The sequence below is a fragment of the Bos mutus genome, chromosome 11 (assembly GCF_027580195.1).
Source record: "Bos mutus isolate GX-2022 chromosome 11, NWIPB_WYAK_1.1, whole genome shotgun sequence".
NCBI lineage: Eukaryota > Metazoa > Chordata > Mammalia > Artiodactyla > Bovidae > Bos > Bos mutus.
In genome coordinates this window covers 7,160,122-7,231,137 of record NC_091627.1, presented here as the reverse complement: position 1 = coordinate 7,231,137, position 71,016 = coordinate 7,160,122, and the positions used below count along the sequence as shown (strand labels likewise).

At 51.2% G+C, this 71,016-nt stretch overlaps 1 long non-coding RNA gene and 1 other non-coding gene across 4 annotated transcripts; one reads left to right on the top strand and one right to left on the bottom strand.

Moving 5' to 3' along the window:
* The first annotated feature begins 32,494 nt into the window (after positions 1 to 32,494).
* On the top strand, positions 32,495 to 46,917 carry LOC138989822 (uncharacterized). 3 transcript variants are annotated; one of them, XR_011465962.1, is made up of 4 exons: positions 32,561 to 32,580; positions 39,785 to 41,109; positions 41,445 to 41,583; positions 41,674 to 46,917. It is a non-coding gene; the product is annotated as an uncharacterized lncRNA (long non-coding RNA). The 3 variants fall into 3 exon arrangements; XR_011465961.1 differs by lacking the exon at positions 39,785 to 41,109 and having other exon boundaries at positions 32,495 to 32,580; XR_011465960.1 differs by having other exon boundaries at positions 39,785 to 41,583.
* TRNAG-UCC (transfer RNA glycine (anticodon UCC)) lies at positions 35,671 to 35,743 on the bottom strand. The gene has a single exon. It is a non-coding gene; the product is annotated as a tRNA-Gly (tRNA).
* Positions 46,918 to 71,016: the final 24,099 nt, after the last annotated feature.

Genomic DNA, 71,016 nt, shown 5'->3' with positions numbered 1-71,016 from the left:
GGGGTCTTAGTTTCCACCTTCAGTATTCATATAAAGTTCCCAGATAGACACATTTACAGGTAAGAATAGTTGATTCCTTTAAAGAAAAATATCAAACAATACAATGATTCAGATTGACTAAGACCTACTGAAGGTGATACCTGAAGGATCGGGCCTCAGGTATGAGAGTTTTGCTCTCTCGTTCTCATCAGGAGACTTGGCTGATGCTCGTTTTGTGGTTGTCCCAAAGGTGGTACTGCATTCGGCAGGAGGGGTTGGGCCTGGGCGCTGCGTCTGTGCCGAATACAGCTTCCGGGACCCTCCCTCCTCCAGCAGCCTGGCAAAGCTGGGGCTGATGTGACTCCTCTTTTAAGGTGAGAAAGCTGATCAGAGAGGGCTGGTGATGTGCCCAAGGTCACACAGCCGGCGAGTTGGGGCGTGGGCCTGACTTCACCTCGGGGTGAGGTCTAGTGGTGGTGGGATCATTCCGGTCACCCAGTCCTCGTCATTTGGACGGGGAAGGGGCTGGAGAAATGGGAGTGTGTTGGGGTGGGAGGGGCTGGGGGGACAGAGTGGAGCCCAGGAGTCTGGGCAGTGTGTATGGGGCTTGGAAGGAGAAGCCTGGAACCCAGGGACCCCGCCATCCTGGGATCTGCTGTCCACACCACCACTCCATTCTGCAGGGGTCTCCTCTCACCAGGCACTTCCCCCACCCTCACCATTGCAACCCCTGGGGCATACAATGGCATTGAGCAAGACACTTTGGGTGGGGTGGCAATGTGTAGAGGGAGGGGTCACTATGCTGGCCATTGGTGGCCACTGGCCTGGCACACCTGGGTGGACCTATAGGGTTGCTGGGCACCCAGGTCTGGCTCCTGGCTGCAGAGCAGAGGTTTGGGTCTCCTCCCAACCCCCGTCCTGTCCCTGTGTATCCTCTGCCCATCAGTCCTGGGAGGGGCTCTGGAGGGGCTTTGGGGCCTGATGGGGGAGGGATGCATGGAAGGGCTCCTCCCTGCCCTGGTCTCCCTCCTCCCCTTAGGAAAGGTCCCAGGAGGTGCCAACACAGGGGGCATCCAGGCTGTCCCACTGCGTCAGCTCTGCCTGCTGCTGCCTGCATCATGTCGCCCTGGCAGGGCTCCTACCCTCCCCCCTGCCCCATCCTGCTGTGTGGTCCAAGCATGTTAACCCCTCAAAGCATGGAGGAGTGGACTCGTGGTAACTGCTCAATAAACTTTACCAATGTGTTATCATTAATACCAGAGTGCTTTAAAAGCTAAAAGAATCGCAGTATTTTTAATAACTATAAATGAAGCATAACCTTTAAAAACTGTGAATCACTATACTGTACACCTGTAACTTACAGTATATTGTGCATTTACTACAATTCAATTTAAAAAGCCATTGCCAGGCCCCCTACTCAGAAAAAAATAATAACCTGGAGGGATTAAGAGGGGCCTTTTAAGCACCACTTTCCCTGGTGGCTCAAGTGGTAAAGAACTGCCTGCTAATACAGGAGACGCGGATTCGATCCCTGGATCAGAAAGATCCCCTGGAGAAGGAAATGACAACCCATTTCAGTATTGCCTGGGAAATCCCTTGAACAGAGGAGCCTGGTGGGCTACAGTCCATGGGATCGCAAAGAGTTGGACACGACTGAGCACGCACAGGCTTTTAAGCACGACCGTGGGATCTTAGGGTAAGAGGTCCTTTAATGCAGCAGCAGTGGGATGTCAGGAACCCCCTTGCCTGCAGCCTGTAAAGGAGGGGTCTGTCTTGTCCCCTCTTCCAAGATCATCCTGTGGGGGTGGGGTGCCTCCCAGACCTCCCTACGTGGTCATCCCGTGGGCTGAGCCTCCGTTCATTGTCTGGTGCTTCCGTGTGAGAACCTGAGCTGGGCATAGCAACACCTTCTTCCGGCAACTCCACCCCTGGTGTGGTGCCTGGCATGGAACGGGCGTGGAACCTTTGTGAATCAGTGAAGGGTGGCATCGCGGTTATCCGTCCCTGCCTCAAGAGGACGCTGAGGCTCAGAGAGGTGAAGTCACTTGCCTGAGGACACACAGGAGGGTGGTGGTGAGCAAGCCCTCTGGTCAATGACATACGGCCTCCCCACAGAGCTCCCTGCCTTGGCCCCACACCCTCCTGGGTGAGCCAGGATTTTACATCCATTTGGGCCCAGTGGGCTGAGAACACGGGGCAGGGGTGTTGGAGGCTGTGGAGCTGATCTGTCCTGCTGTGCTTGGCAGGAGGCTTCGCAGACCCAACAGGCTGAGAAGGGAGCAGGAATCTGCAAACATGTTAATCATCTCAAGTTCAACAGCCATGGCTCCTGCCGGGGACCAGGAGGCAGGTTCTGTCTTTGCTTATTGTTTCATTACTTTCTAAGTCTGGGACCAGTGGCTTCTGGATGGAGTCCTGTTAAACTTCCACCTATTGGATTCATCCATCCATCCATCCATCCATCAATTCAGTAAAATATTCTCAAAACTGAGAATCCTTAGAGATACTGCTACTTACCCTGAGTTTGTTTGCAAGTGGGAAAATGATGATTTCATTGATTCCACATTTCTTGATCGCCTATGATGCGCTGGTCAGGTGGTCTAGTTCCACACCTGAAACACCATGGCTGCCATCCGTCTTGTAACTTGAACTCCTCACCCAACACTATATTGTGTGCGTTTCCCCATGTGTCAGATTTCCTTGTGAGCTCTGCTGTGTGGTGTGGGACACCATGCCTCAGGGGTCTGCTGCCTGGATTACCGGGAAGGGGAGACCCTTCCCCCATTCAAACTGGGTCCCTCAGCACTCCTCCCCTCTGTCCAGGGACCCCATCCTCAGGCTTCAAGGCCTGGCTCAGTTCTGCCTCCTCCATGAAGCCTGCCACCCCCTGCCACCCCAAGCCCGTGCTTTCTCCTCCAAAGCCTGTGACTCTGCCTCGCCTTCCCTACCCCTAGCTCTCCTACCCCCCCTCCTCCTCGTAAATGTAACATCACTTCTCTTGCTTTCCAGGCTTCAGGTCGGAGCTCAAAAGTCACCTTGTCAGGAACCTCCAGGACCACCCCTTGTAGTAATACTTCTCTCATCCCTCTGTTTATCCTGAGGCCCACAGGTCTGTTCATTCGGGAGAGAGACTTCTGTTGAAGGGGCTGCTGCTCTTGCTGCTGCTGCTAAGTCGATTCAGTTGTGTCCGACTCTTTGCGACCCTATGGACTGCAGCCTACCAGGCTCCTCCGTCCATGGGATTTTCCAGGCAAGGGGCTGGGTAACTGCTAAACGCAGAAAGACCTGCTTTATAGGGCTGCCAGATTTAGCAACAAAAGGAAAAATACAGCACAAATTTCAGATAAGCAACAACTTTCGAGTATAAGTATATCCTGAATATTGAATGGGATATACTTATACTTTGAAAATATGTTGTTTATCTCAAATTCTAATGTAAGTCAGAATTTTGTATTTAACCTGGCAACCCAACTCCCTTCCACTCCTCTTTGCCCCCTTGTCAGGCGTGCTCAATAGCCAGATGATGGGGGTGAGCTGCTGGTAGAGGGTGGCGGCAGGGGCCTTATCTGTCTCAGCCTCTGCTGTGTGCCCAGCCCTCAGCAGAGACCCGGACATGAATCTGCTGCCGGACTGATACCCATCGATAGGTCAAGCGCAGGGGACCCCACCCTGAGCCTGTGCAAGCACCGTGCATGGAGCTCTCATCCATTTCAGGAAAGACCCGTGCGATTTACTGAGAAGATGAGATGCAGGCATTTGGGATCAAGTTGTCGTTGCTCAGTTGCTAAGTCATGTCCGATTCTTTGCAACCCCATGGACTGTGGCATGCCAGGCTCCCCCGTCTTTCGCTGTCTCCCGAGTTTGCTCAAATTCATGTCTAAGTCACTCATTGGTTCAAGAGGTACTTTATTTACTTATTTGGCCATGCCAAGTCTTAGTTGCGGCACACGAGATCTCTTTTCTTTTTAGTTGTGGGACGCGGGATCTTTAGTTGTAGCATGCGAACCCTTAGTTGCGGCATGTAAGATCTAGTTCCCTGACAAGGGATCGAACACAGGCCCTCTGCATTGAGAGGGCAGAGTCTTAGTCCCTGGACCCCCAGGGAAGTCCCAAGAGATACTTTTTTAACTCTCGTAAGATGGCTGTGATTTACAGAGCACCTACTAAACGCCAGGCCTCGTACTGTTTTATACACATCAACTCTAACAGCAGCTCTGCAGGGAAGGCATTGTTAGTTACACTTTTGATGGGAAAGTGAGGTTCAGAGACGGGGTGTACCAGCCCCAGGTCACAGAGTGGGGAGCAAACCTTCCTCCAGCCAGGCTAACGCCTCCCCCTCCCCCAAGGTGTGAACTGGGATGGAAGAGGCTGTAGGGAAGATGCTTGCTGAGTGGACTCACAGTGTGGAGCTTGTGTGAACTTCTCAAGTTTTTGAGCTGCCTTTCTTCCCAGGTTAACCCTTTCCTCACTGATCTTGCTAAGGCGGATGCTTTATTCTGCAAGTCCTGCTTCTTTCCACGTTTGGTGCCAAGGAGACTTTGCTCCTCTCCAGAATTCTGATTTAAGGAGGCTTTGAATGAATGAGAATCTGCTGAACAGAAACTCCTGACATGGCAGGGAGGCGGCCAGGTGACTGGAGAAGGGGGACAAGCTGGGCAGACGAGGAGGTGTTCAAACCCAGGCCCTGCCCTTGGTCAGCTCTATCTTTGGGCAAGTCACTGCCTCGGTTTCACGATTTCTCAAGAGGGAGTTAATTAATCCAGACACCGCAAGGCCCCAGAAGTGCCACCACTGTGGCTGCTGCTGCTGGAGGTAATTAGGGACAGGGCAGGGCTGCCTTTCCCTGGGGGCCCTGGTGCAGAGGAGCCTCGAGCACTGGACTCTGAGGAGCCCTCGGGCATCTTTGCAGGTAGAGCCTGGTCTCTGGCTCCTCCACTGGGAGCTGCTGAGAAAAGAAACTGGCCTCTCCACCTGGCCTAGGGCACCACGGTCAAGGTCAGCCAAAGCACTGATCAGTGGGCCCCTGCACGGATCTGCCTTCTGGCTGAGGCTGTCTTGACTGTTGGTGTGTGTGTGTGCATATGCACGTGAGTATGTGTGTGTGTGTGTGATGAGGAGGAGGCATGGGTTGCAGTCTGGGCAGGTGGAAGGGTGTGTGCTCACAAGGTGTCTGTCACCTGGCTGAGGAAGAGTAGCTGTCCTTGCTCCAGGAAGGTGGCTGCTTCCCCAAATGGTCACCGCTGCCTCTCATGTGTGCTTGGAAGAAAATGCAAACTGCCCCAAGGCTCTTGGGGCCCCAGGAGCTGGCTCCTGCCATGGGGCTCACCCCACAGCCTGTCTCAATCACCCCAGACTCTTTCCTTGGCCTGCCCAGTGCTCTCCACTGGACTGGACATCCATCACCCATCAGCTGATTTCTCTCTGCCTCCCCAGAGAGGTCCCTCGATGGTCGACGGACACTAGGCTTCCTCAAGCCCCCTCCATGGTTCTCTCAGCCCCAGCCAGCACACAACCTCCTCCAGGCGCCGTCTTCATATCCTCTCCGACTCCTCAGTATCCGTTGAATGGAGTAGGAAGTGGGCTGCATCATTCAACTCGTGTTTTTGTTTAGAGCATCATCCTCACAGCGCACACGTTCATTCATTCTTTGTTCGTTCAACAAAAAACACTAGGCCCTGGGAAATTCAGGGTAGACACCAGTCGTCCCCTATCCGGAAGAATCTATGTCCAGCCAGGTGTGTGTATTGGAGGGGGCGGGGTTGGGATGGTGAGGTAGGTACCGAGCAGGTGAGGACAGAAAGCAAAGCCACCTGGTGATTTCTCTGGGCTCCTCCAATTCCAGGTCACTCCGCTATCTCCCACACATTCTCTCTTGTGGTTGGCAAGAGATTAATATATGCAAATACCATTTTCCTAGGGTGGTTTTAGCCTTGAACCCTGTGGATTAAGTTACTTGATTTAAATACATATTTGGGACCCATCCCCACACACAATATACATGTATAAATCCTAAACACCAAACAAAATCCCCTCATTTCACATGTGCTGCAGAGCTAATCTCAAGTCCTGTGGGCATTTCGGCAGTTAAGATGGTTCATGGGGGTTGCTGAGATTTTATTTGGAACATCAAATACCTGTATAATATGGAATGTTCCTAAATGGGGCTTGCTAATACCAGCCAAGGGGATGAGCTGGGTGCTGGAAGGGTGGTGTGAGGGAACCTCTGGAGTGAAACAGGCCTGTTAACCAGTGAAGAGGGAGGTGACACCACAGTGGTTGTCAAGGAGCCAGGCTGGGCGCCCTTAGGAGCAGAAAGGGACAAGAGGAACCACTGGGTCTAGACTGTGGGTTCCTTGAAAGTGAAGAGTGAAAGTGTCAGTTGCTCAGTTGTGTCCGACTCTTTGCAACCCCATGGACGCTAGCCCACCGGGCTCCTCTGTCCACAGAATTTTCCAGGTAAGAATACTGGAGTGGGTGGCCGTTCCCTTCTCCAGGGGATCTTCCCAACCCAGGGATCGAACCCCGGTCTCCTACATTGCAAGCAGATTTTTTTTACCCTCTGAGCCACCAGGGTCCCTTAGATGCCTATAAGGAGGGTTTGGGAGCAGATGTGTCCGAGATTGAGACCTGCAGCAAACCTTCTCCAACTCCATTGGAAGGACACGTGGAGGTCTGTTCAGAGGGTGGGCAGGGCAAACAAGTCCTGGGTTTGGGAAGGACAGAGCATAGACTCTGACAGCGTGGCCACCAGGCAGCCTAGACTGACTTGGCCCGCGGTAACAGGAAGTCCGTTTCCCCAGTAAGCGCTGCCAGACGGGGGACTCAGCCTGGCTCCCCAGCCTCCCTGTAAGGGGTGTCATCTGCTGGGTCACCGGTCCTTCAGCAGGAGCTTGCCCCGGTCTCTGTGATCCCTATGCAGCAGGAGCATCTCAGCAGTGCTCACCTTCCTCCCAGACACTGTTCTTCCTGGGAACTTCCAGACTCCCTTGGTTCCCTCTGCCTGGAGCTCTTCCTCAGAGATCAGGGGGCTCACTCCCTCCCCCTTCAAGTCTTGGCTCAAGCTTCGCCTCTTTAAGAAGTCCACTCAGAGCAACCTGTCCAGACCCACCCCTGCACACCCTACCCTTTACCCTGCCTCACTTGGTTTACCCATGATCAAGTGGGGTTAAGTGTTAGTCCCTCAGTCGTGTCTGATCTGCAACCCCTGTGGACTGTAGCCTACCAGGCTCCTTTGTCCCTGAATTCTCCAAACAAGAATACTGGAGTGGGTAGCCATTCCCTTCTCCAGGGGATCTTCCTGACCCAGCGATCAAACCCGGATCTCCTGCCTTGCAGGCGGATTCCTTACCATCTGAGCCACCAGGGAAGCCCATAAATTCTAGGGATGCAAGGATTTTTCAATACCTGCAAATCAGTCAGCGTGATATACCATGTCAGCAAATTGAAGAATAAAAACCATATGGTCGTCTTCATAGATGCAGAAAAAGCTTTCGACAAAATTCAACACCTATTATGGTAAAAACTCTCCAGAAAGTGGGTATAGAGGGAACTTACCTCAACATAATAAAGGTCATGTATGACAAACCCATAGCACTAGCCTCCTAACCAACTTCACGATTTATTTTTTATGATGTTTCCTGTTCCCAGTGCCCTCTCTTCAGCCCGTCATCAGAATGTAATTTCCTTGAGGCAAGGGTCTGGGTTTGTTACATCCGCTAATGTAACCCTGAGGAGGACTTGGCAGCCCACTCCAGTTTTCTTGCTTGGAGAAGCCCATGGACAGAGGAGCCTGGTAGGCTACAGTCCATAGGGTTGCAGAGTCAGACATGACTGAGCAACTTGGCATGCACAGTGTAACCCTAGGTCTGGCACACAGTAGGTGCTCAGTCAATTTTTTGTTGATCCCCTGAATCCCTCCCCACCCTCTGGCTCGTCAGGAGCTGGTAGACCAAGGCAAGAGCCTTCAGTATCAAGAAACCGCCCAGCCACCCAGAGAATCTGTCAGAATCTGCCAGTCCTCGCTGAGCACTCCCTGCATAGGTGCCAAACCGAGGCCAGGCTTCCATGGTAGGTGGAAAGGGGCTGGAGGAAGACCCGCCCTGAGTGCACACACAGCCCTGCCTGAAGTGCACTCACCCAGCCCTCTGCAGTATCACAGGAGGCTTTCCAGAAGGGCCCCACATGGAGTTGGGCATCAAGTTAAGAAGCGAGTCTTGAGGACACGTGCGACAGAGCTGTCTTTGCTGTGGTATTTATATAACTCACCAGCCTCCCTTGGCTTACCATGTGCCTGTGTTATTTTTTTTTCATTCATGTACTTTTTTTTTCTAAGATTTTTTTTTAATGTGGACCATTTTTAAAGTCTCTATTGAATTTGTCACCATATTGCTTCTGTTTTATGTTTTGATATTTGGCCACAAGGCATGCGGGATCTTAACTCCCCAACCAGGGATTGAACCCATATCCCCCGCATTGGAAGGCAAAGTCTTAACTACTGGACTGCTAGGGAAGACCCGATCCATTTACTTTTAATCCATCTGTGTCTCTATATTTAAAGCATAACTCTGCAATTTCTTTCCTACCATATTTGCACTATCATTATTATTATTATTTAGTGATTGCTTAAAGGATTAAAATATTCATTCCTCCCTAACTTTTCAATTTGGAGGTAACATTGAAAAGTTAACTAAACGCATCACATAAAACGTAAACTCCTGGCAACTGTGGAGGCCCACTGGCTCCCACCCTGCTACCCATTATGCTACAGTTGTCATAGGTAAGTGCATCCAATTTTTACTTTAGACAGTTCTATATAGTTTACAGAAATTAAGAGGAAAAAATCATCTTTTCTGCTTACTTCGATATTTATCATTTGAAACAATTTTTTCAAGATTATTTAATTTTAATGTTTTAACACCAGAAACATTTTGTACTGGGGTATGGCCGATTAACAATGGTCTGATAGTTTCAGGTCTGTGCTTCTGGAGATTTGAATTTCCATTTTATACTCTTTCTCTTTTAGGATTGCTTATAGTACATGTCTTCTGGTGAAAAGTCCCTATCTAAAAAACAAGTTTTATTCATCTGAAAAAGAATATTTATTTATATGTAAAGCTGAACCACTTTGCTCACCACCTGAATCTAACACAATATTGTAAATTAACTATCTTTCAATTTTTTAAATGGTTTTTAAAAGTCTAAACTTTTGTTCAGTCTGAAAGCAACTGTCTTGTCTGCAATCTTGTAGGATATTTTTGCCGGATATAGAATTATTGGATTGAAGAATTTTCCCTTTCTCTTTTTAAAAAAACCTTTAGTTTTGAAATAATTATAGATTCATAGGAAGTTGGAAACGTAGAGCAGAGAGAGTACTCTGAACCAGTTTCCCCCGGTGGTTACGCCTCACACAGCAGCACGACGGCAAAGCCCTGAGATGGGTGTTGGCAGCGTGTGTGTGCAGAGTTCTGTGTTTCTTCACGTGAATGGATTCTTGTAACTACCACAGCCGCCAAGATGCAGACTACGCCATCGACCAAAGACCATCCTCGATGGCCCCTTTACAGTCACACCCAACCTCTGCCAACTACACCCCCAATCCTAGCAAACCACTCCTTTCTTCTGCAGCTCTGCCATTTTCTCACTTAGCGAATATTGTGCATGAGATTATACACGATGTCATCTTTTCAGAATGACTTTTTCACTCAGTGTGATGCCCTTGAGATCCATCCCTGCTGCTGTGTGTATAAAATAGTTCGTTTCTTGTTTGTTGCTGAGTACTATTCCATGGTTTGTTTAAGACTGCTCACCTGCTGAAGGGCATGTGGGTTGTTTGCGGTTTTTGGCGACTACAAATAAAGGTGCTATGGACACTCATGTGCAGGTTTTAGTGTGGATGTAAGCTTTCATTTCTCTGGGTAAATGGCCAGAAGCTTGATTGCTGGGCCATAAGGTAACTCTACATGTAGTGTTTTGAAAAGCTATCAAACCATATTGCGGGGTGGCCTGACTGTTTTCCACAAGAATGCATGGATGACCCAGTTTCTCTGCATCTTCACCAGCATTCGATTTTTTTGGTTTCTGGTTTATTATTTTAGGTGTTTTAATAGGTCTGTAGTACTATCTCACTGTGGACTGTATCTGCATCTCCCTAATGGCGAATGGTGTTGCATCTTTTTTATGTACCAATTTGCCATCCGTACTGTCTGTGAAACATCTCTTCATACATTCTGTCCATTTTCTAACTGGATTGTCTGTGACGTTTGTCGCTATTGAATTTTGAAAATTCTTTATAATCTAGATATACGCTTTTTGTTGGATTATTTGTGATGTTAAATGTTAGGTGATTTGCAAATCTTTTCTCCTAGTTTGTCGTTTGTCTTTTCATCCTCTTAATAGAGTCTTTGGCAAAGCAAAACTTTTCAAGTTTGATGAAGTCTAATTCATAAATTTTTTTCTGTGCTTTTTGTGTTATGTCTAAGAACTCTTTTCCTAGACCCAGATACTAGCCCCAGAAGAGGTTTTAATAAACATTTTATAGTTTCACATTGAAGTCTGTGATCCATCCTGAGTTGTTTTTATACGAGTAAGGTTTAGTTTGTGGTTTAATTTTTTTGAGGGGTCTACAGATGTCCAGTTGTTCCAGCACCATTTGTTGAAAAGGCTATCGTTTCTCCATTGAATCATTTTGTACCTTAATAAAAAAAAAATCACATGTATGTATTTGTGTGTATCTTTCTCTGGTTCTCTGTCCCTATCCATTGATCTATGTGTCTGTCCCTCCAGCAGCATCACACAGTCTTGATTATTGTAGCTATGTAATAGTTTTTAATGGCGTAGAGTGATTCCTCTCATTTTATTACTCTTTTTCAAAATTGTTTTAGGTTTTCTAATTCCTTTGATTTTTCGATGTAAATTGTATAATATCATCCATATCTTTAAAAATCTTTATTGAATTTTGACAGAAATTACATTAAACTTAACATGTCAATTCTGGGAGAATTGATATTTTTAATATGTTGATTCTTCCAATCCATGAACATGAATCCTCTCTCCATTTATTTAGATCTATAAAATTTTATTCATCAATGTTTTATAGTTTTCAACGTGTAAGCCCCGTATATGTTTATTATTTATACCTAAGTATTTCTTTTTTTGGAGTTGTTATGCTGGATCATGGAAAAAGCAAGGGAGTTCCAGAAGAACATCTATTTCTGCTTTATTGACTATGCCAAAGCCTTTGACTGTGTGGCTCACAATAAACTGTGGAAAATTCTGAAAGAGATGGGAATACCAGACCACCTGACCTGCCTCTTGAGAAATCTGTATGCAGGTCAGGAAGCAACAGTTAGAACTGGACTTGGAACAACAGACTGGTTCCAAATAGGAAAAGGAGTATGTCAAGGCTGTATATTGTCACCTTGCTTATTTAACTTATATGCAGAGTACATCATGAGAAATGCTGGACTGGAAGAAACACAAGCTGAAATCAAGATTGCCGGGAGAAATAATAATAACCTCAGCTATGCAGATGACACCACCCTTATGGCAGAAAGTGAAGAGGAACTAAAAAGCCTCTTGATGAAAGTGAAAGTGGAGAGTGAAAAAGTTGGCTTAAAGCTCAACATTAGAAAACGAAGATCATGGCATCTGGTCCCATCACTTCATGGGAAATAGATGGGGAAACAGTGGAAACAGTGTCAGACTTTATTTTTTTGGGCTCCAAAATCACTGCAGATGGTGACTGCAGCCATGAAATTAAAAGACGCTTACTCCTTGGAAGGAAAGTTATGACCAACATAGATAGCATATTCAAAAGCAGAGACATTCCTTTGCCAACAAAGGTCCATCTAGTCAAGGCTATGGTTTTTCCTGTGGTCATGTATGGATGTGAGAGTTGGACTGTGAAGAAGGCTGAGCACCGAAGAATTGATGCTTTTGAACTGTGGTGTTGGAGAAGACTCTTGAGAGTCCCTTGGACTGCAAGGAGATCCAACCAGTCCTTTCTGAAGGAGATCAGCCCTGGGATTTCTTTGGAAGGACTGATGCTGAAGCTGAAACTCCAGTACTTTGGCCACCTCATGCGAAGAGTTGACTCATTGGAAAAGACTCTGATGCTGGGAGGGATTGGGGGCAGGAGGAGAAGGGAACGACAGAGGATGAAATGGCTGGATGGCATCACTGACTCGATGGACGTGAGTCTGAGTGAACTCCGGGAGTTGGTGATGGACAGGGAGGCCTGGCGTGCTGGATTCATGGGGTCGAAAAGAGTCGGACATGACTGAGCAACTGAACTGAACTGAACTGATAATGGTATTATGCCTTTAATTTTAGTTTCCATGTATTCATTGCAAATTTATAGATACACAATTGATTTTTGCGTGCTGATCTTGTATCCTGCGATCAGAATGAACTCTGTTATTAGTTCTGGGAGATCTTTTATAGTTTTTTTTATTTTCTACATAAACATTCTTATCTGCAAATATGACATTTTAATTTATATCTGATCTGTATGCCTTTAATTTCCTTTTCTTACCTTATTGCTTTGGATAGAACTTAGAGCACTAAACATAGATTGTTGAGAGTAGACATCCTTTTTCGCATTATTAGGAGGTGAAAACTCAATTTTTCACTATTATACAATGTTATTTGTAGGCTTTTTTTTTTTTTTTTTTTTGATGTTCTCTACCAAGTGGAGGAAATTCCCCTCTACTCCTAGTTTCCTTAGAGAATTTTTTCACTGGGAGTTGAATTTTGTCCATTTTTTTCTGTATTCATAAGTATGAAAGTGAAAGCTGCTCAGTTGTGTCTGACTCTTTACAACCCCATGGACTATACAGTCCATGGAATTCTCCAGGCCAGAATACTGGGGTGGGTAGCCTTTCCCTTCTCCAGGGGATCTTCCCAACCCAGGGATCAAACCCAGGTCTCCCACATTGCAGGCAGACTCTTTATCAGCTGAGCCACAAGGGAAGCCCATTCTTTAATATTATCAGGTGATTTTTCTTCTTAAGCCTGTTTACAGTGGATTGCATTGATCTATTTCAAATATTGAACCAGTCTTACACTCCTAAAATAAGTCCCACTTGGTCACAATGTATAAATCTTTTAAATATATTGCCAAATTCTAGTATTTTGTTAAGGATGTTTATATCTACATTAATTAGGGATGTTGATCTGTATGTATGATAATCTGTACTTTTCTTTTTTTGTCCTGTATGGTTTCAGTATCAGGGTAATACTGCCCTCATAAAAGGAATTGGAAATGTTCCCTTCTTTTCTTATTTCAATTTCTTTAATTCTTATAGTGTTATTCAAATGATTTATTTCATATTGGGTAAGTTGTAATACTTTGTGCTTTCCAAGGAACTGCTCCATTTCATCTATGCTGTCAGATTTACGTTTGTAGAGCCATTCTCAACATTCCCTTCCTATCCTTTCAATGTCTTTATAGTCTGTACAGCACCCCTTGTTCCATTTCTGATATTGGTGATTTGTCTTCTTTTTTCCCTTTGTTATTCTTGCCAGAGATTTCTTAATTTTATTCATCATTAGAATCAGCTTTTTGTTTCTATGATTTTCTCTATTTTTATGATTTTAATTTAATGAGTTTTTGTGTTTGTAATTATTATTTCCTTCCTTCTGTTTGCTTTGGGTTTATTTTGCTCTTTTCCCCCTGGTTTCATCTTTAATTTTTCCCCCCAATACAATATTGTATTTAAAGTTTATACTTTGTAAGTGGGATATTTCATTCACATGAAACATTCTAAAGTCTACTTTCTTAAGGTGAGAGATTAGATGAATGACCTGAGACTTTCTCTCTTTCTAATGTAAGCATTTTCAAGGTCAAATTTGCCTGTTACTTCAGGTATCTCTTGACTTCCTGCTTTTGCATTCCAGTCCCCTATAAAGAAAAAGACATCTTTTTCTGGTGTTAGTTCTAGAAGGTCTTGTAGGTCTTAATAGAACCATTCAACTTCAGCTTCTTCAGCATTACTAGTCGGGGCACAGACTTGGATTACCGTGATATTGAATGGTTTGCTTTAGAAACGAACAGAGATCATTCTGTCATTTTTGAGATGGCATCCAAGTACTGCATTTCGGAGTTTATTGTTGACTATGAGGGCTACTCCATTTCTTCTAAGGGATTCTTCCCACAGTAGTAGATAAATGGTCATCTGAGTTAAATTCACCCATTCCACTTCAGTTCACTGTTCCTCAGATGTTGACGTTCACCTTTGCCATCTCCTGTTTGACCACTTCCAGTTTATCTTGATTCGTGGATCTAACATTTCAGGTTCCTATGCAATATTGTTTATTACAGCATCAGACTTCATATCCACAACTGGGTGTTGTTTATGCTTTGGCTCCGTCTCTTCATTCTTTTTGGAGCTATTTCTCCACTGATCTCCAGTAGCATATTGGGCACCTATTGACCTGGGGAGTTCATCTTTCAGTGTCCTATCTTTTTGCCTTTTCATCCTGTTCATGGGGTTCTCAGGGCAAGAATACTGAAGTGGTTTGCCATTTCCTTCTCCACTGGACCACATTTTATCAGAGTAACAGTACTTACTGTTTTGTTGGAGTAACAGGCAAATTTGGCCTTGGAGTGCAAAATGAAGCAGGGCAAAGGTTAACAGAGTTTCGCCAAGAGAACACACTGGTCATAGCAAACACTCTTTTTCAACAAACACAAGAGAAGACTCTACACATGGACATCACCAGAAGGTCAAAACAGAAATCAGATTGATTATATTCTTTGCAGCCAAAGATGGAGAAGCTCTATACAGTCAGCAAAAACAAGACTGGGAGCTGACTGTGGCTCAGACCATGAACTTCTTATTGTAAAATTCGGACAAATTTAAGAAAGTAGGGATAACCACTAGACCATTCAGGTATGACCTAAATCAAATATCTTATGATTATATGGTGGAAGTCACAGATTCAAGGGATTAGAACTGATAGACAGACTGCCTGAAGAACTATGGATGGAGGTTTGTGACATTGTACAGGAGGCAGTGATCAAGACCATCCCCAAGAAAAAGAAATGCAAAAAGGCAAAATGGTTGTCTGAGGAGGCCTTACAAATAGCTGAGAAAAGAAGAGACGCTAAAGGCAAAGGAGAAAAGGAAAGATATACCCATTTGAATGTAGAGTTCCAAAGAATAGCAAGGAGAGATAAGAAAACCTTCCTCAAGTGATCAATGCAAAGAAATAGAGGAAAACAATAGAATAGGAAATACTAGAGATCCCTTCAAGAAAGTTAGAGATACCAAGGGCACATTTCATGGAAAGATGGGCACAATAAAGGACAGAGATGGTATGGACCTAACAGAAGCAGAAGATATGAAGACAAGGTGACAGGAATACACAGACGAACTATACAAAAGATTTTCATGACCCAGATAACCATGATGGTGTGATCACTGAACTAGAGCCAGACATCCTGAAATGCAAAGTCAAGTGGGCCTTAGGAAGCATCACTATGAACAAAGCTAGTGGAGGTGATGGAATTCTAGTTGAGCTATTTCAAATGCTAAAAGATGATGCTGTGAAAGTGCTGCACTCAATATGCCAGCAAATTTGGAAAACTCAGCAGTGGCCACAGGACTGGAAAAGGTCAGGTTTCATTCCAATCCCAAAGAAAGGCAATGCCAAAGAATGCTCAAACTACCGCACAATTGCACTCGTCTCACATGCTAGCAAAGTAATGCTCAAAATTCTCCAAGCCAGGCTTCAACAGTACATGAACCATGGACTTCCAGATGTTCAAGCTGGATTTAGAAAAGGCAGAGGAACCAGAGATCAAATTGCCAACATCCACTGGATCATCAAAAAAGCAAGAGAGTTCCAGAAAACATCTACTTCTGCTTTATTGACTATGCCAAAGCCTTTGACTGTATGGATCACAACAAACTGTGGAAAATTCTTCAAGAGATGGGAATACCATACCACCTTACCTGCCTCCTGAGAAATCTGTATGCAGGTCAAGAAGCAACAGTTAGAACTGGACATGGAACTACAGACTGGTTCCAAATTGGGAAAGGAGTACGTCAAGGCTCTATATTGTCACCCTGCTTATTTAACTTATATGCAGAGGACATCATGTGGAATGCTGGGCTGGAGGAAGCACAAGCTGGAATCAAGATTGCCAGGAGAAATATCAATAACCTCAGATATGCAGATGACACTAACCTTGTGGCAGAAAGCAAAGAAGAACTAAAGAGCCTCTTGCTGAAAGTGAAAGAGGGGAGTGAAAAAGTTGGCTTAAAGCTCAACATTCAGAAAACTAAGATCATGGCATCTGGTCCCATCACTTCATGGTGAATAGATGGGGAAACAATGGAAACAGTGACAGACTTTATTTTTTTGGGCTCCAAAATCACTGCAGGTGGTGACTATTGTCTCAAAATCAAAAGAAGCTTGCTCCTTGGAAGAAAAGCTATGCCAAATCTAGACAGTGTATTAAAAAGCAGTGACATCACTTTGCCAACAAATGTCCATATAGTCAAAGCTATGGTTTTTCCAGTAGTTTTGTACAAATGTGAGTCGGACCATAAAGAAGGCTGAGCACCGAAGAATTAATGCTTTTGAACTGTGGCATTGGAGAAAACTCTTGAGGGTCCCTTGGATAGCAAGAAAATCAAACCAGTCAATCCTAAAGGAAATCAACACTGAATAGTCATTGGAAAGACTGATGCTGAAGCTGAAGCTCCAATACTTTGGCCACCTGATGGGAGAAGCCGACCGGTTGGAAAAGACCCTGATGCTGGGAAAGATTGAAGGCAGGAGGAGAAGGGGACGACAGAGGATGAGATGGCTGGATGACATCACTGACTCGATGGACACGAGTTTGAGTAAACTCTGGGAGTTGGCGATGGACGGGGAGGCCTGGCGTGCTGCAGTCCATGCGGTCGCAAAGAGTTGGACACGACTGAGCAACTGAACTGAACTGAACTGAATGTAAGTATTTAGTGCTATAAATTCCCTCACCACACCACTTTAGCTGCATTCCACAAATTTTGATATTCTGTGTTTTTGTTTTCATTCGGTTCTATGTGTCTTAAAAATTTCCTTTGAGACTTCTTCTTTGACCTATGGGTAATTTTTAGAAGTGTGTTGTTTGTTTCCAATGTCTGGAGATTTTCCTGTTGTATTTCTGATATTTTCTGCTTTGATTCCCTCACGATCAGAGAACACACTCTGATTTCACTTCTTTTCAATTTGTTGAGATTTGAGAATCCTCTGGTGGTCCACTGGTCAGGACTTGATGCTTTCCCTGCCGTAGCCCAGGGTTCAATCCCTGATTGGGAAACTAAGATTCCACAAGCCCTGAGACACAGCCAAAAAGTAAATAAATAAAATAAAAATAAATAAATGTGTTGAGATTTCTCACATAACCCCTACCTTCACACTTGCATCAGTTCAGTTCAGTCACTCAGTCACGTCTGACTTTTTTCGACCCCATGGACTGCAGCATGCTAGGCTTCCCTGTCCATCACCAACTCCTGGGGCTTGCTCAAACTCATATCCATCGACTCAGTGATTCCATCGACTCAGTGATTCCGTCCAACCATCTTATCCTCTGTCATCTCCTTCTCCTCCTGCCTTCAATCTTTCCAAGTATCAGGGTCTTTTCCAATGAGTCTGTTCTTCCCATCAGGTGGCCAAAGTATTGGAGCTTTAGCTTCGGCATCAGTGAGAAAACAGATATGATATATTTGCATAGCCTCCCCCATTATCAGCATTCTTTACCACAGTGGTACATTTATTACGAACCAAAATTGACTCGTTATAACCCAAAGTTCATGGCTACGCTAGGGCTGACTCTTGGTGTTGTATATTCTATGGGTTTGGCTAATATGTAAAATGACACATACCTCCCATTAGCCACATAGACAGTATACACCGTATTGAGTATTTTCACTGCCCAAAAAGTGTTTTGTCTATACTCTCCCTCCCCCTAATCCCTGGCAACCACTAGTCTTTTTACTATCTCCATAGTTTTCCCTTTTTCAAAATTTTGCATCATACAGGATGCAACCTTTTCAGATTGACTTCTTTCACTTAGTAATATGTGTTTAAGTTTCCTCCATGTCTTTTCCTGGCTTGATAGCTCATTTCAGTTGATCATTGAATAATATTCCGTTGTCTGGATTAGCACTGTTTATCTATCCATTCACACGATGAAAGACACCTTGGTTGCTTCCGAGGTTTGGCAATTATGAATAAAGCTGCTGTAAACACCTGTGTGTAGGTTTCTGTGTGGACCTAAGTTTTAACTCCTTTGAATAAATACCAAGGAGCTTGATGGGTGGATCGTATGATAACACTATGTTTAATTTTGTAAAAACTGCCAAACTGTCTTCCAGTGTGGTTGTTCCATTTTACATTCCTGCCAGCCACGGATGAGGATTCTTGTTGCTCCACATCCTTGGCAGCATTTGGTGCTGTCAGCGTTCTGCATTTTGGCTATTTTAGTAGGTGTACGGTGGTAGAAATGAAAAAGTTTTAAATTCCATTTGTAATGACACAAAGACATAAAATACTTAGTGATGAATTTAACAAAAAAAAATTTTTTTTTAAGTCTTAAGATAAATGGAAAAAAATAGTATGTTCATGAATTGGAAGACTCGGTGTTGTCAAAGTGGCCAGTTCCCCCCAATGACCAATAGGTTCAGCACAATCTCAATTATATTCTCAGCAGCCTTGTGGAAATATGTAAATTGTCAAGCTGATTCTAATACTTATATGAAAATGTGAATGCCCTATCGCAGCCAAAATAATTGTTGTATTGCTGGAAATTGGAGAACTTACCCAAACTGATTTCAGGACTAAGGAATCAAGGCATAACAGACAGATTAATGTAGCTGACAGGAGCATCAGAGGCAGATCCACACTTAATCAGCATGTTGATTTTTCACAAAGGGGCAAACGCATTTCAACGGGGAAAAGAAGTCTTTTGAACAAATGGTACTGGAACAGCTGGGAGTCCATATTGAGATGAATGAAACTTTATCTTTACTTCACATCATATGTGACATTCAACATGGATCATAGATCTAAATGTAAAAGCCCAAACCATAAAGCTTCTCAAAGAAAACATTAAGAAAAATCTTCATGACCTATGAACTGGACGAAATTCCTCAGATGTGACACAGGAAGCAATGACCAGAAGGAAGATCAACAGACTGACTTCATCAAAGTAGAAAACTCCTGCTTACTGTGAAGAAAATGAAAAGGGAAACCACAAAAGTGGAGAAAATACAGCAAAACAAATAACTGGTAAAGAACTGGTGTCCAGATTAGACAGAAAATCCTACAACTGAATGATCAAGGGGCACGTGCTCAATTCAAAATGGTCAAAAAATCTGAACAGACTCTTTAGAAACAAATGTATATGGGAATCCCCTGGTGGTCCAGCAGTCAGGGCTCTGCACTTCCACTGCAGGGGGTGCAGAGCTCAGTCCCTGGTAGGGTAACATGCATGGTCAAAAAAAAAAAAAAACCAAAAAATGAAGAATGCATATGAATGGGCAATGAGTGCTCAACATCATTAGTTATCTGGGAAATGCTAATTACAGTCCATGAGATACCACGACAGTGTCTCATGATTAAGATATTTTTATGATTGAAACTTTAGAGGATTGACAACACCAAATGTTGGTATGAATGTGGAACAACCAGAACGCTCCTAAATTGCTGATGGGAACACAAAATGTTACAAGTATTTTGGAAAATGCTTATAAAGTTAAAGACATGCTTGCCCTCTAACCCAGGAATTCTCCGGTACTAGGTACTTTCCTGATAGAAATAAGTGCACATGTTCACAAAAAGGACTGTATGTGACTGTTTATAGCAGCTTTTATTTAGTATACACCTCTAACAGGGAACAACCCAAATGTCCATTACCAGGAGAGTGGATATACAAACTGTGGTGTATCTAATACTGTGGCATCCCAGTTATTAATAAGATGGGAATGATCTATCAGTGTACACAACATAGATGAACTGCACAGACACTGCAGTGAGTGAAAAAACCAGATGCAAAAGAGCACAAAATGTATGATGCCACTTATATGAAGTTCTAGAACAGGCAAAACTATTCAATGATGACAAAACTCAGAATATTGGGGTTTTTTTACCGGGTGCAGGATCATCTTGTAAGGCACAAAGATATTTTGGGGGTTGGTGAAAAAGTTCTATATCTTGATAAGTGTGTGAGTTACATGGTGCCTGCATTTGTCCAAGCTCATAAAATTGTACACGTGAGATTTGGGCATTTCACTCTATGCACATTTTACCTTAAAAAATTCTGAACTGTAAACATAGATTCAGAATAATACTGAGCAAACAGCAGGTGTTACAGTGGCATGACGGCCACTGTTCATGACACTCGGATCTATGAAAGACCCACAGTTCGTTGCATCTTCGCTTGGCCACCCCCAAGCGTGGTGAGGGCAGAACTCTTTGCTGCCTTGGCTGTACTTGCTCACAGTCACAGGCAAAGTTCTCCCACATTCTAGAGATGGGGGTGCCCCTTGGCACTGCTGCCACAGCATCACTTTGCCTCTCTGTATCTGGAAGGCAGCTCACGTCTGCTCTCTCTCCGTCACTGGCACAACCTGCTTGATTCACACATCCTCCGACGGGCCACCCTCCACTGTGCCATGGACCAATGTTGTGCCTCAGTCGACCTCCCCCTGGGGACCACTGCCCTGCTCCTTGCAATCAGAACTCACCTGGGAACGGGGTGCCTTCATTCCAGACACAGTTCTGTAAAGATTTCCCTGTGAGATCTGGAGCATTTTCATTCCCATGTTCATAAATCACCAAATACTCATTCAGCTCCTGCTGTGTGCCAGGTCCTGAGGATTCTTGGAACCTGCAAGTGGGCAAATCAGGGACGTCCCTTTGGCCTCAGGGACTTACATACTGGTGGAAGGACACAGAGTAGAAGGCAGAATAATGACCCTGTTAGCATGTGACCTTTATTGACAAAAGATGTGACCTGGCAGAGGCCTGGGTGTCTTCTCCTGCATGCGTGCTAAGTCGCTTCAGTTGTGTCCGACTCTTTGCGACCCTATGGACTGTAGCCCGCCAAGGCTCCTCTGTCCATGGGATTCTCCAGGTAAGAATACTAGAGTGAGTTGCCATGCCCTCCTCCAGGAGATCTTCCTGATCCAGGGATTGAACCTGGATCTCTTAAGTTTCTTGCATATGTACGTGGGTTCTTTACCACTGACAGCACCTGAGAAGCCTCTCTCTTCTCATACTGAGAGTAAAAGCATCGACCTGACTCCCACCCTGCTAAGCAGGGCTGGCTGGACCCCTGAGCTCCCGGCTTGAACAATAGGAACCGGAGATTGGAGCCAATGTTTGGAGAGGCCAGATGGATGATGAAGAGTCTGAATCTGCTCGGATGTGGATCTGGAATCATTTGCTTCCTCAGGCTGCTTATGACCTCTGACCTCATGTAGGCTCCTTCTTGCTGGGGCTTGCTCTCCCTCAGCACTGGACACAGCCTGTGCTAGACAAACACATGTAAAATTTAAGAAGAGGTGGGGTACTTCTCTTTTGAAAATTACATCAAGATTACATTATCATATCAATTCTCCTTGTTCACCAAATCCCACTCTTGTTTGGAGAACACCGAGGCCAGCCCCAGGGGATCAATCATGATTAGTTCATTATTCATGGCAATCTTGTTCCCCCTTTCTAATGATTAGACAGAGGTGAGCATGTGACCCAATTCTGGTCAATGAGATAGAAAGGGAAGTCTGCTGGGAGCTTCTGGAAAGAGTTTCTCCCTCCACTTCACAAGTATAGAGAGAGATTTCTGGATGCTGGTGTGTGAGAGTGTGATGCCTGGAGCTATGGCAATCATTTTGCAACTATGAGGTGACAAATTTGAGATTTTAAAAAAAACCCCAAGGACAACGGAGTCAAAAGGTGAAAGGCACTCTTTCCCATATTACCTTATGTGGCAAAAGGAATTTTGCAGATGTGATTATGAATTTTGATCTTGACTCAAGCTACTGGACTGACCTTAGAACTTCTTATCTCAGTAATTCTTCTTGAATACACTTTATGGTTCAATCCACTCAGAGCTAGCTTGGTGTTCTATTACTGGTAGCAGAGACACACTCCTATTCTTCTACTCCAACCATCAGCAGTTCTCCATTCTGCCCAGCATAGAATGGAAAGCCTTAGCCTGACCCACAAAGCCTGTGCCTAACCTTTGCAGCCACACCTCACATCCCTCTCCCCTGAGCTCACTTTCTTCTCACAACACTGACCTTCAGTTTTTTCTTCCCACTCACCAGGCTTCTCGCCACCTCCAGGCCTTTGCACACGCTGCACCCTCTGGCTGGAACGCTTTCTTCCTGTGTCTCCCTGGAACACTTGGTTAAATTCTCAGATCCTTTTGGCCTCAGTTTATATGGCCTTAAGTGAGACCTTCCCCATCTCTTCTCATCTGGAATTGTGTGTTTATTTATGACTTTATCTAGCATCTGTCTCCCCCACTGGAATGAAAGCTTTATCACAGATGGCACTGGGTCTGCTTTTTTCACACCTAGCCCCTGTACCTACGACTGTGGAGCCCACAGCAAGTGTGCAGTTGTATCTTTTTAAAGAATGTCTGTTGGAGTATAATTGATTTACAGTGTTATGTTGGTTTCAGGTGCACAGCAAAGTGAATCAGTCACATACATGCATATATCCACTCGCAGTTGTGTTTCTTTTTATTTATGTAGCTGCTCTGTGTCTTAGTTGTGGCATATGGAAACTTTGATCTCTAGTGGCGGCATGTGGGATCTTTCGGCTGTGGTATGTGAACACTTAGTCGCGGCACGTGGCATGTTCCCTGACCAGGGATTGAACCTGGGCCCCTTGCACTGAGAACGCAGAGTCTTAGCCACTGGACCACCAGGGAAGTCCCTCATAGGTGTGTCTTCTGAATGAAGGAAACAGTTTGTGAACCATTATTTCCTGTGCATCTCCTCTGCTATACTCTGAGGCTGTCAGCTTTAGGAATAGTTCACTTAGCTCCGGGGGACCCTTCCTTCCCCAGACAGTCCCTTACATCCCTGTTTGCACTCGATTCGTCTGTTTACAAGTTTGTCACTTGTGTGTGTCAGACACACACACATACACACACACTTAGTAGTCTGTTAGTGTATAAAAAACACACCCCTCCCAAACACACAATAGCTTAAAACAACAATATACACTTATTATCTCATTATTTCCATGGGTCAGAAGTTTGGCTGAAGGCTGAGCTGGGTGTTTCTGGCTCAGAGTCACCTAGGAGACTGAAGTCAGGTGTCCACAGGGACTGCTTGAGGCTAAAGAAACTGCGTCCCGCACGGCTCACGTACAAGCCTGCTCAGCTCCTGGCCTCTCCATTCAAGGCTGCTTGAATGTCCTCACAGCATGGCAGCTAGCTTCCTTTAGATTCATGGGAGCAAGGCGGAAGCCACAGCGCCCCCTGTGACTCAGCCTGGGAAGTTCCATATCATCACACACCGTCATGTCCGCTCTGTTGGTTATGACTTAAGGATGTGAATACCTGGAGGTGCCATCTTGGAAGTTGGCCGCGTACCCTTAGCTCCTCAAGAGCAAGTTCTGCTTTACTCACTTTGGGTTTCCCCAGGGCCCTGCACAGGCTGGGGTGGAGGGTGGAGTCCAAGCCCAAATAAGAATTTGTTGAGAGCATTAATAAACGAACACACTATTTTATGAAAGTTAGCACTGACATCTTGAGCCATTGTAAATGCGCTAATATACGATAGACTGAGCCCATGGTAAGAGCTCTGTGCCAACTCTTGCTGTTATCTCTAAAGATACAGTCTAATTGAATCTGATGCCCAGAGAAGGTGTTGTGTAGGCATGCAATTCATCACACCCATCAGCTCAGCCTCAATGAATTGCAGGGTATGGAGGGTCAGTGATGGCTTGGGGGATTTAAGGACTGCTCCCAACCCCTCAGCTACCGTTGAGAAAGGATCTAAAAATTAAAGACTTTGTGATGAATACACGAACTGAATGAACAAATGATTGCACTGGAGACCCTGAGGAATTCCTTGCCTGAGAGTGAAATTCTATCTCCTTGGCATCCCCTGGCCCTAGACAGGTCTTGGGGAACAGAGTACTGGGCAGAGCTGCTGCAGCCTGGCCTAGGGAGAGCCAGAGCCAGTATGTCCATGAAAAACCATGTTTTCCTGGCCAGGAAAGTGCTCAGGAAGTATGGCCAGTGCCCAAAGGCCCCTGTGTCATCTGCTAGGATGGTCCAGGGACCCAGACATTTTGCTGCTGCTGGCGGTTGATGGTGGAACAATCTCTTAGCCTCCTTCTTAGGAGATCTTCCTGCCCAACCTGTGGTCACTGTACCCCAGCAGAAGCTCAGTGTTGTTTTGCACAATCCCGGCTCCATGGAAACCACCCAGACTCAGTTAATCCCCATTTCCTTTGCTTCCAGCAAACTGGGTTTATGGGAATCTCTGGGATCCTAGTTAAGGTAAAAATACTAGTTAGCCTCAGGGTCTGCTGGGTGCATAGTCTTAGGGTGACATTCGCCCATCATCTTAAAAAAAAAATTTTGTGTGTGGCTGTGCACCGCACATGGAATCATAGTTTCCCGATCAGGGATGGAACCCACATCCCCTGCAGTGGAAGTACAGAATTTTAACCACTGGACTGCCAGGGAAGTCCCAGTCATTGTTTTATAGAGTGTGTGGATGCTGTTCCATGCAGCCTCTTGTTTCCATCTTAGCATCATGATGTCTTCGGCAGAACGTGTCTGCACCAAGCAGGCAATAAGTCACTTAACAAAGCCCTGGAAATGCCTCTCCAGGGGAGGCGAGGCTGCTGACAGCCACCAGCGCTGAGACCAGATGATGTAAGATCTTGGACAAACTGTGCTCCTGAGCCTCAGTGTCTTCATCTGAGAAGCGGGGGTGCCGACAGCAGCTCATCTCGGAGGGCTGGGAGGACAAGGTGGGGTGAGCGCCTGGCCTGGCGCCCCAAACGACGGCTCTGATGGGTGTCACCGGGTGCTGCGTTAACAAACCAATCCAAGATTTGCAAGGCTGCGGCGGGCAGCAGGGACCCTTCCCGCCCCTGCTCCGGGTGGGCCCCCACTCGCCCCTCCAGAAGCCGCAAGTCTGGGGGGGAACCGGTGGGTGTGGGAACAGATCAATTACATCACAGTGTGAGGTCTCTGTGTTTTCCAAACTTTCCATCATGAGTGTTTATTGCTGTGATAATGGGGGGTGGGAGACCCAAAGACCAAACAAACAGCATGATGAGAGAGAAGCAGAAATTGAGAAAAGGGCCAGGGCTGTGGTGTGTGTTACAATAGAAGACAGAATCTTCTTGACATGGGGTCGGGGCGGTGGTTAGGTGATGCCCCAGGGAGGCCTCCTCTGGGAGGTCCCTTGGAGGCCTGCGAAGAAGGAGAGATGGGCCAGACCCTGGGATCAAAGAGACAGAGCTGAACTTCGGGGCAACAGAGCTTGTCTGCCACTTGCCGGCTGTTGGGGCTTGGGTAAGAGACGCCTCAGTCTCCCCCTCTGTAAAATGGGGATGATGAAGCTACCACCAGCCCCTCCGCCTCTCAGGGTGGTCGTCGGGATGAAAGGAGGGAACAATCAACAGTGCTTGGAGCTGAGCCTGGCAGAGTGGGCTCTACGTTCAAGTTTTACGGATAGATAAGAGTGGAAGCCCCCCCACCACACATGTGCCGGGGACGCCTGCTGGCCCTGGCTTGTTGGTGCAGCCTGCAGCCTGTGTCGCGCAGTCGCCCCTTTTCTTCATCCTCTCCCCTACCACCAGTCTGCTTGTTGCAGGGGAAGAAGGGATGCTAAGCAGAGAGTTACCCCTATCGCCCCACTCTGGTGATGGCTGAGGTCCCTAGAAGGCAGGGTAGGGGCTTTGCAAGCCTCTGTATGTGGTCTCCTACTAACAGGCTGGGGAACACCTTAAGGGGTCTGAGGTCTCCAGTGATCCCTGGTTTGGCAGCCTCTTCCCACACCATCAGCCAGCCAGGGCTGGTTTCTGCCCATGGGGATCTGGAAGCCCCTATACAATGCCAGAACAGCTCAGACACCCTGGCATCACTGCGAGGGGGGCTGTCCATCCCCTGGGCACCTCAGCCTCTGTCCATGCCCGTGGCACCCATGGTGTGGACTGGGAGGGGCTGCATTGAGAGAGGGGAGGGTGCAAGGCCATCTGAACTCCCCAGACGGGTGAGCGAGTCCAGGCCTCAGTCTCCTGGTTTGTCCAAGAGTCTATCTGTGCCCCCACGTTTCTGAAAGTCCAGGGAAACACAGCTCAGTGATGTGTCTGCTACACAGTGGGTGGCAGGTGGGGCAGGGCACAAACAGCGGGGGCAGGTATCAGGCCCCAGCCCAAGGGCTCCTAGCCACCTTTCCGAACACTGATGCCCAGGGGCTGTGAGCCCCTCCAGGCACCCCTGTCCTTGCTCCCCAGCCGCGTGAAGGGGCCCAACCCAGTTAGCACTCCTCTGTAAGGATGTGGGTGCTCTTTCCGAGAGAACTGGGAGCCTCCCAGCAAGCGCACCCCTGCAGCCTCCCTTCCCCATCTGCCTCACTCAGGGTCCAACCAGAGAAACAGAACCAGCAGGAGATCTACGTGAAGAGATTTATTGCAAGGAATTGGTTATGCAACTGTGGAGCTGGCTAGACAAGCCTGGAATCTGAAGAGCAGGCTGGACTGCAGGGCCAGGGCTGAAGGTGCTGTCTGTGGGCGGAATTTCTTCCCCATCAGGGAAGCCTCAGCTTTGCTCTTAAGGTCTTCCAAAGGATGGAATCAGGCTCACCTAGACTATCTAGCACAATCTGTCTCACTTTAAGTCAACCGATTATGGACTGTAATCACATCCATGGGGCACCTTAGGAGTGACACTAAGATTAGTGTTTGATGGAAGAGTTGGGGACTGCAGCTTTACCAGGCAGGCACCAAGCATCCCTTCATTCTTCCTCTCTCGGTGGTTTCTAGCTTCTTCCTGCTCAAGCATCAACTCTCAGACAGCCCCCACCAGAGGCAGGGTGAGATCGGCTGGGCTCCCAGCTCTCTCCTGCCATGAATTTGCCCGGACCCTCAGCGCTCAGCCCAGCTCTTCCGCCAGCTGTATGTCCCTTGCTTGTGAAATCTCCCTTAACCAGCCTGGGCAAGCCCTCCAGGAGCCCCATTTGGTGTGGAGCCACCCTCAGGGAGCTGCCGGTCATTTAGAGGAGCCGTCAAGAGTCCAGAACACCAGTCTGCTGAGCGCCTCTGTGCTCTGGGCCTTCAGGCCTGGCTCTGGGCTGGGCTCTCTGGTTAGCCTGCAGCTCTGGGTTGCAGGAAACCAACCCCGTGGTTGTTTTGTTTCGATTGCACAACCCTGGAGCAAGAGGCCAGAGTGGACATCTGCTGTTTTGGCCGCCCAACACCCCTGGCCCCCCTCTTTCTGGCAAAAGTCCCCCATTTGCGTCACCGGGAATTCCCCCCATGTGTGCAGCCTGGGGAGTGGGCTGCCAGTCCAGATGCCCGTCCTTCCTTGCCAAGGGGTGGGCCTATAGCCCCAGCTGGGTCAGCAGTCCCCCTTCCCTGTGGACGGGACTCTCACTCCTCGTCCTGATGGCCAGCCTGGTTGCGGGGGCGTCACTCCTTTCCAACATGCCCCACCCTGGTTGCATCCTTGCTGGGGCCTGTCCGTCTCTCCTGTGTTTCATTCCATTTTGAACTTGCCCTCAGTCTTGGGATGAAACCTTTTACTGCTCAAGCAAGGCAAACAGAGCCCAATTTCTGTTGCTTACAACCACAGAAACCTGACTGCCTCTGAATGTCAGTCCCGGCTCTGCCCTAACTCACTGTGTGACCCTGGGCAAGGTGGCCCCTTTCTGGCCTCAGTTTCTCCACCTGCGCCTCTCAGCTGGCCTCCCATGCTGACATCGATGACCCCATGGCTGCTATGGCCACTGCAGCTGACCAGCAGTGCAGTGTCTGCTGTCATGGATCACCTGAGGCCTTCTCTGCTCGACCCTAGGGTCTCTGGGGCTGTGTTTAGGGAGGGAAGGAAGACGGTAGTGGTGGAATCGTTGGTTTTACCTCCTCCTTATGTGGAACCATAAGTACATAAGGGGCCATATGTTCATCTGAGTACATAAGGATTGATGTACTCGGCACCAAGAGCTTGCTAAGCCCCCAAAACATCAGCGTTGCACAGCTAAGCTGTTGCTTTATTTTTATTTTTTAAAAAACATTTACTTTTATTTATTTGGCTGCGCCAGGTCCGTGTTGCGCCACTCTGAATCTTCCATCTTCGTCACAGCATGTGGAATCTTCTAGTTGAGGCATGTGGGATCTAGTTCCCAGAGCAGGGATCGAACTTGGGTCCAAATGGAGCACAGAGTCTTGGCCATTGGACCACCAGGAAAGTCCCTACTAAGCTGTTGCTTTTAGCCATTATGCTCGTATTTTTGAAAATCTGGTAAAACCCCTAGATGCTCCCCTTAGACCAAAAAATATCCCTCCATCCATCTCTCTCTCCCTTCTTCCCTCCCTTCCTTTCTCTCTCTCTCACTCACACACACTTTAACACAGCATTTCAGGAGGAGAACTAGGCATAGGCTTCCGATGCCAGTTCTAACCCTCAGGCAAGCAGCTTCTGCTTTTATAAGACAAATAACCAACTTCAGCGCACAAGCCAGTGGCCTGGCCCTGCATCAGATGCTTTGTGAGCATTAGCTCATCCACGTAAGGAGAACCACATTTGTGGTAGAGATTGCTATGTTTTCACCAAATCCTAGATCATTATTTTCCTCTTGGGCACCCAGCAGGACTACATTTCCCAGCCTCCCTTGTGGTTAGGTGTGGCCACATGACTGAGTTCTGGCCAATGGCATGTGAGCTGAAGTGATCTGCCCCACCACCGCTTTTAGCCTGCTCCATAAATTCCTTCTATGCCTTCCTCCACACTCTCTTTACCCTTTCACAAGATTATTGCAGAGGAGGAAAAGGCCCTAGAAGATGATGAACCACAGGATGAGGGAGCCTGGGCCCCTGAGTTACTGCCTGGAGCGGGGCCCCCACTTCCTCTCTACCAGCCCAGAGTAGACAGTGATGTGAATAAGAAATAAACTTTTATTTGGGGATGGTTTGTTGTATCCGTTAGCCCATCCTGACTAATACAATATTTTTATTATCTGCATTCAGGGGAGCTGCTCTTTGTTGTAAAGGAATTCACTCTAGGTTGCCTTTAAGGCAGAAATCTCCGCCACTGCCTTCAGACCGGACCCTCGAGGCTGCCAAGGGTGCATAATGGGCCTTGTGCCTGGCGCCCACCTGAACTCAAGGCATCTTTTCCAGGACTTGGATTTACCACCAGTCTTGGCCTCACCCCTTGCCCCCAGGCCCTCCACCTGGCTTCCCTCATTTCACCAGGTTGGTAGTCTGGGATCGTGTTCCTTCTCATGGCTTTCCACTGCTTTGGCTATTGTCTGGGGTCCAAAGACCAAGGTTCAGAGTCAGCTGAATCTATTAGCTTTTCTCCTGAATAGCTCCTTGAGGGCAGGGCTTGGGGAGTGCTCACTGCTCTATTTCCTTGTGCCTAGCAGAAGATGAGCACACAGCAGGTGCTTTTGAAATGCTGTGGTCTTTGCATTCCACCAAGTGGAAAGCCCTGAGAGCACCATGGCCAGACTCCACCTCCCTGGAGCACCCAGGTTCCAAAGGAAGAAGTTGGACTCCACCGCTGTTCATTCCCCAGATGCGCTGTAACAAGGCTCCCGGAAGGTCAAGGCCAGCACTCCGGGCCTGGGCTGCCTCGCTCTGACCACATTTCCCAAGCACAAATTGCACCCTGACCCCATCCCCAAACCCTACACACTGGGAGATGGAGACAGGTCAAGGCCATGATATGTGGACCACCCTTTCCATCACTGAACCTCCGAGGGAGGACCGGTCCCCCCTTTTTAAATAATGCAATCAGTTTCCAAACTACATTTGAAAATGAAAGTGAAAATGTTGGTCTCTCAGTCGTGTCTGACTCTTTGCAACCCCATGGACTGTAGCCCGCCAGGCTCCTCCGTCTGTGGAATTTTCCAAGCAAGAATACTGGAGGGGGTTGCTGTTTCCTTCTCCAGAGGATCTTCCCAATCCAGGGATTGAACCTGAGTCTCCTGCATTGCAGGCAGATTCTTTACCATCTGAGCCACCAGGGAACCCTTTAGCCCTTGCTTATCTTTATAATATTAACAGTAATAATAACAACATTAACTTTCCTTGGTGTGTGTGTGGCAGGCCCCACGCTAGACCATTTATATCCTAGACTTTTCTGATCCTTTGGATCAACTCCTGGGGATGAATGCTGTTATTACTCCCATTTCACAGGTGAGAAAGTTGAGTCCTCCTCCCCACGTCCCCAGCAGCTCCCAGGAGCAGCTGTGGAGGCAGCGATAAGGGTCTGGCCAGGCAGAGGTGTTGTGGCAGACAGGGGTGCCCAGGACTGGCTTCCCCACTCCCAACAGCAGGAGAGGAATCTTCTGGAAAGAGAAGAGGAAGGCAAGTCCCCTTCCAAGGGGGCTCTAGGCAGCTCCCAAGCTTGCCCTCCCCTGGTTCTTTCCAGGGGCCCTTGCCCTCCATTCATGCTAGGAGCAGCTCTGACCCCACCCAGGGGATCTCCCCTCTCCCTCTCGGGCTCCCACCATCGGAGCGTCTGCTGTGGGCTTGGCCGTTTGGTTTCTTCCAAGCAGACCAGGGAGTGATGCCTCTCCGAGGTTGTGTGCTCACTTTGCAAAACAGCAGAAATTTACAGCCCAAGTAATTGATCACGGTGCCGCTGCCTCCCTCCACCTCGCTTCATCTCCTAATTCCCTTCTCTCCGCTCTCCTCTCTCTTTTTTCTCAGCGCGCCATCTGTGGTGTCAGAGAAAAGGAAGCCAAGAAGGGGCGGGGGGTGTAGAGTGTTCTGGTCCCAGTTCCGCCAAACACAAGTCACATGAACCTCAGTTTTCCCATCTGCAAAACGGAGATGCTGATAATACCCGCTCCCCAGGGGGCTGGGGATGCTGGGGCTGTCAGGAACACCTGTGCAGGGTGACTGCTCTCCCCAGACAGTTTTGTGAGAGGCAGGGTGGCCTGGGGCCCACCTTCCAGATGGGGACACTAGGACCCAGAGAGTTCGGGGCGTTCACTCAGCCTCATGGTGCTTGAAGAGCAGCCCTGGGGCTTGAACCCCAGTCCATTGTGCCCCAAAGCCCAAACCGTCAGGCGACACTGCTGCCCCTCCTTCAGGGCCAATCAGAATGGGGGTGATCCCCGCCAGTCCTCCTGCACCCCTGCACCCCCGCCCGTGTCACTTCATCCTGAGGTTAACTGTGGGGAGAAGTGGAGGCCCCTGGGGCGAGGGGAGACACTGCAAACTGTAGAGTGCCTTGATGATGGAAAGAAGCATGACCATCATCTGCTGACCCCGCTCCTGGACCAGGGAGACGCAGGTTTGATCCCTGGGATGGGAAGATTCCCCTGGAGAAGGGAACGGCAACCGCCTCCAGTACTCTTGCCTGGAGAATCCCAAGGACAGAGGAGCCTGGCGGGCTACAGCCCATGGAGTCGCAAAGAGGTGGACATGATTTAGCGACTAAACAACGACTCCTGGACCAGAGCCCTTGACTGGGAGACCCTTTGGGACCTAAAAACTTGCCTGGCCTTTCCTTCCAAAGACCCTGGGTGAACAGGGGCCTCCTGCCAGCCGTGCCCCGCACCTGCCTGCCTCCTGGTGTCTCCAGGAGGTTCCAGAACCTTCCAGAATGTTCCCCCAAGAGCAACTCTGAAGAGTACTTCGCTTGCCCTTCACAGAGCAGGGGAGGCACACAGGCCTGGAAGGGGCCGCGCCTGGGTCCTGCAGGCCCGGCTGGGAAGACCCCCACCTGACTCCCTTCCAGGGCTCCTTGGGCTGACATCCCTGTCCCCTTCTATTCATTTCGGGGGTGGGGGGCGGATATTTCCAGGGCACAAGGGCTGGTTTTTCCCCTTCCACTCCCGTTTCTGCCTTGTTCTCAGTCTAGAGTCGTCTCTGCCTCTGCAGAGACATCTCTCCGTCTCTGTCTCTCCCCCAACCTCCAGCCTGTAGGTGAGGACCTGCTCCCCTCCCACGCCAAGTCCAGCTCCTCTCTCGCTCCCTCGGCCTCCAAAGGCGCCTCTGGGCAGCACCAGCCTTCCCTCCCCATTTCAGCCCAGGGTCTGCAGCTGGAGAGGGGCGGGGGGACAGCGGGTGCATTTCTCGCCGCCTGCCCCCACCCCGCGCCCCACACCCCACCGCACCGCTGTCTCTGGAGGGGCAGGGGGCTCCAGCCCCTCCGGCTTCCTGCTCCCGCCTAGCTGGCGGAGATGAGAGCCGGGTGCAGAGCTGGGAGTCAAGCAGCCACACACAGAACAAACAGAATTTTTTTTTGCAACTAGAGGGGGAAGCACAGAGCTAAAAATAAAACGAAAAGATCAGTATCTGTCAGTCTGACAGCTGATTGGCTGCTCGGAGATGCATATAATTACCAGCAACTGGCGCTGGGTAGGCAAAGCCGGGAGAAACTGCTGAGACGAGGTTAGGATTTAACCTTTAAATTCTGGAGCCACCGAAAGCCGAGGGGAGGACGCCGGGCGTCGGGGCTATTGAGGCTGGGGGTGGGCAGTGGGCGGTGGACTCGGGCGGCCGAGTCCTGGGCAGGTCCCGGGGGGCTCCCCCAGGAAGGCCGTGGGAGCCCTCCACCCTGGCCGCCTCCCCCATCGGACTGGGAGTGCGTTTGATTGGGCAAGCCAGGAGGCAGTGGTCCTTCACCCCGCCCAGCTGGGGGGTGGTGTCTTCCGGGAAGTCAGGGTCTCACCCTCCGGTGCTTGCGGGGTGGTCTGCCTAGGGCTCTGGGCCCCTTCCAGACTGGCCTCCCATGTAGGGTTCACCCCATCCCGACCCACATTCCTCCGCCTTCCCCAGCCTGGTGTTGATTTGCAAGCCCATCCTGGCTCCCTTCCTTCCATCACCCTCTATTACCCGTGTTCCTGGCTGCTTATGCCCCATCTGGTGAGGGCATCTGGGCACCCCAGGCTTGTCCTAGGTCCCCAGAGATGCACAGAAAGAGCAGGACTGGAGGGACGTTGTGGTCTCACCGAGCCTCCGTTTCTTCATCTGTAAAATGGGGGTGATGACCACAGGGAGATGCTAGGGATGCTCAGTGCCCAGTCTTGCACCTTAACTTTCTCACCTGAGCCAGAAGACAGGCCATGTGGGCTCTAGTCCCGGCTAGGAATTGTCTCTTTCTCTCTCGTACTTGTCTCCCACTCTGTGAATTGGGAGTGAGAGTTCTTGCCCTCTGTCCTCTGGGATCTGAGGGAGGAGAGCGCCAAGTGACATGGTGTAGGTGACAGAGCTCAGCAAACTGTACCTGTCGGGACATGTGGGTGAGAATTTTTTGTAGCTTCTAGAACCCACCACTTTCTTCCTTCCAGGCCTTTGCCTGGGTGTGGCCTTCCTTTCCGTGCTGCCTCCTCCAGGAAGCCCTCCCTGATGTTCCAGCTGGTCCTCTCTGCAGCTCTGGGTGTCTCCCTTGAAGTCAGGCCCTGATTGTCTGGGTCTGTGAGCCCTATGGGGGCAGGAACCGCATGCCTGGCAAGGGCCTGGCCCAGAGTCCCTTGAGAAGACAGATACCAGATCCCTGATATAGGAGGAAGAGGAGAAGCCAGCTTGGGCCACACTGCCCAGGCTTCCGGCAAGCAATGGCCTCAGATGGTGGGAGCCTCTGTACCTGCTGGGCACTGACCCTTTCCCTGTGGTGGGCGGAGCGGCTGCCGCTGGATGCTAGGCCCTAGAAAGCCCAGACTGACTACAGGAGACCCTGCTGGAGCTCCTATCAACGATGAGATGCAAAGGGCAGGTCGGGAAGGCAGGAGAAGGGGTCACCCAGCTATACCTGCCCATCCTCAACACGTTATGCTATGCTAAGTCACTTCAGTCGTGTCCGACTCTGTGCGACCCCATAGACGGCAGCCCACTAGGCTCACCCATCCCTGAAGCCATTGTATCTGTTGTTCAGTCGCTCAGTCATGTCCAACTCTTCGCGACCCCGTGGATTGCAGCACTCCAGACTTCCCTGTCCTTTACCATCTCCCGGAGTTTGCTCAAACTCATGTCCGTTCAGTTGATGATGCCGTCCGACCATCTCACTGAGTCCCCACCATACCTCATTGGAAGCAGCGCTGTTGTTACCCGCATGTTGCGCATGAGCAAACTGCGGCCCCATGGCCAGTGAGGGCAGAGCCTGGACGCACCCCGTCCCCCTTCTCCTGCAGCCAAACCCAACGGCCCCCGCCTCTCTGAGAAGGATGACAGGGAGGTGCGGGGAACGGAGATGTTTCTGGAGCAACTGCCATGAGACCTTCTAGGCAGACACATTGTCATGGAGAGTCTTGAGAACGCTTTTTTGTGTGGTGTGCAAAGGAATTCGCCTTTGGTGTCTCTGAGAGATCGTCAGGAAGATTTAAACTGCTTTGCAATGATTTGGGGATGTCAGGCTGATATTGCTTTTGAACATAACATTGTGACGAGACTGGGCCCCAAGGCAGCCCAGTTTTATTCAGGTTACGGTAATAATAGTCGCCACAGCAGCAACTAAAGCCATTTTCACGGACTGAGCGCTCACCATGGGCTCAGTGCCGGGCTCAGCCTTGATTGGATGCGCGCTCTGCCCCCTCACCACCAGCTTGAGAGAGAGTTGACTCTCATCCTCGGGGTATTCCCTTATAGCTGATACCTCAACTTGTTTGTCTCCACACCCCTGTGAGGCAGTGAGCTTGGTGAAGGCCCCAGTCTGGTCTCTCCCATTCATTGCTGAGTCCCCAGTACCCAGCACCAGCTCCTCAAGGAGAAGCTGGACATTAAAGCTTGGCTGGACACATTTCAGATGAAGAGACTGAGGGTCAGAGAGGTCACATAGCTTGCCAGGAGGGAAGCCTAGGTTTCTGTGGCTTGAGAGCCCAGAATCACCAACTCACATGGCAGCTTGAAAGACCCTCTTGAAAACCCCCTGCCTCAAGAAAGCCACAGAGCACGAGTCCCCCGGCCCCTCACCCCCTGCCCCCTGGTCTCTGCTCTTGTACTAAACCCCAAGAGGCTTCTGACTTGAATCTGCCCCCTCCGCACCTATTGCTTGGTTCCCAGGGAATTGGATGGAAGGTGGCCCGAGTTAGCTCAGGCTTGGGGAAGCTGTATTCTGCTGAAATTGCCCAGTGTTCTGGGTGGGACGTGATTCAGATTTTCCTTCCTGGTCACATTGGTTCCCACTCGAGAGATCTTTGAAGTGGGAATGACTTTACTGTGTGATTCTCGGCCTGCTTAATTCATAGGTGCACTTGGTCTTTGCTGCTCCTCTCTGGGACGGGGCCCCTGGTTCTGAGGGGTTTAAGTCCCACGGGGAGGCCAGGGGTTATAAATCCAAGACGCTCTTGGTTAAGAGCTTGATTCTGTCACTGAGTGATCCTGGGAACCTCATTTGGCCTCTCTGAGCCTTGACTGACTCTTTTGTAAAAGGGAGATATGCGTGGGGAATATCTATCTTGAATGCTGGCTGTCAGTGGGGGAAAAAGAGGTCAAGTTTTCTTTTATTTATTTTGGGGCTGCACTGCACTGCATATGGGATCCTACTTCCCTGGCCAGGGATCAAACCTGCACCCCCTGCATTGGAAGCACAGAGTCTTAACCACTGGACCACCAGGGAAGTCCCAAGTTTTCTCTTTTGCAAAAAAATCACATTCTCCGCAAGTCGTAGACTATGTTTATCCTCGTACTTTAAGAAATGTTAGTTTAGGGCTTCTCAGGTGGTTAAGAATCTGCTGCCAATGCACCGGACAAGGGTTCCATCCCTGGTCCAGGAAGATCCCACATACCTCAGGGTAACTAAGCTGTGAGGCAGAACTACTGAAGCGTGCGCACTCTGGAGCCCCGTGCTCTGAAACAAGAGAAGCCAACGCAAGGAGACGCCTGAGCACCAAAACTAGTGAGTTTCGCCGCAACTAGAGAAAGCCCTTGTGCAGCAACCAAGACCCAGCGCAGCCAAAAATAGAGAAATAAAATTTAGGGGGGGAAAAAAGAAATGTTAGTTTAAAAAAATCTGAACACCAAACAGTCCCTGAGTCACTGCTGCGTGCCCAGCCTTGCATCAGAGTTGATCTGGAGAGTGGTAACCCCCTCTGTGGGCATGTCCTTGCTCAGGCCATCCTCACAGCAACCATGAAATGCCAGGGACCAGGATTGCCATTTCCGGAGAGAAGAGGCAGGCACAGAGAGGGGACCTGACGTGCTTAAAGTTCCACACTGAGAAACTGAAGAGCCTGGCTTTGGAGCTGGGCGCTCTGTTCTACCGATGAACAGAAATGTGAGTCCTGACAGCAGGGCCCGAAGGGCGCTCTCAGGGCACAAAGACCAACCTGGGGTGCCCCTGCCTGAGAGGAGCTACATCTCCTAGGAGAGGGGGACACGTGGACAGACCAGTGAAGCATGTGGTGTAAGAGGGGCCACCCAAGGCTACATAGCTGATCCATCTCATAAAGGAGCACCAGAAAAGACCCCAGAAGGAACTTGCTTTAAAAAAGTGCCCTGGGAGACATCCCTGGGGGTCCCGCAGTTGACTCCACGCTTCCACTGCATGGAGCATGGTTTCCATCACTGGTTGTGGACCTAAGATATCACCTGGAGCAGCCAAACAAAGGGAAAGTCCCCTGGTTGGTGCACTGACATCGGTTCCAGCCCTTCTCCGTGGCCGATGGATGGTGCGTTATGCTTATACCTCAAAACGAGTTCCTCCTTGCCGGGAGAAATACCAATAACCTCAGATATGCAGATGACACCACCCTTATGGCAGAAAGTGAAGAGGAACTAAAAAGCCTCTTGATGAAGGTGAAAGAGGAGAGTGAAAAGTTAGCTTAAAGCTCAACATTCAGAAAACGAAGATCATGGCATCTGGTCCTATCACTTCATGGGAAATAGATGGGGAAACAGTGGAAACAGTGTCAGACTTTATTTTTCTGGGCTCCAAAATCACTGCAGATGGTGATGGCAGCCATGAAATTAAAAGACGCTTACTCCTTGGAAGGAAAGTTATGACCAACCTAGATAGCATATTCAAAAGCAGAGACATTACTTTGCCAACAAAGGTCCGTCTAGTCAAGGCTATGGTTTTTCCTGTGGTCATGTATGGATGTGAGAGTTGGACTGTGAAGAAGGCTGAGCGCCGAAGAATTGATGGTTTTGAACTGTGGTGTTGGAGAAGACTCTTAAGTCCCTTGGACTGCAAGGAGATCCAACCAGTCCTTTCTGAAGGAGATCAGCCCTGGGATTTCTTTGGAAGGAATGATGCTAAAGCTGAAACTCCAATACTTTGGCCACCTCATGCAAAGAGTTGACTCATTGGAAAAGACTCTGATGCTGGGAGGGATTGGGGGCAGGAGGAGAAGGGGACAATGACAGAGGATGAGATGGCTGGATGGCATCACTGACTCGATGGACTTGAGTCTGAGTGAACTCAGGGAGTTGGTGATGGACAGGGAGGCCTGGCGTGCTGCAGTTCATGGGGTCGCAAAGAGTTGGACACAACTGAGTGAATGAACTGAACTGAGTCATATTTGAAGCCCAGCTGGCTTGTCCTTCACTGGGATTTTCTAGTCCATGATCACCGGGTCTCTGGACAGGGGGCTCCAGTTCCTGCTACTCAGACCCACGGGAATCATTTTTAAAGAAGTGACTGTGCCCTTCCCTGCTCCATCCAAAGGTGACTTCGAGTCTCTCCTGGAAGGTCAGCTTCCAGTGGTCAAGAATCTGGGGTCCCCACTCCAACAGGGTTTCTCCAGACAGAGGAAGTGCGTGGCTGGGGCTGTGAAGTGAAGTTGTCAGTTGCTCAGACTGATCACAACCCACCTGTATCCTTCGGACTTTAGAGCTGCTGGCCGCCGTTAACCTCTGAGCACTCCTGACCAGAACCTCCAGGGCCTGGCACCTCCCGTGGGTGTGGGGTGGAGGTGGGGGGCAGAGGGGAAGGGTCTGCCCGGGAGGAGCAAAGGAGGCACCACTCCAGCTCCACACGTGCGATCGGACAAGCCGAGATGGGGAGAGAGGTGCAGGGTGGCGTGCAAACCGCACACAGAAGCCCACGCCCATCTTGCTGCAGGTTTCTGCAAGAAACTCAAGGTTTGTCTGTGGCTGGCTTCCCGTGAACAGGACCCGTCGTCTTCAAGGTCTGCTTCCATGGAGAGCGCGGCAGGAGGGCATCTCGTGAAGACCTGGGCAGTGAGCCTGGACGGCTCAGCCCTGCCCATCGGGGCTGCCTCCGCCTCCACCAACGCCAGCCGGGCTGGGTGGGAGTGGGGCAGCACCAACTTTGATTTAGAGAAAATAGAAGAAAGCGCCTGCCGCTGCCGAAAATCCTGGTGACAAATCCCCTCCCTTCAGTAACTCAAATTTCTAAGCTAATTCCTCTCTCCATTCCCACCAGAAAAGCTCCTCCTGTTCTTATCTGTCTCCAGGCCCACATTGGCCCAACAAGAAAGCTGCCTTTGTTAAGTACTAGAAGCTTCCTCAGTTCAGGATAATCAAGGGCATCCACGCCAATGCCTTGCAACTCCCATTGGTCCGGAGAGTCTGAACCAGCATGGTGGGTTGATAAAATCCCATCCAAAGCAAACAAAGGCAATGCTGTATGGACCCCGTGGTGGCCTGGCCCTTGGTCAAGGTGTAGTGACCATCAGGGATTTCAAAAGAGCACAGAACTCCCCCCACCACCACCACTGCTGCAGAAAGCCTCGGGGGGTCCCCCAAGGAGCCCCAGAGTGGGAAACACTGGGCTAAGTTGGGGTGGGGGGGTGCAACCCTTGATATTCCCTGCAGCCCCTCCCATTTTCTCATAGGGAAGGCTTCGTGCCACAGGGTGTCGGGGGAGAGCTTGGTGGCTCTAACTCTACCACTTGCCAGCTGTGTGATCTTGGGGTGGTGGCTGTCCCTCTCTGAACCTCTAGGTCTCACCGCTTCCCTCCTCGGTTGGCAGTGCTCTGTAAAGGCTGGGAGTCTTTGTTGCCATTACCGCTTGTTCAGGGGTCCTGACTTCCCACCCTGTGTGTGGCCCTCTTGCTGAATTTCAGACATGATGAGCGCGTGATGCAGGGGTGGGCAGCGTGCACGTGGAGATGGGGGTCCGGAAGTGCGGCTTCTGAGAAGCCGTCTGTGATGGGAGCCTGGAAGCCCGGTGAGGAAGGCGGGCTCGGCGGCCCATTAGCGGGCAGGCGGAGGGCACCTTGAGATGGCGGTTCTGGGGTGCAGCTGGGCGCTCCCCATCTTTCATGTGCCTGGATTCACCTGGGAACCTTGTCCCAGTGCAGATTCTGCCGGAGCAGGCCTAGGCAGGCCTCCCAGGTGAGGCTGGGGCGGGGGGCAGCCAGGGCTGCACACCAAGGCCTAAGGTCTGAGGGAAGAGGGCAGGCTGCTTGGTGTCTGGAAGCGGTGGCTCCAGAAAGGCCCGCGAGCCCCTCGACAGGCCATGCAGGGAAAGATGAAGCAACATGAGGGTAAAATTACGTTTTCAACAGAAGAAAAGGCCTCTGCCTCCTAGCGTGTAGAAAGATCTCTGTTCCCACCCCCACGCAGCCCCAGGGGTTTGAAAGAATGTGGTTTTCTGAGCACAGCTTTTCCTCGCTGAAGGGGGTGGATTCGCTCTGAAAAAGTTGCCTGCGAAATGATTTTTTTTTTTTCTATATCAAACGTTATTTTCCAGTGGTGCGTGTTTTAAGACCATGGTTGTGTTCCTGCCGAGAAGGATCCGACTCTGAGGCATTGTCATTGAGGATGTGGCAAACACGAGGGGTGGGGAGCTCAAGGCCGTTGCTTCGGAGCGATGAGAGCTGGCGCTGCAGAGGGCAGGAACCAAAATCTGAAGCCCCAGCGGTCCCCAGATACACTGAGGTTCACGGCCAAACATGGGCCCAGAGCCCTGACCAGCACCACTGATGGGACCAGAGGGCACCCAGGGCAAACCAGCCCCCTCAGCCTGAAGAGGAGCTCAGAGAGGCCGGCCATCTTGTCTTTGTATAGGACACCATCGGCCACACTCAGAATATCCGGCTGGAAGTGTTTTTGTTTTTATATTGGATGCAATTGTCTAACGTGCAGTAAGAGCCTATTCCCGTGGCAGTTCAGCTGTATTTCTCAAAGAAGCTGTGATGTCAGAGTTCCACCAAGACTCCAGAGGAACAGCCTCCTTGCCCAGAGGGGTCTGCTTGAATATGCCAAGGTGTACTGGGAATCTTAAATAAGAGACGAAAGCCCACAATCTGCCATTGCTTGACAGACTGTGGTTTTCCCGGGGTTATAGCCTGGGGTCAATATTCCAAGGAACACACTTTGGGGACCCAGTCAAGGAAGAGCCCTCATAATTAAAGGCCTCTGTTTCTGTATCAGTTACCTACTGCTGTGTAAGAAATCACTCCTAACTTAGCGCTTTAAAACAATAGGTATTTATTATCTCAAAGGGTCTGTGGCTCAGGAATTCAGAAGTGCCATAACTGGGCAGGAGGAGAAGGGGGCGACAGAGGATGAAATGGTTGGATGGCATCGCCAATTCAATGGACATGAGTTTGAGCAAACTCTGGGAGATAGTGAAGGGCAGGGGAAGCCTGCGGTGCTGCAGTCCATGGGGTTGCGAAGAGTCAGACATGACTCAGCAACTGAACAACGTAACTGGCTGGTCCCAGTTTGTGGTCTCCACTGAAGTTTCAGTCCAAACATCAGCTGGGGCTGCTCTCATCTGACTGGGGCTGCAATATTGGCTTCCAAGATGGTGTGCTCACTGGCTGGCTGTTGGCAGGAGGCCTTGGTTTCTTCCCCCATGGAGTCCTCCACAGAGCTGCTTGAGTTTCCTCACTATATGGCTTCCCCTAGATGGATGCCAGCGAGAAAGACTGAAGCCCCAGTGCCTTGGAATGCACGTGTGGTCCTTTCCACACTGTCCTCTTGGCCCCTCGGGGGCAGCCCTCCTCATTGTGGGAAGGGCTGAAGGCGGTGGAAATCATCTGGAGACTATCTTGCAGGCCAACTACCATGGTAACCATCTCTCTGGCGCAAGGACAGATAACTTGCCTCATTCTCACAACTGGCTTCTTACCATTTAGTGCCAGTTAGTAACTTTGAGAAGTGACCCTGCTAACCTGTGATGTGAAGGAGGAAAAGACTAGGAATTATCAGCTACACCAGCCCCCATGAACAGCAGCAATATCATCCGGGCCCATTTGTTGAGTCCTCACCCCATGCCTGCTGCCTCAACAGCATCATGGCATGGTGCAATCCATGTCCCCAAGGAGACGGCTCCACAATATTTCCAAGTTAGGCCACTCATTTTTATGAAATGTATAAAGTGAGATTTTTGTTTGTTTTGGCAGTGATGGCTACAAGGACACAAGTAGCTTTGCCTCCTGGAGACACAGAGAAAAATTCCATGACCCGTGTGAACCCATGTCGGGGAAGACTGAAGTGGGGTGTAAACTCAGGATGGATAAATGCCAAAGATACAGTAAATAGGTGAGATGAAATATTTATTTTGTATGCACTAGCAATATGAGGGGGGCTTCCCTGGTGGTCCAGTGGTTAAGAATTGACCCTCCACTGCAGGGGGCACGAATTGGATCCCTGGTCTGGGAAGATCTCACATGCCGCAGAGCAACTAAGCCCCATGCACGGCAACTACTGAGCCCACGTGCTGCAACTGAGGTATGAAGCCCGCACCCCTTAGAGGCTGTGCTCTGCGACAAGAGAGGCCACCGCAGGGAGAAGCCCACACCACGGCAGAGCAGCGCATTGTTGCCGCAGTGAAGATCACGCAGCAATGAAGACCCAGCGCAGCCATAAATAAAATAACAGGTAAAATTCTAAAATGCAAAGAACATGAGGAGTCAGGGTGAGCCGAGGGGGTCTTTGGTTTTGCCCCAGTCTCATGCTGGGAAAAAGGGTCCCATCTCTGGTGGTGGTCTAGTGGTGAGGAGCAGGCACTGGTTGCTCGAGTCACCATGTCTGTTATTAACTCTGTGACCAGGCAAGTGACTTCACGGCCCTGTCTCCCGTCTGTGAAATGGGGTGATAATGGCCAACTCCTCCGGTTATGATAAGGCTTCAGAAGGTTCTGGAATGCTTTATCCTGGCAAAGCTGATGGTGGATCACCAAGGTGGTGGCACCCTAGGTTCAAAGAATCTTCGTAGAAGTGCCATTGCCTGGAAAGATCTTTGCCCTGTGACTGAGCATGGACCGAGAGCCACAGAGCAGATAGTCTCTGCTGCTGGGGACCCCTGTATGGGCGACCCCAGGGGCTGGAAGGAGCTCAGCCCTTGCTTCTGCTGGGGGCATGTGTGGGCATGGAGCTGGCCCAGCCCTTTCCTGTCCTGTCCCAGCATGATTTCAACAGAGGGAGCGTCCTGGGCGTGTTTCCCCCTCGGAAATCTCACCCCGCTGAGGTGGGATTTGGGGAGCTCTGGCTCAATTTGCTGCCCCAACCAACAGGCCAGGCTTAGAGATGCTCAGAAACCAGAGTGGGGATACAAGTTCCTGACCCGCAGCCTGGGCCTGGCCTGGTGGAAGGTCTTTGGCTCAGGCCGGCCTGACAGCCCTTGACTCCATCCTTCAGGGCTGTATGACTCCAGACAAGTGTCTCCGCCTCTCAGGCCCTCAGTTTCCCCATCCCTAAAGTCTCAGGCTGGGCCTGCCTGCCCACTCTAGGAACCTGGGGTTTCCCAGGAGGACACAGAGCTTATGTAGATGTGCATGGGGAAGTCCCAGGCCACCCGCTTCCTTTCCAATCAAGAGAGCTCCATTTTCATCTCTGGTATATTGATGATCTAAGTAGCACTTCATTTTTAAAAAGAAGAAGAAAAAAGAAAAGGAAACTCAGCTACAGCGAAAACAATACAGAAGTTTCCCACCAACTTAACTTTGTCCCCTGACTCTTCAAGCTCTACAGGAGTGGAGCAGTCCATCAGCTAGGTTTAGTGACCGCTCCTTTCCAAATAGTTCCTAGTCTCCTGGATTTGAACCTCTGTTTCTTTCAGCCTCTGTGAGGTCCCATGAAAGGTGGGGAGAGGAAGGGGCTTCAGTTGGTAGGGGGTGGTCCACAGAGATCTTGAGGTGCCAAGGTCATGGACAGGCTGAATGTGCTGGCCTCCTCTCTGGTCACGTGCTTTGGGCATCTTGGACGCGTGCCCCCTCGGCCTCTCTGTGCCCAAGCATCCCCAGCTCAGGCCCAAGGCCCAGCTGCATTTGGGCCCCCAGTAGAAGCCAGGGCCAGCCCTTGCTGCCTCTGAAGTGAGGAGTCTGTGGGCCTGGATGGTCTCTCAGCCCCTCCCAACTTCAACACAAATTGCTGCATTTATGAAGCTCCAGCTGTCTGCAGAATGGCGTCTGAGATGGGCGAGGGATGGATCCTGTCCTGGGAGGAGGAGCCCCCTCAGCCGGCTGCCTCCGGCTGGACTGGGGATGGCAGGGCTCAGAGTGGCCCCTGGGCCCCAGGAGAACCAGGTGCCAAGCCCAGCTGCCAGGCTGCCATTTGAAATGTCTCCTGTTGGTGGCACTTTGGTAAGTTGCAGGTATTCTGGTCTTCGCATATATTTGATCTATATCTGAAACCCATGCTGGTTTCATTTCTCAGCTATGGGATTCTTAGTGCCTAAGACTGAACTTGACCATGTCATTCCCCAGGTAAAGGTTTTCCATGGCTTCTCACTGCCCTTAGAAGACAATCCAAGCTCGAAAGTGACCCCAAACCTTTTGGGGTCTGGCAAAGGCCTAGCTCTCCCACCTAGGGGCTCTCGACCCCTCACCCTATGCCCTCCAGGCACATAGACTGAACCACGAAAACTCCCCTCTCGGGAGCCTCACACCCTTTTGCCTGACACACTCTCCTTCTCTTCTTCTTGTTGCTTGCTAAATGTCACTTCTTCCAGGAAGCCCTCCCTGCCTAATTGAGCGACTTCAGTTCACAGTCAGGCTCACCCTGTACTTTTCCTTTGTAGCACACTCATCACTGTCATGAGCTAAAAAAAAAAAAAAAAAAGCCTGTTTATCTGATCCGCACTCCACCCCCCAGTAGGAGGTGGGCTCTGTGGGTGCCCCCCATTGGATTTTCCTGTTTATACCAGGTGCAGTGCTGGGCACCCAGTGAACACTCTGGAAACGTTTGCCCAGTAAGTCCTTGAGTGGTCACTCTGTGATCCCACAGACGGCCTGTTGATCCAGGTTGCTAACCTGGGGCCCACCGGGGCTGCTGGCAGGGCACCTGAGCGGGTCACGCAGGAGTCTGGAAACCCAGGCCCAGCCCCATCCTCCGGCCTGCGGGCTCTGCCTGGAAGTGAGGAAGGGGTTAAGTGTTTCTGGAGGCCTCGTGCTGTGTCTGCGGCAGTTCCCCCTTCCGGGGCTGCAGCAGCCGAGGTTGGCGAGGAATGTTTGCAATGCAGAGCTAGGAGGGAGGGCTGGTGGAAGTGGGGGCCTGTGGAGGCCGGGCCGGGCCAGGCTCCCCAGTTGAGCAATCGCCCAGGCCCAGCCGGTTCCTGTAACTCCTGCCCCTCCTGCCTTTTCCCGCCCTGCCGGCTTCCTCCACCCGCTGCCTGCCAGGCAGTGGGGGCGGCCTGTCCTCTGGGGCCTGCAGCGAGAGGTAGAGGGACAGAGGCCCCTGGAGACTGGAGGCCAGGGGTGAAAAAGAGGATCTTCCAAAGAGAGAGAGGAGTGCAGTCAGCTCAGCCACCCTGGCCCAGAGAGGGTAAGGCTTTTGCCCAAGGTCACACAGGCAGGCGCCACCATCCAACTGGGCCACACGCTGGATTCAGACTTTTTTGTTCCCATCGTAGCAGGCTACAACTCAGCACCATGTGAAGGCCACTTTGCCACTCGGACGGGAAGCTTTGATTCCCAGAGGCTCTCTCCCACCTGAAGGCCGGGCCTCTCCTGCCCCGAACCTGGCTCTTCACTCAGGGCTAGGGTCTCAGAGAGGAGGGCGGCTCTTGTCGGGCTGGGTGCACCCACCATCCCTGTCACTGTCCCAGCACTGTCCAGTACTCAGCCTGTCCTGGGGACACTGGTCCCCTCCAGGAGTGTGGCGGAAATGGATGAACACCCACTACACTCAAGCTGGTTCTCAAAAGCCACCCATTCCTGGGACTTCCTTCATGGTCCCGTGGTAGTGACTCTGCCTTCCAATGCAGGGGACATGGGTTTGAACCCCCGTAGGGGAATTAAGATCCTACACTGAACTAAGGTCCTACCCGCCACAGGGCAGTGAAGGCTCAGTACAGCCAAAACAAAACAAACAAAAAACCAGTCCACTCCTTCCTCAAATTCCCTTCAAGGAAGAAGCTTCGTGAGTTCTGAATAGCATGTTGAGCCCACAAAACTGGGCTTTCTCCACAAGCACACACCTTCTTTAGGGACAGCAGCATTCTTACAATGCAGAAAGAGCTCCTTCTGTCGACAGTTATTTACAAGTGACCTCTGGGGAGGTGGTCCCTGCCATCATTCAGACCCAGTTCAACCCGGCTTCCACTGCCTTCAAGTTTGTGGCCATGCACCTCTTTCCGAGCCTCAGCTTCCTCATCTGTAAAGCGGGATTCAGAGAGAGGGTGGGCGGAGCAGCAGGACCGCTCTGGTTCTGCGGAGACTCTGGGCCACTTGCCTTTTTTGGCCCCACAGACACTCAGTCTGCTCGGGGCTAGCTCAGGGTGTCCCCGCCGGGCCCCGGGCTTTGCCCAATTGGCCAGCAGATGATGGGCTCAGAGCCCTCAGAGCTGCCGTCTTGGCCACATCTGTCTGGAATGGGCAGTGGAGCCCTGGGACCCCACCTCTACAGAGGGCAGGGTGGGCGGTCTGTGTGAGCTAGGAGTTCCTGTGAGAATCAAACACGGCGTTTAGAGATGAGGAGGCTCGTAGGACAAGCGGCCGCCAAGCCATGCAGGCATAGCGAGGAATTTTCACCTGAAAAACCACACCAGTATACCAAGGACCTTCCTACACTCTGCTCTGCAGCTAAGTCCTACTGTGAGCCAGACAATGGCTGACCTACTTTATTCCAACAATACACCTAAGAAGGAAGTATATTGGTCTCCCCCCACCACACACTTTTTCTAAAAAAAAAAAACAGAGAGGTTGATGCATTTGCTCAAGGTCACACAGCTTGTAAGGAGTGGAGCCTGACTTGGAACTCAGGCCTCCAGAACCTGTGCTCTTAGGGGATCTCTTGCACACCTGGTTTGGGATCCAGGCTCTTCATAGAGGAGATGGGCCACCTTGGGTTAGCCATTAAGCCCCAGAACCATGAATTGAGGGGAAAATCTCCAGCATCCCCTGTGGGTGGGGGAGGCGCTGCACTAAATTATCACTATCACTGGGTGAGGAGAGCTCAGAGAGGGCAAGCCTCTTACTCCAGGGCACACAGCCGGTCCAGTCAGGACCCACTCTCAAACCGATTGATGATGCCTTCTGGTCCCCGGCCCCCCTGGCTCCCTGTCAGAGCTCCACCAAGTCCGTGGCCTCCATCAAGTCCGTGGCTGGGAAGGACTTGAACAACCGACTGGCCTCCGCAGACAGATGGACAGATGCTGGCCGCCCCCCTCCCAGGGCCGGCGGGCTGCGAGGCTTCACCACCTCCTCCCGAGCAGGTTTCCTTTAAGAAACTAGAAGATTGATTTCCTGGCAGGCTCGCCGAGGAGCCCGTCCAAATGGTTTGCATGTCTGCATTTTTTACTGCTCCGTTTAATATGTATGCAAATGCTGGCCGGCTGCACAGTCACACGCGGCGCCCCATTAAAGCGCCGTCCGGGCGCGCGCATCATTCGAGGCGACGGGCTCGGCGGCCCTGATAGATGGGGTGCGGGGATGGAGACAAATGACGGGCTTTTGTAATTTCTTTCTCCCTTTTTCGGGGGCGGTGGGTGGGGGGCAGCTCAAGCCTAGAAACAGCAGAGAAGATTTAAATATATGCAAAATTGTTTGGGGGTTTGGGGGGGTGGTGTAGAAACCTGAACCAGGAGGAGGGAATTCACTGTTCTCCTCCCTGGGAATAGGGCTGAAGGCTGGAGGGGGGAGCCGAGCCCCACAGTCACCTTCTGGCAGAGAGAGAGGCTTTGCTACTGATAAGCAGGCTCGGTCCTATGGGAAGCGCGGCTTCAGCCGCAGAGAAAAGGAAAATGCCGGTTATTTTCAGCCCTGTTACACCTGAGAGGCCACTGCTGCGAGTTTTTACCATCCTACCCGCGCCCCCCACAACTTAATTTTCTTGGGCTTCCAGGGCTTTTAGCTTTATAGGTATATGGGTGTCATTTAACTCTTCGCATTAGCCCTAAAAGGTGGATCACACCCATTGCACAGATGGGGAAATTGAGGCTCACAGTCCCTTGGGGAGGGTTGCAGAGTGAGTAGTGGGGGGTGGATGGGATTCTTGGAGCCATTCCTTGACCCAGTCAGCCCTTGGCCAGCTGTTGCTTTGTGGAGTTTGCTCCCAGCCATGGAGGGTGGGGCGGGTATGGAATCTGCCCAGACTAACCCCTCCTCAACAACCCCTGCTCTCCAACCCTAGCTCCTCTTGCAGGGTCCTCAGCATCCTACCTGTCCCCGCCTGCCTGGTAACACAAGCCCACGTCAGAACGAGCCTGAAGACTCGAATTTCCGAAATATTGTTTCAGCCTAAAATCAGAAGTGTGAGTTTTAAAGGAATCTTTCCTTAGTTCTCAGGATTTTAGGCGACAATGGCAGCTGGGGGGCAGCCTGGAGGATCATGTGAAGATGCAAAGATTTCCCAGAGGAGGCTCCAACTTAAAGAGATGGCCATTCTGGAGCAGATAGCTCAGACCAACTGGAGAGGCAATTGTGTGTGTGTGTGAGTGTGCAGTGTGACAGTGTGTTGGTCTCTGTGTGTGTCATCGTGGGTGTTTATCTGTTTGCCAGTGTGTGCGTCTCAGTGTGAGGGTGGGATTGTGCGTGTGTCCATGTACACACGTGCGTGTCAGCATGCATGTGTGTGTGTCGATGTGACAGCAGCTGAGAGCGCCTGTCCTCAGGCTGGCAAGCAGCTGGAGTGTGAATTTCCCTGAGGGTTTCCATCTCCCTGCAGTGTAGGCCTCCTGCCTTCTCCATCCCCACCCAGAAACCTGCTCCCCTTTCCAGCGAAAATCTCTGCTGTTTCAGCAGCAGAATGGAGGGCGGGACACCCCACAGGCAGTTGTGAGGATCCAAAAAGGCTGAGCCCCCCCAAGGCCCCGCATAGATGAGGACTGTGGTTACCGGGGGATGGTGCGTAGCCTGTTGCCTGATGGGTGAGCCTGGGAATTCTGGGAAGGAAACCAGGGCCATGTACAGCTCTCTGGAGAAGCTCACCTTGTGTATATGCGCCTGAGTGTTACAGCTCCCATTCCTCCTTCACCTCCCACCCCTCCTCTAGGTCCATCCCCAACCCGCCACCCCACCCCGACTCTTTTCCAGTCTCTCAAGTTCACCCTGCCCTGGAGTCTCCTGGGCCATCTCTCCTGGAGTTCCCCCAGATACGCCCTGGGCCCATCCCTTCCCCCGCAACCCTGCTCCCTGCAGGAGTCCTCCCTGACCAGCCGCGTCTTCCCCTTGCCTTCTCCACCTCCTACATCCCAACCAGTTGCTTGTCTGTTTCATTCTGTCTCCATCATCTATCCCTCAGGAACATGAACCCTGGGGGAACCTAAAAAGTGGAGGGTTCTCTCCAGGACGTTCCTGATGTTCATGAACATCGTGGGGCCCCGCCCAGGCCAGGCTCCTTTTCCAGGCTCAGGTCCTTCGCTCTTGACAGATCTTATTCACCCTGAGGCTCACCCTCCATGTCCACGGAGCCCAACCAGACGATGATGACCCCGTGTCCTAAGTCCTCCCCCACTGGTTTGTGTTTTGGGACAGTCCACCCTTCTTCCAGGCCTCAAGGTGTCACCTCCCCTGAACTGGCCCCAACCCCAGTCATCATACCAGTGGTACTAAAGTGACTGTTTCCTGCAGCCTGTCAAGAAAATTCTTTCATTGAGAACCATTTTGAATGGACCTGGACATTGCCCCTCTCTGAATACCTCTTCCCCTGGGACCCTCCGAAGCATTCTTTAGGGCCTCCCACCGGCTTCCCAGGTGGCGCTGTGATCAAGAATCTGCCTGCCAATGCAGGAGACACAAGAGACTCTGGTTCCATTCCCTGGAGTAGGAAATGGTAGCCCGCTCCAGTATTCTTGCCTGGAGAATCCCACAGACAGAGGAGCCTGGTGGGCTACAGTCCATGGGGTCACAAAGAGTAGGACACGACTGAGCAACTGAGCTCGCATGCACACAGGAACTAAGCTCAGAGAGCCTGTGAGCGTGGGGAGAGGGTGAGCCCTGGGCCTCACTAGGGCCTCCCCAAACTGGGCCAAGCACACAGTAGTCTCTGGACTGGTGAAATAGACAAGGGAGAGGATGAATGGACGGGCTTGCCCCGTGGCCCCCTTGGGGTCCACACTCTTACTCCCCAGCTGGTTCGGCGGGGTTGGAGGGGGAAGGCTGCTGTGTGTGGACCGGCTGAATCAGGCCCTAACCCCAGGCAAGGGGCCACCTTGGCTCCTGCCGATCTTGCTGACTGGGCTGAATTCGCGTCTGCACCTCCCTCAGCAACCCGCCATTACTCATCGTTGGCATTTATCCCCAAGCAAGGGGTGACCCTCGGAGCAGCCGCAGGCCTCCCGCATGTTCTGAGGAAGGGGTGGCCGGAGGCTGGGCTTCGAGGAGGCACAGCAGGAATTGTGAGCAGCTGCTCTGAGTGCAATGACCATATTTTTCTGAGCTGAAAAATTAGGACACAGGATGTAGCAGAGGGTTTTCTCAGATTTGTTCATTCGATGAGTGCGAAAGTCTTAACAAAGGTACGAAACCTATAATGCATTGTCTTGTTGAAAAGCCTCTGAGGTTCCCAAATCAGGGAGATTCTGGAAGCTGATACTTCAATTTGACGAATATCTGGGGTGGGGGGGGCCCTGGGTCAACCCTGTCCTTGGTGCTTGGGCAATAATGGGGAGCAAAACAGGGGTGATTCTGGCCTCACAGAGCTCACGTGGGGAGGCTGACATTCCTTAGATAATTTCACATTTTAGGACCAAGAGAAGTGGTATGGGGGTGGGGGAGCGTACGGGACCATGAAGGCCAACCGTTCCCATGTGGACACAGGTGGGGATGTCCGGGAAGACATCTTTTTAAATTATTTGTTTATTTTTGGCTGCAGTGGGTCTTTGTCGCTGAGGCCTGTCTCTAGTTGCGGTGAGCACAGGCTGCTGTTTGTCTTGCTGCGTGAGCTTCTCATTGCAGGGGCTTCTCGTTGCAGAGCACAAGCTCCAGGGCAGGCAGGCTTCAGTAGCTGCAGGGCACCGGGCTTAACGGCTCCGCTGCCTGTGGAAACTTCCCAGACCCGGGATCGAACCCGTGTCCTCTGCCTTGGCAGGCAGATTCTTATCCACTGGACCACCAGGGAAGTCCCAGGAGGACATCTTTGAGGAAAGAAAGTTTGACCTGAGACTGAGCTCTTTGGGCGTTTGCTGTGGGAGGGATGGGAGTGGGCTGGAGTGAGGAAGTACATTTTAGGCAAGAGGAATAGTATGTGCAAAGGGCCAGTGGCAGAAAGGAGGGCCGGGTGTTTGAGGGACAGGAGGCAGCCCAGGTGACTCAGTGTGCTGAGCGAGGGGAAGAGGAGGTGGGAGAGGTCGGCAGGGGCCGGTGCAGGCAGTGCCCACCAGTCCATGAGAAGGTGGTGGATATTCTCCTGCTGGCAGTGGGGAGCCAGGGACTGTTTGGCACAGGCGGGACCTGATCGTCCTTCTGGATGTGGATAATAATGAGGATGATGACAATGTTGGTTATTAAGGGAAGTGTTTAGTGAGCACTTACTATGTGCCAAGCACTGGCTACCCTTTCCAGTGTTTTTGCCTGGAGCAGCCCATGGACAGAGGAGCCTGGCTACAGTCTATGAAGTTGCAGTCAGACACAACTGAGAGACTTAAGTACTCACGCGCGCATGCAAGCACCATTTCAGCCATTCTACAGACGAGAAAAGTGAAGGTTGGGGAGGGAAGTGGTTTATCTGAGGTCACATGGCTGGCGAATAGCAAAGATGGAACTCTGAGTATGCTGGCTCCAGAGTCTCTACCCTTGTCCCCAACGCAAAGCTGCCCTAGTTTGGACACAGAAGGACAAGGGACATGCAGATGACTGCCCCCTACCCCCAACCTCTCAGCCGCTGCCTCCTCTCTGCTGTGTCCCAGGCGTGGGTGGGGACTCTGTGTCACCAGGTCAGCCAGGGCTGGAAAGGCCCAGCTCAGTCCCTGCTCAGGCCCAGTAGGGAAGTAGAGGTTGCAACATCAGAGGCTGAGCTTCTGGAGAAGTTGGGACCCCAGCGTGGGTGGACAGGTCATTGGGGCGCAAGTCCCAGGAGACCACAGCCCCACTCATCTGTTTGGGATTCAAGGACTTTGAGATACGGCTAGAGCATTCCCGGGCTTCCCTGGTGGCTCAGATGGTAAAGAATCCACCTGCAATGCGGGAGACCTGGGTTTGATCCCTGGGTTGGGAAGATTCCCCTGGAAGGGGGCATGGCAACCTACTCCAGTATTCTTTGCCTAGAGAATACCCATGGACAGAGGAGCCTGGCAGGCTACAGTCCATGGGGTCACAAAGAGTCAGACACAACTGAGCGACTAAGCACAGCAGAGCACAAAGTATCCCCAGGACCAGAGCAGCATCTCTGCCCCCTGCTTCCTCCTCTGGAAGCAGGTCCAGGGGATCGCACCTGTGGCATTTAAAAAAATCCTATTCCCAGGACTTCCCTACTGGTCCAGTGGCCAAGACTCCACGCTCCTGATTCAGGGGGCTCCGGTTCGATCCCTGGTCGGGGGGCTAGATCCCACATGCCTCAACTAAGAGTTTGCAAGCCTCAACTAAAGATGCCAAATGCTGCAATGAAAATCCTACATGCTGTAACTAAGACCCAGAAGAGCCAAATACATAAATATTTAAAAAATCCTATTCCCTCGGTGACCACCAGGGAAATGTAAATCAAAAGCACAATGAGATACCACCCCACCTAACACCTACTGGAATGGCTACTATCAAAACTCAGAAAATAACAGGTGTGGGTGAGGATGTGGAGAAATTGGAAGCTTGTATACTGTTGGTGGGAATGTAAAATGGTCCAGCCACTATGGAAAAAAGTATGATGGCTCCTCAAAAAATTAAAAATAGAATTACCATATGATCTAGCAATTCCATTTTTGGGTATATAACCCAAAGAATTGAATCAAGGTCTCCAACAGGTATATATTCCGTGGTCACTGCAGCAGTAGTCACAACAGCCAAGAGGTGGAAACAAGCCAAGTGTCCGTCAACAGATGAACAGATGAACCAAATGCGGTGCATACATATAATGGAACATCGTTCAGCCTTGGAAAGGAAGGCCATTCTGACACTCACTTCACTTTAGGTGAACCTGGAGGACATTATGCTAAGTGAAATAAGCCAGACACCAGAAGACAAATATTGTATGACTGCACTTATATTAGGTTCCTAGAATGGGTAAGTTCACAGGGAGTGGTGGGTGCCAAGGCCTGGGGAGAGAGGGAAATAGGGAGTTAGTTAATGTCTAATAGGTACAGAGTTTGGCAAGGTAAAAAGAGTTCTGGGAATTCCCTGGCAGTCCAGTGGTTAAGAATCCGAACTTCCACTGAAGGGGGCATGGGTTCCGTCTCTGGTCGGGCAACTAAGATCCTGCATGCCATGTGGCATGGCCAAAAAAACATAAGTTCGGGAGATGGATGGTGGTGATGGTTGCCCAAGTATATGAATGGACTTATGCCACTGAACTGTATAGTTTCAAATGGTTAAGATTTAAAAAAAAAAAATCTTATTCTAAGCTCTCCCAAGTGGTCAATACTGGGCTTCTTTTAAGTTGTGTTTATAAGAGATAAATTAAAATATCAGATGGTAATTGTCATCACAGCAGGTAAGAATCATAGATGCTGGCGCTTCTGGGCAAGTGATCTCACCTCCTTGAGCCTCAGTTTCCTTCCTAGGAAATGGGGATAAAGATAGTCCCTCCCTCCTGGGGCTACCGTGAGGATTCCGTGATGCCCCCAAGGGGGCCCAGCCAGTGTCCAGTGAGCACTCTGGACCAGCGGCACTTAGTCAGATACTCCTCAGGCCTTTGGGGTTTGGGGAAATGAGCAGCACAGGACCTAGTCACAGGAGAAAAGCCTACTTGCCTCACTACACACATAGGGAAACTGAGGCCTGGAGGAGTCAAGGGACCTGTCCAAGGTCTCTGATATCCCTTGAACCAGAATGCGGTTTTCCAAATCTGTATCAGTTAGCCAGGCTAGGTTGTGCTGCAGTAACAAATGAGCCCCGCATTGAAGTGTCTCAACACAGCGAAAGTTTGTTTTGCACAACAAAAGCCTGCCATGAGTCCAGGGGATTGTCCATGGCAACCACCCTCCACGTGAAAGCTCAGGGTGGAGGCTTCCCTGATGGCTCAGTGGTAAAGAATCCACCTGCCCACGTAGGAGTCGTGGATTTGATCCCTGATCCCAGGAAGATCCCCCATGCTGCAGAGCCAGTAAGCCTTGTGTGCCACGACTACTAAGCCTGTGTACCTCGAACCCAGGAGCTGCAACGAGAGAAGCCCCTATAACGAGGAGTCCATGCACTGCCAGCCCCCACTTGCCGCAACTAAAGAAAGCCCTCCCAGCAGTGAAGATCCAGCACAGCCAAAAATAAATAAACAAGATTATTAAAAAGACAAATACAAACTCAGTGGGCCAGGCTGCCTTTGTCTCATGGCACCTCCATGTCTAGGTCACTGAGACAGGAAGGAGCATCACATCACTTCTTCCCACAACTCATTGGCCAGCACTGGTCACATGACTTCACTCCATGGCAAGGTTGATGGGTCCTGAGAAGGAGAACTGAAGATAGGTAATAACCAGAAGTATCTACTCAGTATCCGAGAGGGAGGAAGGCCAGCGGATGGCTTCCCCAGGCAGCCCATGTGCACAGTTAACTGGATCAAAGAGAAAAGGGTTTAAGGCTAGAATCACTTCCTCTCCTACCCAAGCCCCCAGCTCCCTTCCCGGGGCAACTGCAGTTTCCAGGGCTACTCTGCATGTCGACAAGCAAGGTGTGTGCCAGGTGCCCTTGTTAAAATACAGATGAGAGCGTGTTGCTCTTTTTCACTCCTTGAAGGAGCAGGCAGGTATTTGTCACAGCTTTTTGCTCTTCCAATGGGCAGCGCCTTCCCATTATGCAATAGCGACCCCCACCCCATGCCCACGGGTGTCTAGGCGTTTTCCAAAGTTCTGCTTTTATAAACAGTGATGCAATCAATTTCCTGTGCATTTTCCCTTGTCACCCGTGTGAGTGTTTCTGTGGTTTAAATTCCTAAAAATGGAATTGCTTGGTCAGAGGGCAGGTGCAAGGAGCCATCTGACAACTCTCTGGCGGCAGGCGCTGCCTCCAGGGTCAGGAGGGGCTTTTAAGAACAGGTGCTAATGGAGCCCAGTGGGTTTCCCATCCCAGGGGGTTTCCAAAGGGGACACAGGAGAGGGGGCAGGAAGAGGGGGTGGTACCCCTCCCATCTTGACTCTGCCATGCCGGTCTTAATGCTGGTGCTCTGCCACGCACGTCTTACAGAGAGCAAATGCCAAGTTCCAGAGGGATGAGTCGCTTGCCGGTGGTGCCCAGTGAGCATCCTTTGAGCCACAGTCCCAGACTGGGCTGAGTCCTCCTGGGTTCCAAGACCCCAGCTCCCTGCTGGAGACCTCATGGATCCTTTCTATACTGGCTCCTCTCAAAGGCACTCATGTTTCCCCAAGAGCTTTCTTTTAAAATTTTTTTTTTTTTGGCCGTGCTGGGTCTTTGTTGCTGTGAGGGCTCTTCTCTAGCTGCAGTAAGTGGAAGCTACTCTCAAGTTGCGGTGCAAAGGCTTCTCACTGCGGCGGCTTCTCTTGTTGCAGAGGTACACAGGCAGAGGTACACAGGCTTCCGTAGCTGCAATGCACAGGCTTAGTTGCCCCCTGGCATGTGGAATCTTCCCAGACCAGGGGTCAAACCTGTGTCCCCTGCACTGGCAGGTGAATTCTTAACCACTGGACCGCCAGGGAAGTCCCTCCCCAAGGGAGTTGCTAAAACTCATCTTCGCCTTCTTGGGACTCACCGGGTCCAGTTCTCTGGTTGCTCGGGTTGTAGAACCATCAGCCTCTCACTTTCCCCCTTCGCTGTTTTCATATCTGATGCATCGTTTTGAAAGAGCATCTTGGTATGTAGAGTTTAGTCTTGTTGATTTTTAAATTTTCTTTTTTTGGGGAGGGGGCAGTACCATCCCTGTTGTTTCTGGAAAAAAACCCAAACACTCTTCTTGTAAAATAAATAAATTCAAGCAACACGGAAAACTACAAGCAAGGAGGTAAAAAGCATCAGCCAGCGATGACTAACTCTGGTTAATGTGTGCGTGCGCGACCTTCCACTTCCGTAGATTCTAAGCATTTCTAACCACCCCTTCTAATGATAATGAAAATCTCTACCTTTCTCGCTAAAGGTGGGGTGTGTGAGTCACCTGAGTGGGACTGAAAGTCGCTTTTAGTCTCCCCTCCCCTCCCTGGCCCCCCATCCTTCACCCACAGCCTCTCCTGGGACTCCCCTCCCCCAGCTCTGCTTCCACTTTGGAAGCTGCTTTTCCAGCTCCGGGGAGCAAAGCCTGCAGGGTTTGGTACCAGCGAAGCAGGGGCTGATGACTTCCTATCCCCAAAGAGTTCTGCTTGCTCAACACCTGAGAGCAGGGATTTCATTCCCTCACCTCCCAGACCCCCAGAGGCCAAGATCCGGCTCAGTTTGCCCTGCTGCACCTTCAGCTGGTGGGAAGGACAGTTGATCCCTCTGCCCTGGTTTTCTGCCCCCCACTCCTGCCCCCCATGTCCATCAGCAACAGTCAGTTCAGTTCAGTTGCTCAGTTGTGTCTGACTTTTTGCGATCCCATGGACTGCAGCACACCAGGCTTCCCTGTCCATCACCAACTCCCGGAGTTTACTCAAACTCATGTCCATCCAGTCGATGATGCCCTCCAAGCATCTCATGCTCTGTTGTCACCTCCTCCTGCCTTCAATCTTTCCCAGGGTCTTTTCCAATGACTCAGTTCTTCGCACCAGGGGGCCAAAGGATTGGCGTCTCAGCTTCAGCATCAGTCCTTCCAAACAGTGCGTCTTCCTAAGTCCACAGCAGGACCCAGCTTGGACCCAGATGGTCTCACATGTTTGGGTCTCTGTCCAGCAAGGTGGAAGGTGGGCCAGCCCCAGGTTACTTCCATCAGACCATCCCTAGGGAGGAAGGGGCCACAGCTCAGGACTAACTAGGACCTGGCTCGATGGGGGGCAGTGTGGTGGCAGTCCCAGAACCTAGCCCAGAAGAAATGTGAGGCAGAGAGAGGGCTGGAAGGAAGAGGGGCTCCTGGAAGCCTGGCAGCCCTCCTCTGGGGCCTCCTGGAGGCACAAGGACTCTGGTGCTGTGTCATCCACAGCAGTGAGGGGGTGGGGAGCGTGGCTGAGGGGAGGGCATGTGAAGGACCTGGCAGTGCCCACAGCAGGGGCAGCTCTGCCCAGGGCCACGGCTCTTTCTGTCAGCAGCTCCTCAGATCTGTTCCTGAGGATCCATGAGTCCTTCTGGTGCCCAAAGAAACCCTTGGGGATGGCTTGACATTGACCATGAGCACGACGGGGCCAAGAGCCAATGAATGACATGTGCTGGGTGACGGTGCTGCCTCTTCAGGGGAGGCCGAGCGGTGTCAGAAGCCCACGTGTCCTAGCTGGGCTGGTGCTGGCTGTGTGACCTTTGGCAAATGACTGAAGGTCTCTGAGATTCAGTTTGCCCACCCACATGGTGGCCTGTTTGAATGGCTGAATGCAATGACCTCATAAAGGATTCTGGGCAGGCCCGTGAGTCCTGGGAGAGGCCTCCTTAGTTGTGGTTTTGCTTATCTGCTCACCCTTGGGGTGGCAGCCAGGGGAGAGCCAAGATATGTAAGTGTGTGCGTGGGGGAACCTCAGGAAGCTGCAATTTTCTGTCCCAAATGGCTCCTAATTATTCATAACAGTGGGTTTCAAATTGGTTTGAAACTGGGTTTCAAAAAGATGAAATGGCTCCTAATTATTCACGATAGTGGGTTTCAAAGTGATGTTTCACACGCGTCTTACACAAGGTCTCAACCTTGTGCCTTGTTGTTCAGTCGCTCAGTTGTGTCTGACTCTTTGTGACCCCATGGACTGCAGCACGCCAGGCTTCCCCGCCCTTCACTATCTCCCAGAGTTTGTTCAAACTCATGTCCGTTGAGTCAGTGATGCCATCCAGCCATCTCATCCTCTGTCGTCCCCTTCTCCTCCTGCCCTCAATCTTTCCCAGCATCAGAGTCTTTTCCAAAGAGTCAGACCTTCGCATCAGGTGGCGAAAGTATTGGAGCTTCAGCATCATCATCAGTCCTTCCAGTGAATATTTAGAGCTGTGCCTTAGACCCTCTCAAAATAAATCTTACTCAAGTGATCCACACTGGAAGGAGGAGCCCACCCTGACCCTCCTTGCCCCCTCCTCCCAATGCCCCTTAAGGTCAATGAAAGGCTTGAAAGCCACCATTCTAGGCCAGCAAGGGTGTCACCAGTCACAGGATGTAGAGGTGGCAGATAATTATCTAGAGGGGGTCATTTTCCCAATGCATCTCTCACTGTGCTCATGGAAAATGACAGAAGGAAGAGAAGGCTTCAGATCAGAGACCAGTGTTTCCGAGGGTCCTGTCGGGCCTGAGGTCACTAGGCTGGGGCAGGCTGGGCAACTCTGACTCTAAGGGCCTCCTTCCCTCTGGGCAGCACTGACCTGGCCTAGGATGTCCCTGTGGGTAGCACAAGGAGCTGGGTGAGGACACCACTCTGTGTCGCCAGAGCCTGAATCTCCATCAGTCACTGTCCAGCTACTCGACCTGGGGCAAGTCCCCACTCTGAGCCTCAGCTTCCTCATCTGTAAAATGGTGCAGCAGTGACTGGACCCAGATGAGCAAGGTTGAGGGGGACATGAAAGGAGCCATGAAGCTCTGAACACTGCTCTTGGCACCTGGGGAGTCATAGAGCAGTAACGCTCACCGTTGTCAAGAGCAGTAATAAATCCTAAGCAGGTGGGGGCTGAAAGGAAACTTGGAACTCTTACCCCAGAGAGGGAAAAGGTCAAAAGCTAAGGTAAAATAGCAGGGTCAGGAATGAAACTCAGGACCTGATACCCAGGCCTCCTGGTCCAGAAAGAGAAGGACACCTTCTTCCTGCAGCATGGCAGGGAGAAAAAGGATGCAGATCTCTGAAGAACCCCCAGAAGTTTGCTGTGGCTTCTTGGTGGTCTTCATGGCAGGGCAGGCTCTGCTCTGTCACCTACCCTGGCTCCTCTGACCGCTTCTTTCTGGGAGAGAAGAGGTGCCTGCCTTCCTTTCCTGCTGCTGTTCCGTGCAGGTGACCTGGAGGCTGGGGGAAGGATGAAGGTGGAGGTGGGAATCCGGGAGGGCTGGGCGCGGAGCCGGAGCCGGGAGCAACTGCCACTGAACTGCTGACGTGTGCAGCAGTGCAGCAGTTCACAGGGGGAGCATCTTGTCCTCCATCAAGAGGAGGGGAACATCACTGGCCCAGTCTGCAGATGAGGAAACTGAGGCTCTTAAGGCCACAGACGGAGAGCGGTGTGGTCCGTTATGACTGAGCTGCTCTTCCACATTCCTGGGCTGATTTTAGGAACTCACAGCATAACTTGAAGACTTGTTCCTCCTCTGTGCCTGATCAGCTGTGGGGATTGGTTGGAGGGGCCTTGAAAACTTCTAGACTCTCAGATTTGAGAGCCAGTGGGCCCTAGAGAGGGGTTTCTCTGGTGGCTCAGATGGTAAAAAATCTGCCTGCAATGCAGGTGACCTGGGTTCCATCCCTGGGTCGGGTAGATTCCCCTGGAGAAGGGACTGGCTACCCACTCCAGTATTCTTGCCTGGAGAATTCCATGGACAGAGGAGCCTGGTGGGCTACAGTCCATGGGGTCACAAAGAGTCGGGCACCGCTAAGTGACTAACACTTTTACTTTTTTGCCCCAGAGAACAGGAAGTTAAGTCTTTGGCCCCATCCCACAGAGGAAAAAACTGAGGCTCAGCCAGGTCCTCTGGAAACAGTGGGCCCTCAGGCTCCAGCTGGGGAGTGGGGTCGGGGGGAGGCTCCTGGGGCCGCAGCTCCCTCTTGGCCCAGTTTCTACCTTCCCCCCCATCTCCAGTGTCCCCAGTCCTCTGGAGGAAGATTTCCGTGGTCCCGGTTGGGGGTGCCAGACTGCCAGCGACGAGTGTTTTTTTAATCCCAGCCCCGCTGACTTAGATGATTATTCTTATTTAAGGCAGGGAAGAAACGCGCGAGCCTGGCAGCCGGTCACCTCCGGGCGGCGGCCCCTCCCCGCCTGCCTCCGGTGCTCAGCTCCAACCTGAGCGGGAAAGGGGAAGGGGGAGATGGGAAGCGGGAGTGGGGAGGGGGGAGAGGAAGGTGGTGGGGGGGACGAGAGAGGGGTTAGAGGGAATAGGAAGTGGAGAGGAGGGAAGAGGGAGGAGGGGGGAAGGAAGGGGCAGGAAGGAGAAGATTAGGGAGGAGGGGAAGGGGGTGGAGGGAACGAGGTGGGGGAGGGGCAGGGAAGAGGGTGGGGGGAAGAAGACGGGGAGGGGGGAACACAGAAAGGCACCCCCACCCCCACCCCCGCAGCTCCCTAAGCAGTTAGGAGAGAAGGAGATACACAGATGAATAATTTACTACGGGAAATGCAGGAAGAATTTAGAAACTCTCAATTTATAAATATTTATTTTCACAAGTTCGCCCCCTCCCGACTCTTCTTTCCCTGGCTGGCCCTCGTTCTTTCTCCATTTCCACCCACCCCCCCGCCCCCCAACTTTTTGCTGACCCTGTCTCTCCCACGGCCTCTCTCCTTGTCTCTGCGCGCCGTGACCGTCTCTGTCTCCCCTTCTCGGCCTCCGTGACTGGGGTCGGGCGGGGATGTGTTTTCTCGCCCGTGTCTCTCTTTTCTCCATCTCTGCGGCCTGAGTCTCTCCCTGGCTGGGTGCATCCCTGTCTCTGTCTCCCTGTCTCCATCTCTGGGTGTCTCTACCTCGTCTGTCTCCCCAGCCTCTCCCATCCTAGGACCTCAGTTCGGGTCCGCATGAGTTGGGGCGGGGCCGCGGGGGTGGGGAACCCTTGGAAGGCTCAGAGGGGAGAGGTCGTTTCCCTGACAACCGGCGGGCGTATGGCAGAGCCTCACCGGCTGTAGATTAAGAAGTCTGCTCCCGGCGGACGGGGGCGGGAAGCCGCGAGAACCCCGCCCCTGCCCCGCCCCGACCACGCCCTTTTCCAAAAACTTGTTGGGGCGCCCCAGGGGTGGCTTGGGGAAGGCACTGGGATCGGGCAGGTAATAAGTGGATCACTTAATCAATCAGTTAACCAATGGTGGGGCAATCAGTTTACAGGCACGCACAACGCGGGGAGTTTAAGAGCTCCCGGTGGAATGAGACGGAGCTGAGTTCTGAACCCTCACGGGCCTTGTCCTGGCAGTGTGGTCCTGCAGAGCTGAGTCCCTGCACATCTGGCCGGTATCTCCCATCTGTGCGGCAGCCCCCACCTGCAGGGTCGACCCTCCAGGCGGATCCTCCGTTGCCTTTGTCCATCCTTTAGTTCACAAATGGAAAAGGGAGGCCCTCGGAGGGGAGGGGAACCTGGGGGCAGGGTTACCAGCCATTTAACAAACTCAGCAAAATTGACTTCCTCCGTCGGCATGCTTTTTATGAGCTGAGAACTGGACTCAGAGGTGATCCTACCCTTGACAGCACCTGGCTCGAGGCCTGACCCAGAGCCAGTCCTGGGTTTTCCCTACCTGCTCCCCTTCTGTCTCCCCTCTGACTCCCTCCTTTCCCCCTTGTGTGGGGAGGCTGAGTTCCAGAGAAGTCAGCTGGCAGCACGGTTGCCTAGATGCGAGAGGTGGATTCCCACCCCTCCCCTTAAGCCATTTCTGAGCCTGACACTCAAGCGCCAAAGAGTTCTCCAGTCATGGAGGACTCCTCAGGTAGTATCCTCAGGGTCCTAGCTGGCAGGGTCTCTTGGCACACACGCCCTGCTCCCTACAACCTAAAACCCGTGTGTCATTTAATAGGCGAACTCCTGTTTGTTTGAAACAGCCCTTCTGACAAGTACCAGCTCCTTCTTGCCCCAGCCCTCCCTCCCCAAAGCTGGCTGGACTGGAAGATGGGGAAGGGACTGGTGGAATGATTCCCCGCTCCAGGAAGGACTGAGGAGTCACTGGGAACGTGACTATTTATAATTTCAGCGGCCCCTTTAAGCTTGGGCTCCAGGCCTGTTGCCAGGCGGGCTGTGTTTGAAGCTCTCAGCTCTAATCCAGCTACAGCAGCAATGCTCCCAAATCTGCAGCAATGCTCCCAAATCAGGGTCCTGTGGTTGCTCCAGAGGCAGGATGGGCCTGGCTTGTGGAGCTCTCCCAGGCTGGAGGGCCACCCCCTCCCTGTCCCCAGGTCCCCACAAAAGGCAGGCGCTACACGTACACATATACACAGACACCTCTCTATGAAACACACACACAAACTCATCCTCACAGACACAGGGAGAGAGAATCCCGTGACTGCCGCGTGGACTGGCATTGGTGTCTGTGGCCCATGGGCCCCCAGGCCAGCCACTTTTCCTCTGCAGGAAGGATTTCTCTGCCCTTCTCGAAGATTCTAGACTCTACACTCCTTGAGCCCCCAGAATACCCCAAGAGGGTTTAGAACCTGGACCCAGTAGGAACTGAGAGGAAGAAAGGGTGGAGAGGTGGTGGGCGGAGCTGGCAGATCTTGAAGGAGGAGATTGGCCCACGTGGCCTCTGGCTTTCCACGCTGGAGCTCATCCCTGGTGGAAGGGGTCTTACTCCCCCAGCTGAGAGATGGGGACGGTGAGACTGGGAGAGCAACACACCCAAGATCCCCAGCCAGTGAGAGGATCGGCTGGGATTCGAGCCACGTGTCTAGGGCCCAGGCTCTCACACACTTCTGCACTCGCAGGCAGGGCAGTCGACAGCATCTCGCCATCTTTTCTCAAATGCAGGTTTGGGGGTTTCCGCGTGGCTGACAGTGGCTGGCAGGGCGTCTCACATCCCCACCTGGTATGTTATGGGCACCCAGTTCACATTCCCTGGCTGATCCCTTCTGTACAGAGAACGGGGGACCAAGGAGGACCTTTGGTCAGGCTGTGCCCTCTACAGCTAGCCGGTCTCACCATGGAGCCACAGATCAGACTGTGGGGTAATGTGCACCTCAGGGGGCTCCAGGGGCATGGAGGACACGAGAGGGATGAGACTCAGGAACCCCTGTGTCAGACAAGGCCCAGGATGGGGAGCTGAGGCCCAGGATCCAGTTCTAGAGCCAGCTGTGTGACTTCGGGTCAGGCCCGCTGTCTCTCTGGGCCTCAATAAAATGAAGGGAGCTGGGCTCCCTAACCTCTGAGGGTCCTCCCGGGTGGTCTGGAGAAGGAGCGCCTGGTCTCGGGGAGCCAGAGTGCATATACTCCTCTCCCAGGGCTGGGCCACGTGCCAGCAGAGGACCTGAGTGGCTAGCAATGGCCACCATGTTAAAAAATAATTTTACATATTTATTTTTGGCGGTGCTGGGTCTTCTTGCTACGGCGAGGGCTTTCTCTAGTTGCGGGAAGCGGGGGCTATTCTTGGTTGTGGTGCGTGGGCTTCTCACTTTGGTGGCTTCTCTTGCGGAGGAACACGGGCTCTAGACCGCGGACTCAGGAGTCATGGCCCACGGGCTTAATTGTCCCAAGGCATGTGGAATCTTCCCAGACCAGGGATGGAACCCAGGTTCCCTGCACTGCCAGGTGGATTCTCAGCTACTGGACCACCACGGAAGCCCCAGTAACGGCCACCATTTATACAGCACCTACCGCAGGCTTCCCTGAGAGCTCAGTTGGTAAAGAATCCACCCACAATGCGGGAGACCTGGGTTCAATCCCTGGGTTGGGAAGATCCCCTGGAGAAGGGAAAGGCCACCCACTCCAGTATTCTGGCCTGGAGAATTCCATGGACTGTATGGTCCATGGAGTTGCAAAGAGTCGGACACGACTGAGCGACTTTAACTTCACTCATCGTAGGCTTGAGCAAACTCTGGGAGATAATGGAGGACAGGGAAGCCTGGTGTGCTGCAGTCCGTGGGGTCTTAGAGTCAGCCACGACTTGGCAACTGAAAAACAACAGTACCTACCCTATAGGGTTCAGTGAGAATTAACTGGGTCACAGCCATGGAGGGCAGAGACGGAGACCCAGGCCCTCCCAGCCCAAAGGCCTCAATGCTTGTGGTCCTGGCTGCTGGCTGAGCGGGGCCGGTGGGCAGTGCCGCAGCTTGTGGCTGCGTGTCCTGGGTGCAGTGCCCGTGTGACACTGCGCAGAGCAGGCCGTCTGCTTTCCAGAGTGCTGCTAAGGAAGGCGCGGCTCAAGCTGCCTCTCCTGCCCCCTCCACAGGCTGCTTCTCCCTCCCTCCCTCGTTCCTGGTCCAAGGCCAGCTCCCCAAGGCTCCAGGGTGCCACGCCCCTGTACCTGGTGCCCCTGGGCAGAGGCTGGCAGGGGAGGGCTGGCTCCCAGAAAGCAGGGGTCACAACACACTCCCCCTCCTCTGGCCTGGACCAGCGAAGGGCTTGGGGCACAGTCTCGCAGCCTCTCCAATGGACCCCATCACCCTCCATGTGGGTCCTTGGGTGCACAACACCAGACCTCAGTTTCCCCGCTCTGTAGACTACTACCGATGTTCCTGCCAAGAGAGGCTGGAGGGAGGATGCGATGCGCTGCTGCCCACACCTCAGCTCAGGGCAGCTCCAGCATCCTTTGGGTTGGCACCTTCTACCCCATCAGAGATTCCAGCCAGAGCCCTCCAGTGGAGTCAGGGGCCTGGAGTCATGGGAACAGAGGCCAGAATTTCCCAGCAGCCTGATCAGAAGACCACAGTTAGGGGGTGGGACATCCAGGGAGCGGTCCTCTGTACCAGCCCCTCCATGCTGCCGAGTGCCAGTGAGCCCCCAGACTTCATCCCCTGTCTCCAGGAACTACCGTGAACGGGTCTTACCCAGCCATCCTGCTTCCCCCCTTCCTCTCGCCTCCCACAGTCTGCAGCCGCTTTGCCTCCCCAGGGAACTGACATCTGCCCACCCTCCCAGCTGCCATTCCCCCTCCACTCCTCCTTCATCTCCCGCCTAGAATGCCGCACCAGCCTCTTCCAGGAACCCGTCCAGGATGGCCCCAGGGACCCACACTCTCCACAAAGGCCCCTGTGGGTCTAGTGAAGCGTCACGCCAGCTCACAATGACCCAGCAACTCTGATGGCCCGAAATTGGCTCGTCTCCTTGGCTTTGAAGACTCTGGGGACCTGGTTCCTGCTCACCCCTGCAGCCTTTCGGTTCCCCACCCCCACCTCTGCTCCAGACAGACCAGCTCTCTTCCAGCCTCTGTGCCCTTGTACACGCTGTTCGGAGGACTGGAATTTTCTCCTGGGTCATCGGACCAACTTTTCATTCCTTAGGACTCAGCCCAGGCTTCCTCTTCTCCAGGGAGGTGCCCCTGACGCCCATGCCGTGGTCTGTCTACGTGTCTGTCACCCACAGTAGGCCATGCAGGAAGGGGCTGTGCATCTTGTTTATCTCTAAACCTCCAGCTTGCCTCCAGCTTGGGAGGTGGGGTCACCTGTACTGGTGGAAGGATGGCTTGATGCCACCCCGTTCCACTCCAGCTCCATCCACACACCCCACCCCTCCCCTGGAAGCCATCTTCCTTTCCCTTTCCTTCCTTTCCCTCTTCTCTGGGTGGGGTGGCATTGTGCTACGGGCATCCACATTGAAGTCGCGTGACCTGCGCCTCCTCGTGGCGCTGAGCCTCAGTTCTCCATCCGCAGAGATGGAGAGAGCCACTGCACGACCATCCCAGGGTAGATGCAAGGATTAAGTGAACAGCGTTAATCGTATCTTTGGACGTCATAGGAGTTCACTATACGTTAACTAATATTGTTGTCTTTGTTCTGTATTATCCAGGCAGGCTGGTTGTAATCACCTCCTCCTGGCCTGGATCTGGGGCACCTGTCACTACAGCTCTCTGCTCCAGGCTGCCCACAACTTGGATCATTTCATCTTCACTTAGAACACTCAATGGCTCCCCATTGCTTCCCCCAGGATATAAAAACTCCAGCTAATTTTCAAAGCTCTTCATCACCTGCTTTTCTGGTGAGGCTGCCCTGTGTGTGTGTGAGTGTGTGTGTGTGTGTGTACGCTCAGTCATGTTCAACTCCTCGCGACCCCATGGACTGTAGGAACCTCCAGGTTCCTCTGTCCATGGAATTTTCCAGGCAAGAATACTGGAGTGGCTTGCTACTTCCTACTCCAGGGGATCCTCCTGACCCAGGGACTGAACCCACCTCTCTTGTGTCTCCTGGATTGACAGGCAGACTATTCTTTACCACTGTGCCACCTGGGAAGCCCTGAGGCTGTCCTGACTAGTAGCCAAAAGATGACCTTCTGGCAGGCCCCTCCCCACCCGCAATGGGAGCTGGGTGACCCTAGGTGGGTCTTCTACTTCCCAGAGCTTCTGGATCCCTCAGCTGCACACTGGCACTGATACCAGTGCCTCTTAGTGGTTCCTTCCCTGGGGGTGTGGGCGACAGGGACCCTGGGTGCAAAGAGCTGGCCTAGTGTGGGGGATGTACCGGGCACCAGAGCCTCACGGCCAGCTCGGGCCAGCCCACAGCCCTGCACGCAGGCTCTGGAAAGAGGCCAGAATCCACGCTGATCCTCATCTCCTCAGAGTCCCCGTCTTTCCAGGCTGAATATTACCCTGATTGTGTTGTAGAGAAAGGAAGAGAACATTTGTTCTCTTTTTAAGGAAAATAACATTTTCCCCCATTTACAAAAGGAATACATGTAAACTGTGGATAATTTTGAAATTAAGATAAACCAAAGAGAAAATTTTAAATGATCTATAATTCATCACCCATCCACAGAACTGTGAGTGCCTGAACCTCCAGCCTCCAGACTCTTTGTATTAGGTGTGTAGCACAGGATCTGCTTGGAGCCCAGAAAGGGGCTCACAGAACATTCTGGTTGGCAACCTGGTTCTTCCTCTTACCAGCAGAACTCAAACTTCTCTGCCCAAGGCCTCTGCCTGCTGGTACCTAGAGAGTTCCCCACCCCACCCCACCCCCAGCAGCAGCTGCTAAAAGTTCAGGGTCTCAGGGAAGTTCCCGGGTGGCCTAGTGGTTAGGATTCTGGGCTTTCACTCCTGTGGCCCGTGTTCAATCCCCGGTGAGAGAACAGATCTTGCAAGCCATGCAGCATGCCCTCCCCCCAAAAAAAAGCAAAGAAAAGAAGTACAGGATCTCAGCCCAGGGGCCCCAGAAACTGCATTTCCCCAGGATCCCAGGAGGCCCAAAGGTTTCCAATGGCAGCTGAGTGCCCCGAGTTGTGGATACGCTTACACTTATCTGAGCCAACCCCTATTATTGAACATGGAGGTGGTTTCCAAGTTGTGACATCATAAACAAGGCCACAGTGAAAAGCATCATGATAGCTAAACCTTGGGCACACTGTGGGTATTTTCCAGGAGCAGGTATTATGGAGATTTCCTTAATTCTGCTTCACTCCCCTTCTTCCCCAGAACATTCTGGGGTGGGGTAAGAGTTGGGTATGACTGAGCGACTTTACTTTCACTTTTCACTTTCATGCATTGGAGAAGAAAATGGCAAACCGCTCCAGTGTTCTTGCCGGGAGAGTCCCAGGGACAGAGGAGCCTAGTGGGCTGCCGTCTATGGGGTTGCACAGCATCGGACACGACTGAAGAGACGCAGCAGCAGCAGCAGGGTCCATCTTCATCCCCATTCTGCAGGTGAATAAACTGAGGCTGGGGGCAGACAATACTCTCCAGGGTCCCATAAACAGTGGCCAAGCCAGGGCTTAATCCAGCCTGGCCAGGTTTCCTTTCTTCCACACCCATCCTATTGGCCTTTGCTTTGAGTTTTTGGTCCAGCGTCAGCTCCTGTTTGTGTGAGGTGGGTCTCATGAATGTCCCAAGATGGGCACACAGCGGCTTCCAGATGTCCCTGTCCCTGCCCTGTGGGACCAGTTTGCCCCGGTGACAGATGAAGCTTGGCGGTTGGATAGCGTGGCCTCAGTCCACTGGGCACCTTTAAGTGATGGTGGGCGGGGCTTCAGGGAGGGGACCGGAAATGGTAAGAGAAGCAAGAGGGGCTTCCGGGTCAGCGGGGAGGGGCTCAGGCCCAGAAGAAAGGAGGGAAGGACAATGGCAGGGGGCTTTCCTGTGCTGTGGCAGGAAGAACAGTCATGTGACTGTGAATCCTTTTGGGGGAAACCCTTGGTGAAGAGTGAGCAGAATGCACTGATGGCAGCAGATTCTATTAAAAGCAGTTCTCATTACTGTACCGTTAATTATTAATAGGATCGGGCAAATCAAGGATGGGAAGACCCAGCTGGGCCTGATTCAAATCTTGCCTCCGAAGCAAATGGCTTTTGGGTTCGGTCCAGGAGACCTAGCCATGAACGTGCCTGTTGGAAAGTGAGGACAACCCGAGGCTGCCACGGTGGGACAGGCATCGCTTATATCTGCTTTTAAAAAGGCTAAAGAGAAGGAGCCCAGAGGAGGCAGACGCCCATTTCTGTCTATTTGCATCCCCACCCCTGAGCTTTTAGGCCTAGATGACCTGGGCGTGCCTTTCCTGCAGACCTCATCCTTCTCTGAGCACTGTCCAGACCTGGGGCTGTTCAGCCTCTAAAGAGATCCAGAGAGGATCTTTCTCCATGGAGCAGCAGAAACCACAGTGAGAACGAAGCCAAAGAGGATTTGGGCTGAGGACACCCCAGAGATAGAGATTTCAGCCCTCTTTCTTGCTTAGAGGGATTGACCGCCTTATCTACACTGAACTCCTATTGCCCCTTCAGAGCCCAGCTCAGATGGCCTCTCCTTTAGGCAACCCTACCCAGTCCTAGCTCTGCTAACAAACAAGGATGCAGACCCTGTCCCTGCCCTCACAGAGCTACCGGTCTGACAGGAATCTAGCCAGGGGATTAATCAAATAATCATCACAAACCATGAAGACACACAGGCACCAGGCTCTAAAGCAGGGAGAGAGAAGCCATGCACCGCGAGGGCAGGGCCTCTAACGATTCTTCATCCTCTCCTCTAGACTACCTGGAGCAAAAGTAGGTTCTCAGGAAATGTGTCTGATTTCACAGACTGCTAATTTGGGAGCATAAGAACAAGGCCTTCAAGATGGAGAGATTTCTGGAGAAGCCAGCTTTGCACAGCAGAGGGACGAAGGGGCGGGGGTCTGGGCCTTTTCCCTGTTCCTCCATCACCACAGAACTCTCCTGGATTATTAACTGATTTACCCTGACATCCACTATGAAGCCAAGACATGAATGCAGTATGGTGGGGGTTTTTTTTGGAATAAATAAACGTGAATGAATGAGTGAGTTTAGGCTTAAAAAAAAAAAAAAAAAAGCACTAAAAACCTGTGGAGTCTATCTAAAAAAATATATAGCTAGAAACCCTGATAGTCATTCTTATTTTTTCACTAAATACCCATGAAGGTAGAGAGAAAGATGAAACCTCCCTCATTGTGGGAAATAGCTGCCAACCTCATGCCAGAATCTGGGAGGAGCCATGCTGAAGGTAATAGCAGGGGGCAGTGTTGGAGAGAAAGCTGAAGACACAGAGACTGGGGACAAAGGTAGGAAGGTGCTCAGAACCTTTTCCATCAGTCGCTCCCACTCAGAGACCTGAATCTGCACCAGTCTGAAAACTGGACAGTTGTCCTTCTCCCACATGCTACTGATGTCCCTGGTCATTCAGAAAAAGTGGGCAGGGCAGGGGGCTTTCGTGGTGCAAGGTATTCTGGGAAGCAAACATGATCATTGTAGGGAGCTGGGTGGAGGGAGAAAAATAGAGAACTCCCCAGTAGCAGTGCATGCTGGGACTTCTGCTTATTTCATCTGTTCAGAAAATCCAAGAATCATTTAACTAAGCTGCAGTGAAGGCTGCCTTCTTTTAGCAGAGCTGCAGTTGGCAGAGCCTGCTGGAAACTGGGACATGGATTGAGCAAAGCCTACTTGATTCTGTTGCCTGGACCAAACACTGAGAATGGGATGGAACCATCAAACAAGTAGTAAGAGGACGAGGCCAGAGGCAATTTACACATCCTGTCTACTTCTAATTGTGGAGTATGGATGAATGTTTCTGTGTTTGAGGGACAATGCAGAGGCAAAAGCATCAACCACAACGGACTGTGAAAAACCACTTCTGAGCATGGAAGGGAACTGGCATTCTGAAACACTGGAGATCAGGCAATTGACAGCAGTTTCCTAAAGGAACCAGAGGAAGACGTCAGGAAACCATGTGGCCATTTTACTGGAAAGACCTGCTCTGCAAATAAGGAGGCAGAAAGCACAGGGCAGCCCTGAAAGATGTGAAAAGCAAGCCTGGGGACTTTCCTGGCAGTCCAGGGGTTAAGACCGCGTGCTTCTACTGCAAGGGTGCCCGTTAGATCTCTGGTTGGGGAAAGAAGAGACCCCTCGTGCTGCACGGTACAGCCAAAAAATAATAAAAATTATTTATAAAGAGAGAGAAGACACAGACAGGAAAGAAACAGGAGGAGGCTGGGTGAAGGTGAAGGCAGAGATTGGAGTGATGCAGCTACAAGCCAAGGAATGCCATAAGCCAAGAGAGGGGCAAGGAACAGATTCACTCTCGGAGCTTCCAGAAGAAACCAACCCTGCCATCACCTGGACTTCAGACTTCCGGCCTCCAGAGCTATGAGAGAACACATTTCTGTTGTAAGTCACCCAGCTGTGGCAGTTTGGTATAGCGGCGCTAGGAAACTAAGATGGAATTAAGAAGGATTGCAAGAAAAGAGAAAACATGGTAGCAAAGTTGAAGTCCTTTGAATATTCTTCATGAGGCAGAGTCGACTCATGGGAAAAGACCCTAATGCTGGGAAAGATTGAAGGCAAGAAGAGAAGTGGGCGGCAGAGCATGAGATGGTTAGATAGCATCACCAACTCAATGGACATAAATTTGAACAAACTCTGGGAGATAGTGGACGACAGAGGATACTGGCGTGCTGCAGTCCATGGGGTCACAAAGAGTCAGGACTTAGCGACTGAACAACAACAACAAAGCGTTGGAGTCAGCCGTGTCCGACCCTGTGCGACCCCACAGACGGCAGCCCACCAGGCTCCCCCGTCCCTGGGATTCTCCAGGCAAGAACACTGGAGTGGGTTGCCATTTCCTTCGCCAAGGCATGAAAGTGAAGTCGCTCAGTCGTGTCCGACCCTCAGCGACCCCATGGACTGCAGCCCACCAGGCTCCTCCGTCCATGGGATTTTCCAGCAAGAGTACTGGAGTGGGGTGCCATTGCCTTCTCCTGAAGTCCACGCTGGAGACCGTAAAAAGCAGACATTGTAATGCAGGAAAATGTTACCAATGATGGGGAGAGGTCTACCTTGAGACATTTCCTAAAGTGGGGCAGAAATTGAGAGATGACAAAACATGAGAAAGTGATAAGGAAGAGACAGCAAACACACAGCTGAGATGTTTGAAGAAAAGGCTAGAATAAGAGATGACTTAGAATATAATGAAGAAAACTCACCTGTGTTTTAAAAAGAAACAAAAAGATCTGAAGATGCAGATTGGAAAGACTCATTGTGTTCTGGGGAAATAAATCGAGGATTCTGCTGAGACATGTTCTGGAAAAACAGCGCAATTCATACAAATAATGACAACTTGTATGTGCCTCCAGGAAGGAAAGAGCATGACTTCTAAAAGATCAAACCCAGGCT